Source organism: Maniola hyperantus, chromosome 13 (assembly GCF_902806685.2).
Source record: "Maniola hyperantus chromosome 13, iAphHyp1.2, whole genome shotgun sequence".
Taxonomy (NCBI): Eukaryota; Metazoa; Arthropoda; class Insecta; order Lepidoptera; family Nymphalidae; genus Maniola; species Maniola hyperantus.
This window is the reverse complement of record NC_048548.1, coordinates 13,050,825-13,122,913: the sequence shown is the minus strand read 5'-3', so window position 1 is coordinate 13,122,913 and position 72,089 is coordinate 13,050,825. Positions and strand designations below refer to the sequence as shown.

The 72,089-nt window shown below is 37.8% G+C and overlaps 2 protein-coding genes across 4 annotated transcripts; one reads left to right on the top strand and one right to left on the bottom strand.

The window, feature by feature from the left end:
* Positions 1-23,667: 23,667 nt before the first annotated feature.
* Positions 23,668-59,377, top strand: LOC117987562 (uncharacterized). 3 transcript variants are annotated; one of them, XM_069502602.1, is made up of 4 exons: positions 23,675-23,774; positions 24,731-24,820; positions 58,251-58,409; positions 58,850-59,377. In XM_069502602.1, the coding sequence occupies exons 1-4, from the start codon at positions 23,730-23,732 to the stop codon at positions 59,342-59,344; spliced, it is 789 nt and encodes a 262-aa protein (XP_069358703.1). In that variant the 5' UTR covers positions 23,675-23,729; the 3' UTR covers positions 59,345-59,377. The 3 variants fall into 3 exon arrangements, with proteins under 3 accessions (XP_069358704.1, XP_069358703.1, XP_034830477.1); XM_069502603.1 differs by lacking the exon at positions 24,731-24,820 and having other exon boundaries at positions 23,668-23,774; XM_034974586.2 differs by lacking the exons at positions 23,675-23,774; positions 24,731-24,820 and adding an exon at positions 57,004-57,067.
* LOC117987568 (pancreatic lipase-related protein 2-like) lies at positions 25,309-28,746 on the bottom strand. The gene is made up of 2 exons (XM_034974593.2): positions 28,149-28,746; positions 25,309-26,245 (listed from the first exon to the last, which is right to left on the bottom strand). Exons 1-2 carry the CDS (start codon positions 28,264-28,266, stop codon positions 25,335-25,337), a joined length of 1,029 nt encoding a protein of 342 aa, XP_034830484.1. The 5' UTR covers positions 28,267-28,746; the 3' UTR covers positions 25,309-25,334.
* Positions 59,378-72,089: the final 12,712 nt, after the last annotated feature.

Below are 72,089 nucleotides of genomic sequence, written 5' to 3'. Positions count from 1 at the left end.
AATTTTCCGGCCCTATTTTCCACACTAATGTGTAGCAGCAAATAACTGAGTGCAGTAGTTTCGAACACCGCCTACGTTTAGTGTTAATGATACCTTGCAGAGTTAAATGTTAACCACCGCTCGATTAATTGTTGACAATTAGTTTTAATGTTTTATGTTATATAGGCACTATTTTTTTGTATTATTTTCTTCACAAGTGTTTTGAAAAACGTCGTATGATACACGTGTGTATTGATGATTACCGTCCTCGGCTATCTTAAGACACTCACCTGACGGCTCGGGTCTCAATGGCGCCTCAGCGGTAATCACCAATATTACACACTTGTACCATAATTTACTATTATACTATACATAACTAAACCTAAGAACACTTTTTTTCCACACACCAGCGTACAGGTTTTTGAATTTATCTTTTAATGGACTAAGAACGTCTTACGAACTTCAACAATTTTAATTTTAATTTTGAGTTTTCAAGGGTGTCTGGCAGGGGGGTTGCCATGACACTAAGGGTGAAATCTATAGAGCTTTGCTTAGACTCAAGACAGAGTTAAAACGAGACAGATGTACATCTTTCACATAAATCTGTCTCATTTTAAATCAATCTTAAGTCTGGGCAAAGTCAAAGTGCGCTATATATACAGATCTCAGCCTAAGTGTCTGGCAATGCATGACGGGATTTCAAATAGCCATTTCCTAAAGACATTTTGCCAGTTTATAGCGGGTAATTTAAAACCATACGATTTAACTATAAAACAATTAAGTACACATAAAAAACATAGCGGATAGTTTTGGTGTATAGGTATAAATAAAGGTAAACGCAATTCTCTCAGTACCTAAGTATCTCGTTAGATAACCTAATTTTATGGTCGGATAATCTCACGGCACATGCCTTCTCAAGCGTTAATGTGTAGGGGTTAATTAAGGTATACTTCATTTCACAATACGCCACAGAACACAGGACTAATTAAGGAAATTAAAGCTACGAAAACCTACAAAAAACTACATCTATATCTAGTATGTAACCTATTTTACTTTAGTTACCATTTTTTTTAAATAGCGAGCAAACGAGCAGGCGCTGATGTTAAATAAGTAATTACCGCCGCCTATGAACATTCGCAGCACGAGAGTAACCGCCAGTGCATTGCCGGCCTTTCAGGAATTTGTTTATCCGCCCTTTGAATAGCCCCATGTTGAAATCTAGAGGGAACACCGCCGAGGGGAGTTGGTTCCACAGTTTGCATGTGCGTGGAAAAAAGGATCTGGCAAAACGGGCGGTCGAAGTGCACCCAGACACGGTGGTGAGAGTGAAATTGTTTACGGTGGCGTGCGGTGCGGTTGCCTTATAAAACCATCATGGCATAGACTTTCTAAATCCTAAGGTTGTCTGATAATAATGACGACTTCCCTGGCGCAGTCGACGACCTCCCTGGCGCAGTGGAAAGCGCTGTGGTCTTATTATAGGACGTCCCGGGTTGGATTCCTGGCAGGGATTTGGAATTTTATAATTTCTAAATTTCTGGTCTGGTCTGGTGGGAGGCTTCGGCCGTGGCTAGTTACCACCCTACCAGCAAAGCCATGCCACCAAGCGATTTAGCGTCCCGGTCCAATGCCGTGTAGAAACGAAAGGGGCATGGGTTTATTAAAAACTGCCATACTCCTTCCAGGTTAGCCCGCTTCCATCTTAGACTGCATCGTCACTTACCACCAGGTGATATTGCAGATAAGGGCAAACTTGTATCTGAATAAAATAAAATAAAAATAAACCAATTTTAGCGTCACCTGCAACCACGCAACGTAATGGCACTGCTACTGGCAATAACGTCATTTTCAAAATTCCATTTTGGAACACACATAGCTTGGTAGTCGTTTGTACAATTGTCATACAAATAATATATTCAAAAATGTAAATAAATTTAAATTTCCACACTATACACGGGTATTTCGTGTTATTCTATTCGTGCAAAAAGTCTGAGTAATCAAATTATTGTTAGTACGCTGAAAACCCGGTATTAAAATTGTTTAGTTAAAAGCTTTAATCTCATGCATTCTGGATGGTTTACCAGAAATGTGAATCGTTTAAACTTTGAAACATGTAAAGTTATCAAAATTGTGTGAAATTCCGTTTAAAATAATTTATTTCTGTTGAACTTTTCGAGCTTTTCAATAAACTTTTATTTTAATAATTCACCTTACAAACGATTCGCTGTGATAGCCTAGTGATTAGGACGTCCGCCACTTAATCGGAGGTCGGGGGTTCGATCCCGGGCACTGTGCGTTTCTTGTTTAAAGTACTACGGAACCCTGAAAATCCCAGACCCTGAAAAATCCTATACGCTTGACAAATCACTAGTAAATGTAATTTTTCTTTAAAGTCTCCTTGACCCGGCTTCATTGTAATTAGTAACACGTGTCGACCTAGTAACAGTTTGAAGAGGTAAAGCAGCCACGTCGAAAAACATTAATTAAGAGGATCGTTAATTATGTAAATTTATAAAATTTGTACACATTTTGAACTAGGTCAACTGGGAAAACACCTTTTGCATTGGTACCTAAATGTAAAAACTTATCATTACCATCATTAATAGATTTTGTTTATTTACCTATTCATGTATTTACTAGCTGCCCCGGCGAACTTCGTACCGCCTAACAGTCGATTCTTTTTCAGGATTATTTTAAAAAATTTACCTTCGTAAGAACCATCCTCGTACTTCAAGGAATATTATGAAAAATGAATTAGCAAAATCGCTTCAGCTGTTCTCGAGATTTGCGAGCAACACATTCAGCAATTCATTTTTATATGTATATAGAGATTGAACGCAAGTTTTTCTGAATGGCACCCAATTAGAAAACACCCCGTTTTTCTACGTAATTAAATCAGAAACGAGGAGATCCGTAGGAGAACCAGACTAACCGACAGCACATCGGGGTTTTTTTATTATTCAGATACAAGTTAGCCCTTGACTGCAATCTCACCTGGTGGTAATTCCTGATGCAGTATAAGATGGAAGCGGGCTAACCTGGAAGGAGTATGGCAGTTATTATTAAACCCCTTTGGTTTCTACACGGCATCGTACCGGAACGCTAAACCGCTTAGCGGCATGGCATTGCCGGTAGGGTGGTAGTTGCCACGGCGAAGCCTACCAGACCAGACCAGAAATTATAAAATTCCAAACCCCTTGCCGTGAATCGAACCCGGGACCTCACACCAATAACCACCACTGCGCTAGGGAGGGATTGTTATTTCAAAATTACAGACAGACACTTCAATTTTATTTATTAGTATAGACATATTATAGTAGATTCGCAAGGGCATAGTGTAGTTTTACACACCTGTACCCGTAGTACAAGATTTTACGTTTCACCAAACGAAACCAAATTCGAGAGTCGAAATACTTCCGCGTTACAGTAAAATGGACCTAAACAGCCTTGAATTGAAGTCAAATATTCAATGCCACTGATTTTAATTTCGCAATGTTTCCGCTTGGAGCGCTGGCTGTAGAAGTGTAGACAAACTTGAGCTTTAAAACAAGGCATTTAAGATCCAGTTTACTGTAACGCAGAAGTATTTCGACTCTCGAATTTGGTTTCGTTTGGTGAGACGTAAAATCTTGTACTACGGGTACTGCCCTACAACTCTATAGAAGGCCTACACAATGATTCATGGTAGATTTAATCCATTCGCGTTCACGCGAGGGGAGATTAAAGCCAATGGACCGCCACGCTGAGCGATGTTCGTGAAATGGCAAGCAAATGAACACAGATTGCCACTTTTCAGGCTCCAGGTGTATAACTGTGTATGGTATGTATCTTAGAGTGTATCTAGTACCTAAGATATTCAATAGTGTAGAATGGTTAAGAATAGAGCAAAAGGTCAGCGAAGGAGTCCTTAAGAAGAAACTAAAAGAAGTTTTTATTAAGGAATCCTCCGCCAACTGAATACAGTGAAGTTAATATAGTTATAAATAATAATAGCTATATAAATAATAAATAACTCGCCGATAAACTGATGTGCAGTTTGGCGAGATAGAAATAGTTATTTTACGTGTGCGTTATATTAAATAAATTAAAAAAAAAACAAGCATCAAATCTGTTCAGGCATTTAGAAGTTATGGTGGAATGAAGAACATACGTGCATTTTTTTTGAGTTGTGTAATCTGCCACAAAAAGTTGCATCAAAGCGATCAATCAAGAGGTTGATTCAAAATGAAAAATAAAATAAATAAAAAACTAAAATAAAAAATAAGGAAAAGGTGACTGACTGACTGATCTATCAACGCTTACGCACAGCTCAAACTTTTGGACAGATTGGGCTCAAATTTGGCATGCAGATAGCTTTTATGACGTAGGCATCCGCTAAGAAAGGGTTTTTGAAAATTCGACCCCTAAGGGAGTGAAATAGGGGTTTGAAATTTCTGTGGTCCACGCGGACGAAGTCGCGAGCATAAGCTAGTGACGTATGACAGTAGAGTGGTTATAGTTCTAAGCGCATTTCCGTGCCTTCATTTGACTAAGCTTCATCAAGACTGCATAATGACTCATGGTAGATTTAATTTATTCGCGAAATGAACACGTGAGAGCTTAAAGCGTTGGGGCGTCAAATTAAGCGGTTCTGATGTGAAATGGCGAGCGGAAATACCTACACTTGGTGACCTTTTCACCTACCTTTTCTTTAAGCAATCATAGGTTTTATTCATTTATTCAGATACAAGTTAGCCCTTGACTGCAATCTCACCTGATGGTAAGTGACGATGCAGTCTAAGGTGGGAGGCTCCCACTGGGAGCGGGCTAACCTGGAAGAAGTATGGCAGTTTTTATTAAACCCATACACCTTTGGTTTCTACACGGCATCGTACCGGAACGCTAAATTGCTTGGCGGCACAGCTTTGCCGGTAGGGTGGTAACTAACCACGGCCGCGGTCTCCCCCAGACCAGACCCGAAAATTAGAAATTATAAAATTCCAAATTCCCGCCAGGAATCGACGGTACCTACTAATAAGACCACAGCGCTTACCACTGCGCCAGGGAGGTCGTCAAAAAGCTTAGTGGTAAAGATGTCATCCTCCTAGTCCAGTCCAGGGTTCGGTCCCAGGCACGCACCGCTATTTTTTTTAGAGTTATGTGCGTTTGAAGCAATTAAGTATCACTTGCTTTAACTTGGCAGGAAAACATCGTGAAGAAACCTGCCACCTGATATTATTCCGCACTGGGCCAGTGTAGTGGACTGTGGCCTAAATTCTTCTCAATCGCAGTGAGGTGGCGATGAGTTGGGATGATGAATATCTTGATTGATATTGATGTTTTTTGATATTGGAACAAAAAAGGCAACTGTTCATTTTTATCGAAAAAAACTACATGTTGCGACAAATTGACCTATCCCCTTGAGAGTTTAAGTTATTAGCATGGAACACACACACACGTAAACAGCATACATTAATTATACACCCAAATGCAAGTGGTAGATAAATGTATGAATATAAAAATCGTGAATAATTACAATAGTAGTATGAAAGTATATTATATTGAAATAAGCAGGGCCGTATTCAATAACCCGATAAACATTTGGGTCCCAGGGTACTAGAATCATGAAATGGCGACCCCGGATCGAATAGCTAGCGTTGGACGATCCTCCACTAGGAGGATAGAGGAATTTAAACAAGTCGCAGGAAGCCGCGGATTCAGGCGGCCGGGCCCAAGACCGTGGCGTGTGGAAGTCCTTACAAGAGACCTATGTCCAAAAACTACAGTGTATTATGGCCTATGTCCAGCTGAAGACGTCTACTGATTAACAATGATTATGGTAATAATGATTGAAATAGACTCATGAAGAGTTTATAGCATTGAATAAAGTGTTTGTTGATTATTTTGTCTGTAAAATGAATATTTGTAACTAGCTGATCCACGCTAGCCTCGATTGAGTGTAATTCTGAAAATCTCTTTGGGGTGGAATTTCCAAAAATCCCGAAACACTTACCCTACCTACCTATTTCTTCACTTTTATCATCCCCTATTTAATCCTTTAAAGGTGGAATTTCTTTAAACCGACAGGGTTTTAGTACCCACGTCAAGGTTAACATACAAATCTTCGAGCCTATGTTAAACTTTCAAACCGTTCTCTTACAAGAAAGGCATTTTAAATATCAGGCATATACAAGGTAGTTATGTACTTATTTTAAAACGTTTAAAATATAAATAGGATTACTAAAATTTTCATCGCAGAAAATCCCTCTTCAAACCGAGGGGAATATTTTAAGCACACACCCAGTAAAACACTTAAAGTCACAGCTGGATATTTGTGTTATAACGAAATGCCCGTTTTATAACGTTGCACAGACGTTTTACATTTTAAATTTTCAGAAATAGTGGAGCCCGTCGCCTCTGATAAATATTTCTATCACGCCCGCCAGAAATCTCTAACTCGGGGTGTCTAAGAAGCTTTCTGACGCTTATACGTAGCTCGTATTTCTTAACGGGTCTAAATCTCAAGAGTTCGCGATGCTAAAGCAACAGAAAGAAAAGTATATCATTTTTACTTTTTACAAATTTTTCTTTTGATTCTGACAAACTACTTTCAAGTTTTGCGTTAAAACTAACGTTGTAGGTATATAATATCTCACACGGCTTTACTCACGTGTTTAGTCGACGTTAGCCCGACTAGTTTCAAACCCATCCGGGGTCCTTTTTCAAAGGGAGCCGAGGGAGGGAGGGAGGAGTCGGGCTAACGTCGACTAAACACATGAGTACCTAAAGCCGTGTGAGATATTATTACATAATGGAAATCACTCACGATTAACGTTGCCTACTGTAGGTACTTACTACATAATAATTATGTTCCATGGTATTAACTGACTTCAGTATATGAAGTTGGGATCCTTTACAGTACGTAAAATTGATCGCTACGAAAAGACGTTTGTACCAAACAGTGCAGTCAGCAAACACATAATATCTGTTGGGGCTACAGTCGCTAGCGGTGTGATCACGTAATGCAGCTTAAAGCGGGACGTGGCTCCACTCTCGCGCGACCAGGGGACTTGTCTCTGTACAGATTTGTAAATGTACCACCTCCAAATGAAATACCGACACAATAAGTTAAATAGAAATAAATATAATAAGACTAGCTTACTAGACTTCGTCCCCGTGAAATTCTAAGATTTCAAGCTCTAAATTTACCATCATAGGACGGACTTTCATATAATTGAATACACGTTTAAAATAAATCAATATTTCTTATTTACATATTCTATTTTATTTATTTTGTAGTGTCCAATCTCCCGCACCTAGTTTTAATTAATTAAATAACAGACTCAACTTTGAAGCCCTAAATCTGTCCTTGAAAATCATCTAATTTACTGGAAAAAAATATCTGAATATTAGAAATATAGTCTTATTGACTTATAATATACTAGAATATGGATTTTTAATCACATTACTGGGTAAAAAAAAGATCTGTTGCCAATTTACACGAATTATATGGCTAGTTTAAGACAACTTTTTGTTATGAATAAAACATAAATTTATATCAAAATAAACTAACTATGTTCTTTAACAAATCTATTTGTATAGTTTTGGTAACAATCTATTTATTTGATCAAGCATAAAAAATCATAAACATCACTCTAAATTACAATAAATAGCGCAATGGCTTCGTTCGTATGGCCAAGCGTAAATTTATAAACCTGCTCTTAAAAAGGTCCTTTCCTTCTCTTCAGTGATAGCTGTAAGACCTGTGAAAATGTTGGTTTCAAAAAATACGATCCTATTTAGAGAATATTATTTAAAAAGGTAAAAAAGGTAATTAACTAAAATACTCATTCCCTCTGTATTTATACAAAAAAAAATTGTCATTACCGGACTGGGTTCATTGACTAGTAAAAATACAGACGGAATTTCGTTAAAAAAGTGGCCTTAAAAGTGAAGCCAGATGTGAAGTGTGTTTGACGTATATACGTATGTAGCGGATGTAGCGTTGCGACAAGACTGTTTCAATCCAAGTCTTTATCCATTACTATGTAATGCCCCCAGTAACCTTCATCTGTATAATTCCGTGGAATCAATACATACACAACAAGCTCTGCTGCGTTTATGCACCCTCTAATTACAGCTATCTCCGCCACCGCTCCAAATTTTTCGTAAGTCCGTTTAGTCGCACGGTAGCGCGCTCCAGGTCACCCATACCGCGCACTTTGGCTGCGCTCAACGCGCTGCTGAAGGAGTCCCCTCGCTGTGACATATTTGCTGACAAATGGGCTGACCTCATGGGTCAGATCTTGCACTTTTGTGAAAATTTATAATTTTGCTTTTTAAAACTTTTAATTATAACAATTTTTGTAAGTATGTTTATGTTAGTTTTTACTCGTAGTTTAATTAGTGTAATTGGCTTTATGGCCGTTCTAATTAAATAATAAATAAATAAATAATAATAATAATAATACGATAACATTCTATGCAATTTGTGACGTCAACAGTTTTTCTATGCAGTGAAAGTTATTACGATGTTTTTAATATGACAGATAGGTAATTCATGATCCATTAAATGATTGGTAACGCATTACAAACGTATATGCGTTACCAAACAATTAATATTATAAATAGGTGAATAAAGCTTCACCGATTATAATTTTGTTACGTGTAATGGTTTACGTAACATACGTAAATAGGTATTAAGTTGGTTATGAAAGCTTTGTCATCGGCTTCCATTTTGAAATCGGCTTTTTCATACTAACGTTTCATTAGCTGTGCGTTTACTGTCTATATTTTTCTTTAGGTCTCTTTCTCTTCAGGAGACCGTTAAAACATTAGGTGGGTAAATAAAAAGTTAAGTCGAGCCATTTGAGGGGAAAAAATGTAATTAAAAAACGGTTCAAAGGGAATAAATTAGATGTGTTAATATTAAAGTTGTTTTAATGTTACGATAACCTCCGGCGTAGCACCGTAGACGTGGCCGATCCCGTAGCAAGACATCCCTTAAGACATTCTCGCTAAACGTTCATCATTCTTCGTGGAAGGCATGAAATGTGTCCAATTTAGACAAGAATCATCAAAATAATAAAACCTTGTTTGAGCAAACTAGGTGTATAGAAAAGCTCTGAAGAGTGATAAAGACAAACACAGTTTTTTACCTTAACCTTTTGTTTACCTTTTTTAGGGTTCCCTACCTCAAAAGGAAAAACGGAACCCTTATAGGATCACTTTGTTGTCTGTCTGTCTGTATGTCTGTCAAGAAACCTACAGATCTTATAGCTAACATTTGGGGAAAAATCTGAAAACCGTGAATTTAGGGTTAGATCACACAAAAAAAAAATGAAATTGTGGTCATGAACTAATAATTAGTATTTTCAACTTTCGAAGTGAGTGACTATATCAAGTGGGGTATCATATGAAAGTTCTTCACCTGTACATTCTAAAACAGATTTTTATTTATTTTTATGCGTCATAGTTTTTGAATTATCGTGCAAAATGTCGAAAAAATACGACTGTAACACGGAGCCCTCGTTGCGCGAGCCTGACTCGCACTTGGCCGGTTTTTTTGGGCACAGTTGCCATCTGTGCCCTGTGTGTAGAAGCCATTTATGGTGCATTGCTGTGTGATCGGCTGTAAAAGTTGTAGCGAACGCAAATTATGAAACATAACCTTTTATACGTAAGTATGATTTCCTTTGTTGTTTTGTCTCTTTCGGGTATACGCGTCTCGTCAAGTCTCTTTGATTCTTAGTCTGAGCAGAGATAATATATTATCTCTGGTCTGAGCTAGGAAGGAAAGTGAGCAAGAATTTTGAGCAACGGAGTCTTTAAAAACTCTAATCCACACGGACAAAGTCGCAGGTATACCTTAGCTAGAATTATAAGAAAATATTGTACCTAGTGGATATTTTTCATATAAGTTACTTGTTAAGTAGGCCGATTCGTAGTGATTTTCTCCGCCCCCAAGGACTCACCCAGATATTATTTCTATACTAGCTGATGCCCGCGATTTCGTCCGCGTGGAATTAGGTTTTTAAAATCCCGTGGGAACTCTTTGATTTTCCGGGATAAAAAAATAGCCTAAGTCAATCTCTAGGTCTTTATCTATACCCATGCAAAATCACGTCAATCCGTTTCACCGTTGCGGCGTGATTGAAGGACAAACCATCTGTAGGCGACGCAATTACCTTATTGTCATTCCTTTTTATTTTTCTAAATAAACGAAAGAAGATTCGAGAACGCGCGGACTTTGACCACATTAATTTTATAATAGGCGCATCGCCGCAGTCAGCCAATGCACGCGATCGTGGCAACAGTCAGTTAGTTTCTCGAGTCTCACGTATCGAATAACCCAGTGTTTTATTTTATCGCCTACATTCGAATCTGGTCCTTCGAGCCGGATCTAATAATTATCAGCGATGTTTAGTACACCACCGATATCTATTAAAGACCGGGAAAAGTTACGTAACAGACTTGAGACCGTTTCTCAACAAATGCTCGCGTACGAAAAAGACGAGAATTTTCTGCCACGTCGCGCTAAAAGCAACATTACGCCGCGCAGTGTTTCTCCTTGTAATATGTCCACATCGACCAGACGGTCTTCAACGGCCCGAAGAAAGCAGCTGGAGCTGGAAGCTGCTCAGGCCAGGGCTCGAATCGAACTGGACCTAATAAACAGGAAACTGGAGGCGGATATAGCCGCCATCGACGAAGCGGACGTAAAAGCGCGCAGCGGCTCCAGTCGAAGCGGTCGCTCCCATGTGGAAGAGTGGTTGGAGCACAGCCAGGCACAGCCGTCACAGGTTCCTCAGGCGGAACTGGCGGCAGCAGCGACGGCAGCACAGACGGCACAGCTGGCAGCAGATGACCAGTTACTCGCCTCTTCAATGCCGGTCGACAGCCTCCTTAAAGTGGCCCAGGCTCTTAAGGACATAATGGTTGCTTCGCCCTCCTCTAAAGAAGACCGACTACTAACTAGATTGGCGACTCCCAGGGACCTGCCAACGTTCAGCGGTGATTGCATCGAATGGCTGCATTTTAAAAGTGCCTTCGAAGAATCTACTCGTGTGTGTCAGTTTACAGCCTCAGAAAACCTATGGAGATTACGCCGGGCGTTGAAGGGCGACGCCAAGGAAGCGGTTACTGACCTGCTCATCGGGAACACGTCTCCAGAAGATATCATGAAAACGCTGGAACTGAGGTTTGGGCAATCTGACATCATTATAGAAAACTTAACATATAAAATTAAAAAGCTAGCGCCTTTACCAAACAACTATCAAAATGACTTAATAACATTTTCTACTAAAATTAATAATTGTGTATCCATACTACAAGCCCTAAACAAGGATGACTATTTAAGAAGCCCAGAGCTGGCCGCTGCGGTTGTCGCAAAGCTACCTAGCGTCATTTATTCGAGATGGGCGGACTACGCTTTCCGCAGGTTAAACAAGGGCGCATCGAAATTACAGTTGTTAGCGAGGTTTTTACAACAAGAAGCTGGTGGGTCTCACTCATAAGAAATTCGAATCCACTACATCAGACAAAAAGTTTGAAGGAAAATCTCGCGCGATACTTTTATCTTCTAACTCAGATAACAAATGTAAATTTTGCAAGAAAGGAATACATTCACTGCCAGATTGCAGAATCTTCAAAAGAGCCTTGCGTAAAGAAAGATGGCGATTCGTGAAGGAAACAACTATTGTTTTGGTTGTTTGCTAAGCGAGAAGTACGAGCGTAGCGCGTGCCCTGCTCCTCTTTGCAATATAGATAGTTGTGGGCTGCCACACAGTGAGCTGTTGCACTTCAAAAAGCCTAAAAGCCAAACGCCTCGTTTATTTAGAAAAATAAAAAAGGAATGACAATAAGGTAATTGCGTCGCCTACACCATCAAACAAACACACTTTCGCATTTATAATAAGTAAGGGATTTTTTACGAGACATTTCACCGCGATTAATAGCCTCATCTGGTGACAGAAGGGCTGGCTCATTTTTTGCGCAACGGATCAGCCTGGCTGTCCAGCGCGGAAATGCAGCCAGTATTCTTGGCACCATTCCACGCGGTCATGATTTATATAGTAATTAGATAAGGCTAGCTTTAAGTTTTATTGTAATAATAAAAAAAAAAAAAAAAGTAAGGGATAATTTTCATATAAGTTACTTGTTAAGTAGGCCGAATCGCAGTGATTTTTTTCGCCCCCAAGGACTTACCCAGATATTTCTATATTTACGAGTGTTTACGCCATTTATTATATTTTCAAGTAATCTATTATAAATACACACACACGCACATTCAAACTCACACATAAGCATGTACGCAATGACATTTCCTTTCAAATTCCCCCTTCAGTCCGATTCCGCATTCTGGCGCTTACGCACGCTGAAAACCGCTCCTGTTTTGCACAACGAATGTGCCACGCAATTAAAAACACCCGCTCCGCTCCAAAAAGTGTGTAAACTCGCGAAATCAAGTGAAAACCGCAACTAATAAATAAACGCTAATTAATCCGCTAAAATAAGTGATCTGAACAAACCGTCAAGCAAAATAGGTACCTATAAAAAGTGCAAAATTAACCTATGACGTGTACATATTATCGCTAAACAATCTTGCTATCGAAACTCCCTTTAATAAAATCAGTGCAGTTAAGTGCAACGGAAGGTCATCCCAAAGATCATCATCAGCAAGGAGCAGATCCCACTCACCAGTGACCGCCTGAAGCTCAGGTAACCTACAATCCTTGTGGTTCCTGTAGTGTATCAGTATCAGATTACACTGTCTCGTGTGCTCATGGACAATGTTACTAGTCAGTGTTACCAGAGCCACAGGCGAGTGTAGACGAGTGACAGTTGTTCGCGTGCATTGCCGAGCCAGTGTTGGGGCACATCAGCAGACCCTACAAATGGCGACGAGTCAAAAGGTACAAAAATATAATTTTTTTTAATGAGGAAGGAGGTTCAGATATTGTAAATATTATTGGTTATAAATAAGACAGTTCAGTATCAACAACTAAGTTACTTATACCTACCTACCAACTTACGCGGTTACTTTCGAGATTGTTATTATAACAACGCAACGAAACGGATCGAGTAGGTACTTAGTACGTTAACAATAATATTTATACAATATTTGTTTGAAGAACAGTTTAAAGGTCATGGATGTTAATATTTATGGGAGTAAAACAAAATAAGTACGACTAAACATTTTAGTTCGTATGAAATCAGTTCTTGCACAGGGTTGTCACCTGGCAGATATGTTGATTAATTTATATATTACAGTTTATTATTATAGAAGATACTGACAAACGGCGATTCGCCTCCATTAAATTGGAAATATAGTTTGTGTGGCAACTAGCCTCCATTAAATTGGAAATACAGTTTGTGTGGCAACTAGCCTCCATTAAATTGGAAATATAGTTTATGTGGTAACTGGCCTCCATTAAATTGGAAATACAGTTTATGTGGCAACTGGCCTCCATTAAATTGGAAATACAGTTTGTGTGGCAACTGGCCTCCATTAAATTGGAAATACAGTTTGTGTGGCAACTGGCCTCCATTTAATTGGAAATACAGTTTGTGTGGCAAATGGCCTCCATTAAATTGGAAATACAGTTTGTGTGGCAACTGGCCTCCATTTAATTGGAAATACAGTTTGTGTGGCAAATGGCCTCCATTAAATTGGAAATACAGTTAGTGTGGCAACTGGCCTCCATTAAATTGGAAATATTCTTGGTGTGGCAACTTGCCTCCATTAAATTGGAAATATTCTTTGTATGGCAACTACTCCATTAAATTGGAAATACTCTTTGTGTGGTAACTTGGTCCAATTTAATTGAAAATTTTCTTATTATGGGATACGTTTGAAAATATATAAGATATTGGATTTGTTTATGTTAATGGGCACAAATATTGACCTCCATTAAATTGGGAACATATTGTAGTACTTATTAAAGGCAATCTCCATTAAAATGGGAGTTTTAGATATGACAATTTTTATGTAACCACCATGGTGGTTATGGGACCACCATTAAATTGGAAACATAATATAGTCGTGTTGGAAATAAACCTCCATTAAATTGGAAATTTCAAATATTAGAATATTTATGTAATTAGTAGTGATACCACCGTTAAATTGGGAACAACGAAAGTAATTAAATTTTTATTCCAGGTCGCCTGGCTTGATTTGGAATTATGGCGAGTTCTCGCCACCTTTAGTTTTAATTAATTTATTTAATTTACTTACGGCTTACACGAATACATCAAAATAGTACTTATTCAAAAATATTATTTACTAAATGTAGTAGCCACTTAAAAGTAAACAGCTTGAAAACTTGGTTATATGTAAAATAAACAATATTATTATAACAAGAAATTCGAGAGAAATAAAAAAAAAAGACACGTAGTGAACTTACATTTAACTAAATAAAATTAGTTTTAACAAAACTTATTGCTAATAATAATTAAGTAAACTATGACTTAAAAAAAAATATATACTTATATATCTATGTATATAACCAACAAATTGACTACAGAGTATCTGTAGAGATGTGTGTTAAATGAGCAATTGCTTGAAATTTAGCGAATAAGTGGGCATATTATAGCTAATTACTTCGAATACTTATAGTTGTTACTAGATCAAACATTGATAATGAACCATATTTCAAAATCAGTTATATTGTAAATCAGTTATACTGTAAAAACTCCGCCAGCTTTCTTATTGTTAAAGCCTATACTTAGAGGTGTTAGATGTGAAAGGTGAGGAGGATGAGCAGGAGGAAAAATAAAAGAGGGTCCTGTTCATTTATCTTGATGCTGCTGAGATCCAAGTTCAGTTGAAGAAAAGACCCATTTTCGATGTTGTCATTCAGAAATTAGGTAAATTCTTTTTCCTAAACAAAATGGAGTATACGAATGACATATGTTTTGGTAAATGAAACGAGAAGAAGGGGAAAAGTTCGAGTAATTTCTAGTAAGATTAAGAAAACAAGACCAGATTACAGAAAAACGTACCAGCGGAATCACGGATGAAAATCCTAACCATCGGTGACAGTATAACACTTGAGAAGATTATAACAGAAGCCAATACGTTGGAAATTGCTAATGATCAGCTGGAAAATTATGAAGAAAAAAAAAGTGACTAAGTGAAGGCTTTAATAGCAAAGGAACCAGATAACTAAATAATCAAGACTGGAAATGAAATCAACAGAAGAAAGTAAGTATAAGAAAAGAAGTTGTGGCAAGTGGGCAGGTGTGGAAGTACCAAGCACAGGTCAATGATAATGAGATCCCAGCAAGGAAAATTAAACGTTTTGAATGCGGAAGATAGAAATTGGAAAAAAAAAGATTAGTTAAAAGGAAAACTGAAGAAAACAAATAAAAAGAATATTGTAGTAGACTACGTGTTAAAGGTTGATGATGACGCTATAGTAGAATACATGTTACGTGAAATACAAACAAATACGCTTATTGCTTAAAGTTAAAAAAGTAAATCTCATCACAACAAAAACATTGGAGACTTTAAAAAACCAAGATAAGATAAGACGCTTCCCGGTTACGGAAGTACAACACCGCTCAACGTAAAAGGCTCGTTTGAAACAACGATTGTGATAAGCACCCGCGAAACACGAGCCACAGTATATGTTATATCCGGAGGATCCCGAGATTTACTCGAGAAGGAAACTGCAATCAGTTTGGAGGTTCTGAAAATACGTGTTGATATAAACACAATTGAAGGTGAGGCCATGACACGACCATTTCAAAAAAAAAAAGAAAAAAAAAAAGAAGACATGTTAGTTGAGATCCCGATAGATACGAGGCTTAAGCTTATATCGCAGCCATATAGAGGAATACTGATTCCGATTGAAGAGAAAGTAGAAAAGAAAGTAAAAGAGCTTTTGATCGTAATATCATGGAAGAAGTGTATAGAACATCGCGATGAGTATCTCCCGTTGTACCCATAATAAAAGAAAACGGGGATTTATGTCTGTGTTGATAATGATATGTGAGCTGCGAAAACAGCTATTATGCGGGAAAATTACCCTTTGCCATATTATATGAACCAACTACTCCTCAATATTGGTATACTGGTAAAACTAGTAAATATTTTAGCAAACTAGATGTAAAGGATGCTTTTCATCAAGTGGAACTTTATCCGAAATCCGAATAGTAGATATATTACGACATTTATTACAGCAAAGGGTCTTTACAAATACAAAAGATTAATGTTTGGAGGCCTTTCAAAAAGTATCAGATAGGATCTTAGTTAAGTGTGAATGAGTCGTTAATTTCATTGACGATATACGTTGTATATCGTTATTTGGTGATAGTGAGAAGGAGCATGATCTGCGATTAGAAAAGGTACTACGTGTACCTATTTAATGAACACAATGTATTGCTTAACAGGCAAAAGTGCTAATACAGATTCCAAGAAGCGAGCTAGTGCCCCCGCCCGCGCCCGCGCCCCGCACGGCAATAGTTTGCGCGGTAAGTTACATTTAAATGTTAACTAATTCATGGCCCACCCGTTATAAGGTTGTAAAGGTAGATTTTTGGGTCATGAACTGACCTCAGATGGTGTGTGGCCGTTAGACAAATTATATTAACAGTATCAAAAATCTTCAGAGTTCCAACAACTGTCGAGGAGTTACAAATTTTCTTAGGCTGGTGAATTCTGTCAATTAGTGGTTCTGAACCTGGCTACAAAAAACAGAACCCATAAAGGAATTGTTACGGAAGAAACTTAGCGAGTACACCGATATCAAATCTTTCTGGGGACAACGCCAAGCTGATGCTTTCAATGGTCTAAAGTATACCTTAACCAAAATACAATCCTTGGGTTACTAGTTACGACGTGATTGATAAAACTCAAGTAAAAGCAGATACGAATCCAGTTGACTTGCCTCTGTCTTAGTCAAGTTGATTTTGAAAGACCACGCATAATCGCATACAAGACGGTTAACTGAGTGCAAAAGGACGTATAGCCAGACCAAAAAGGAGGCTTTAGCGCTAGTCTGCTCTATAGAGCACTTCAATATATTTATATTTGGAAAAGAATTTGATCTCACTACAGATCATAAGCATCTGGAGAAATTGTTGGAACCGAAATCAAAGCCTTGTTTTCGGATAGAACGATAGGTGCTCAGGCTAAAGTCGCATAAATATAAGGTTATGTATAAACCAAGAAAAATTAATATGACATGTGTATGTTCAACGTTGCCTTCAAAGGGCCAAGATATTTACATTCATCAAATTGTTGAACAATCCAGACCGCGATCCATTCTAATGATATCATTTAGTTTTCCAGAAGTGATAAAGAAATCAAATGTGTGAAAAGGGGCATTTTTGAGCAGAACTGAGACTGGTCGGAAAAAATATATTTGTAAAAACATGGAGAAAGGAAAGGCCAGTGGACAACAGTACCGAGAAAGATCAGGAGGAACTATTAAGTATTATTACTATGCAGTTATAGTTTGATATACTAAATCAGCGTCGTGCAGATAATTATATATTAGTTCTGTTATTATACCAAAGTGTTGGAATAGCCTAACTTATATGTACGATTTGAGGATTTAACGATGTGAGCAATTATTATACTAAAGTGAACTCTGATTTATCTTTCAGTTGTTTATTTATTTAACATAGGAGGGATGTAGTGTATCAGTATCAGATTACACTGTCTCGTGTGCTCATGGACAATGTTACTAGTCAGTGTTACCAGAGCCACAGGCGAGTGTAGACGAGTGACAGTTGTTCGCGTGCATTGCCGAGCCAGTGTTGGGGCACATCAGCAGACCCTACAGTTCCATCGACCGGATTTAATCCTTTTGTTCCATCGACCGGGATCCGATCCTTTTGTTCCCATCATCCTGGATCCAATCTGTTCCCTAACTATCCCGTTTGACCTTTAAACCTTCCATATTCCCTCAAAAAACACTTACAACAAAACACTGAAAACGCTATTTATATATTCCAATACTTATTTCATAGGTAAGAATCGAATCACGCTTCATACATCGAGTACCGAATTTATTAAAAAATATACAATTTTTTTGTATATTTACGCATATTTGTGTTCAGATCATCGCATTATATTATATTAACGCATTATATATAATTATTTACGTATATTTCTCAGTATTTTAGGTTTTAAGTTGTTTTTTTAATTCTACCTGCATTCCGTTCGATAAATTATTCTTTGATCCATAATTATAATCGACCTTATTCGCTTGAAATAACGCTTACTATCGTATATCAAAAGTCAAAATGGCTAAGACAAAGGAATCAACTAATCTAGAAATCGTTAAATTGGAAGCAAAAAGGGAATTTTTATTTCAATCAGTTCAGCAAATTTATGATTTGTCACTTAAGGTGAGTGACCACGCACACAGAACGACTTTCATGTCCCGCATTCAATCTTTGGAGAAATTACGTCTAGATTTTACTACGAATTTAGATGAATTAATTTCAGCCTATTTAAACTCTGACCCTAAGTATGTTCCGAACTACTCCGCTCTTGGCGCGTTTGATACTTTATACTGTCAAATACAATATACGTTTAATGAGATTAAGACTGAGTCCACCACTTTGTCTCAGTGTGATAATCAATACAGTTTGTTAAACAAAAAGTTACCTCCGATAGATTTGAAGAGTTTTGATGGCAACCCTTCAAAATGGACAATTTTTTATGAAAATTTTGTGAATCTTATTCATAATAACAACAGACTCTCTGACATACAGAAGGTTCAATACTTGATTAGTTGTTTAACTGATAAGGCGCTCTTAGTCTGTTCAGGAATCCCGCCTACATCTGAAAACTATCTTATTATATGGAACGCATTATTAGAAAAATATCAAGACACGAGGGTACAGGCAGCTCAATATATTGATACAATATTAAATTGTAAACAAAATCAACCGCTCGAATCTTTTGTTGATCAATTCTGCTCTGCGCAAGCAGCTTTGACACGTCTACCTATAAAGAATTTGTCAGATTTTATGATAACGCATATCGCACTCTCGAAATTAAGTAAGGAAACTGTTTCATTGTTTGAACAGACGCATAAACACATCGAAATTCCTACTTTTTCTGATTTAAATACATTTTTAAAAGAACAACTAAAGATTCAAACTTTGCGAAGCACTCAAGTTCATCAAACTCCCAATAAAAAACCTATTTCTTACAAACCTAAATCGCAAACTCAAACGTATACAAGTACAGTCGGCAACAACAATTATAATTTAAATTCGCAAAATACTCAACGCACTTGCATTATATGCAAAAATCAAAACGCTCATCCGCTCTATAAGTGTGAGGTTTTTAAAAGTCAAGACGCAAAAACTAGACTAGATATAGTGAGGAAAAATAGATTTTGTGAATTCTGCCTAGGTTTTCACTTAAAATTCCGCTGTAAAAGCCAGGGAAGGTGTGGAAATTGTGCATCTAGCTCACATCACAGCCTTTTATGTAACTCTTTTTCTAGACCTAGGTACGAACCTGGGACCTCACAGTCGCAAGCCCCCTCTTACTCACAGAACCGCTATGGTGCGAATAATAGCAGCGCTCCGATGCCGCCGCTACCGCAGAACGAGAGATCTAGTGATTTAACAAAAATTACAGCACCGCCCCCCGCGTCTCACACTCAAACAACTAGTCCTACCGAATTAGCACTGTCGGTGACCACGTCCTCGGGCAATTATTTAAAAAATACGACCGTACTTTTACCTACCGCCACAGTGCATGTATATAGTAACAATACGCAATACCCTATCCGCTTATTTTTAGATACAGGTTCAATGACTAATTTTATATCAAAAGAATGTTGCCAACGTTTAAATTTAAAAATTAAATTCGCTCCGTCAGTCGTAAAAGGCATTGGTCAAACAGAAAGCACATCACTGGGATTTGTAACTTTTAAAATTTATTCTCGCTTTGATCCACGCTGCTTTTATACTATTACCGCTAGGGTAATAGACACAATTACCGACCACTTACCTAACGCTCACATCGATGTCTCCCAGTTGAAATTTTTGCACTCATTACCAATGGCTGACGATAGTTATCACACTCCTGGACCAATCGATTGCCTGATAGGCAACGAATTGTTTCCATTTTTAATTGGATGTGACAAAGTAGTCTCACCTAATTCTTCTGTTGTCGCAATTCAAAGCACGCTAGGTTACATTCTCATGGGGAAAGCGGATTGTGAACCTCGCCACTCAACTCACCACTCTAACGCTGATAAAACATTTTTATGTAATGTAGACGCACCTTCACTCGAAGAAATTACTGAACGCTTTTGGTCATTAGAAAACGTACCTAATAAAATTCACATAAGCCCAGACGATGAGGCATGTGAACGCATCTTTAAAGATACTTACTCACGCGATGAAACAGGTCGATATACTGTTCATTTACCCTTTAAAGATGACCCCGCTAAACTTGGCGACTCGTACTCGATTGCCAAACACCGCCTTCTTCAATTAGAGAAGAAATTAAACGCTAATCCCGCTCTTCGAAAAGATTATAACGCAACCATTCAGTCATACATTGACAAAGGTTATCTCACAAAAGTAGATAATCCTTCACGCGATATAAATTGTTATTATATTCCGCACAGAGCTGTTTATCGCCCTGATAAGCAGACTTCCAAAACTCGCATTGTTCTTAACGCTTCCAGTCGGACTACATCCGGAAAATCGCTTAATGATTTATTATATGTAGGTCCTAACTTACAGAATAATATATTTGAACTCTTAATAAATCTACGATTATTCTCAATTGCACTAACCGCAGATATTGAAAAACATTATTTCCAATTGAATTTAACGCCCGAGCAGCACTCTTTTCAAAGGATTCTTTTTAGATTTGACACTGATCAATCTATTGACACTTATAATTTCACTGTCGTCTCATTTGGAGTATCTAGCTCACCCTATCTCGCCATGAGAGTAGTGCGTCAGCTAGCTGAAGATAGCATTGACAGGTACCCGCTAGCAGCTAATGAAGCCACTAATCACATGTATATGGATGATTACATAAACTCAATCGATGGTTTTGAGAAAGCCAAAGAAACCTATCATGAAATGGTTAATATGTTCAACGCAGGTGGTTTCAATTTAACGAAATGGATCTCCAATGACACCAAACTTCTCAGTGAAATTCCTAGCTCTCATAAAAATCCGCAAGCAATTAATTTTGATTCAGATGCTCAAGATGTTACGAAAATAGTAGGTATGCAGTGGCATCCTAAACTCGATACTTTTACTTTTAAAATCAACGCTAATGAGAGTCCCCGCGATTATACAAAACGCTTAATTCTTTCTATTACCGCTCGCCTGTTTGATCCTGTTGGTCTTATAGGTCCAGTTACCGCTTTTATGAAACTTCTCGTCCAAGAATGTTGGAAATTAAATCTCGCCTGGGATACACCAGTACCCAGCTCGATCGCTCAAAGATTTGAACAATTCTGTAAAGAACTACCGCATTTAGAAAAAATTAAAATTCCTCGCCATGTTGGTATGAACTCTGAATCCCATGTAACGCTTATAGGTTTTTCTGACGCTAGTGAAAAATGCTATGGAGCCACCGTATACATACGTGTGAGCCCAGATGAACATTCGCCTGGAACTGTTCATTTACTCTCTTCAAAATCTAGAGTCGCACCGCTTAAGAAGACATCACTCGCTCGCCTCGAGCTTTGCGCATCTCTTCTATTAGCCAATTTAATCAATTTGGTACGCGAAACTCTTAGTAAACGCTGCAAAATAAATAATATTTACGCTTTTTCGGACTCAACAGTAACTCTTACATGGATTCATTCTCCCGCATATAAATTCCACACATTCGTCGCTAATAGAATTACAGAAATAAATTCAAAATTACCTTCTGAACATTGGTTTCACGTCAATGGATGCGAAAATCCCGCTGACATAATATCTCGTCCAATCACGCCAAAAGAATTATTAGAACGAAAACTCTGGTTCAACTCTCCTCAATGGACGACGCATCCTTTATCGAAATGGCCCATTACGCCTTTTCAAGTAAACGCTCACAATGAAGATCTTGAAGAATCAAAAACTACTGTTTTAGCAGTTGAAACCTCTGTTTCTGACGCTCAACATCCCATTGAAAATTTGGCCGAACGCTCTTCTAGCTGGTCCAAATTACTGCGCACCATGGTTTACATGTTAAGATTCTCTAAATTAAATAAACTTTACACTCTCATACAGTCCAATGCTCATAAAAATTTCATAGAGAATCGTCTCGCAGAACATCGTATTCAGTTTAAGCATAGTCCACCTTATGGCCCTCATTTCAACGGCCTCAGCGAAATTAACGTTCGCTGTGTGAAAACTCATTTGTATAAAGTTATAGGGACACAAATCCTTACTTATGAAGAATTGAATACAGTTCTAGTTCAAATTGAAAACTTATTAAATAGAAGACCATTATGTACTCTAAGTTCTGATCCGTCAGATCTTTCCGCGCTAACGCCTAACCATTTTCTCAATCTCACTCCCGCAAAATATTTACCTGTCGAGGATTTATCAGATATTCCCGACAGCCGCTTATCCCGCTATCAATTACTAACTAAAATCACTTGTTCTTTCTGGAAACGTTGGAGCCAAGAATATTTAACTTCTCTACAACACAGACAGAAATGGAATACTCCCTCCAATCCTGTAGGTCTTGGAGCTGTTGTTGTTATCAAAGATTCTAACGTTCATCCCCTTTGCTGGCCTTTAGGAGTTATAGAAGAACTCTATCCAGGGAAAGACAGTGTAATTCGAGCAGTCAAAGTTAGAACGCGTTCCGGAAACTACATCAGACCAGTTGTACGGATATGCCCTCTACCTTCTCAATAGGCTGCTATTAATTCTACTAACTCTATTAATTAATTTTAATTTTTAATTTTTTTTTTTAACGCTTTAATTTATCACGCTTTTCGTTCTGTTTAGAGGCTTGCCTCTAGGCCGGGGGAGTTGTTTACGCCATTTATTATATTTTCAAGTAATCTATTATAAATACACACACACGCACATTCAAACTCACACATAAGCATGTACGCAATGACATTTCCTTTCAAATTCCCCCTTCAGTCCGATTCCGCATTCTGGCGCTTACGCACGCTGAAAACCGCTCCTGTTTTGCACAACGAATGTGCCACGCAATTAAAAACACCCGCTCCGCTCCAAAAAGTGTGTAAACTCGCGAAATCAAGTGAAAACCGCAACTAATAAATAAACGCTAATTAATCCGCTAAAATAAGTGATCTGAACAAACCGTCAAGCAAAATAGGTACCTATAAAAAGTGCAAAATTAACCTATGACGTGTACATATTATCGCTAAACAATCTTGCTATCGAAACTCCCTTTAATAAAATCAGTGCAGTTAAGTGCAACGGAAGGTCATCCCAAAGATCATCATCAGCAAGGAGCAGATCCCACTCACCAGTGACCGCCTGAAGCTCAGGTAACCTACAACGAGGCTATTATTATCTTAGGAAGGGTGAACCAGGGAGGGGAATAATTGGAGCGCTACTTGTCACGGTCTACTTACCGCTGGAGTAGGTATTTGATATTTATACTTGTCAATTGTTTACCCACTTGATGAAACTATACATTTTAGCGTTTAAACTATCGTGAGTGATTTCCATTACATATTTTCTACTATTATTATATTTAGTATATTTCATTATATATAGTATATTACAACTGCGGGCGCGCAGTCTTAAACGCGACGCGTGCGGGAACTGACCCCCTTGATAAAGGACCCCGGATGGGTTCGAAACTAGTCGGGCTAACGTCGCGGTCAACTGGATACGTGAGTATGCCGTAGAAATATACTATATATAAACTATACATTGTTATTTTTAGGGTTCCGTACCTCAAAAGGAAAAACGGAACCCTTATAGGATCACTTTGTTGTCTGTCTGTCTGTCTGTCTGTCTGTCTGTCTGTCTGTCTGTCTGTCTGTCTGTCTGTCTGTCTGTCTGTCCGTCTGTCCGTCTGTCTGTCAAGAAACTGTCTACAGGGTACTTCCCGTTGACCTAGAATCATGAAATTTGGAAGGTAGGTAGATCTAATAGCTGACATTTGGGGAAAAACCTGAAAACCGTCAATTTAGGGTTAGATCACACAAAAAAAATTAAAATGTGGTCATGAACTAATAATTACTTTTTTCAACTTTAGAAGTGAGTGACTATATCAAGTGGGGTATCATGTGAAAGGTCTTTACCTGTACATTCTAAAACAGATTTTTATTTATTTATATGCATCATAGTTTTTGAATTATCGTGCAAAATGTCGAAAAAATATGACTATAGTACGGAAACCTCATTGCGCGAGCCTGACTTTATTACCGGTTTTTTATGATAAGGTACTGATTCTGATGCGCCGATTCTGTTGTCTTTCTCTAAATTAAATTTAGAGTATCTGCATCTTTTTTTAAATATTGCTAAAAAGGATAGAACATGAGTTTTGCATTTAAAGACTCTAAATTTTAGTGCACGCTATAAATATTTTAATCAATAAGCTCGCCTCTGGGAGCTAAAGTCACGAGATTTGACATTTGATTTTTAAAAACCTAATTCCACGCGGACGAAGTCGCGGGCATCAGCTAGTAATATTATATTTAAAAAAGGTAATTAACTAAAATACTCATTCCTTCTGTATTTATAAATTGTCATTACCAGGACTGGGTTCATTGACTAGTAAAAATACAGACGGAATTTCGTTAAAAAAGTGGCATTTTCTTTAGATACACATATTTGACTACAGATTAGAGACTCTGCTGACATATCGTGGGGAAATCACGCGGGTTTAAACCTTAAAACATTCGTAAAGGAAAAAAGTTACTTGCGGAAGAAGGTATGGATACTTAGCTATATTTACCAAATGTAAGTATACGCAATCTCCTTTTATTACAGCACGCTTGACAGGGAATTCACTCGAAGTTTTTCCCCGCCAGTAATACATATTACGAATATTAAACAATACAAATCCACCTTTTCCTTATGTGACGTCATAATGATTTGCATCACAAACGAATTGATTCTTCCAAATTCAAATTACTAACCCGTATACACTTTTCATAATACACTAGCTTATGCTCGCGACTTCGTTTGCGTGGATTTTATAAATTTCAAACCCTATTTCACCCCCTTAGCGGTTGAATTTTCAAAAATCCTTTCTTAGCGGATGCCTACGTCATAATAGCTATCTGCATGCCAAATTTAAGCCCGATCCGTCCAGTAGTTTGAGCTGTGCGTGATAGATCAGTCAGTCAGTCAGTCACCTTTTCCTTTTATATATTTAGATTTGATTATTTACCTATCCACAGTAATTAAAAACAACAATAAATTTGGAAATAAATTTAATAAATTTAATTAATGTCATAGCCATCTGTGGAGAAGTAATAAACGCCTGTAGCATTACCAGGGTTCCAGAAACCAGCAATAGTAACCTCATTAGCAGCGCAGTTGCCTTTCTTGAACTTCTGGTACGAGTCACACTTCCACGCCAGATACCAATTGGGATTTCTTACAGTCGCCGTCCAAATGTCTATACAAGCTCTATGGTTACATTTAGCAGCTTTCGAAGAGTCAAAGATGCCTGGTAAGAAAGGCGTCTTGCAATTAGGTTGACTCTGACCTTTTTTGTTCACAAAGAAATCTATATCTCCCAGTACACTTGTGGTACCTAATCCTCCAGCATTACAATGGTATACCTCTACATAATCAGCTACACCTGACCTGATTTGTTCTTGAATCCAACTGTTAGAAAAGCAAGGTCCCGCTGGGTCCAAAGCTGTGATTCTAGCGATTTTGGTTCCAGTTTTTTCGTAGAAAATCTCTCCTGTATTACCAAGGATTTGGGATCCTAAACTGTGGCCAATACAGTGCATGTTTTTAGGGTTGATTCCTCCTTGTTTCAAGTCAGTCAACATTTGAGCCAATGCTTTTCCAATGTAGTGGACGTATTTGACTGAGCGTTCGTAGCTTTTAATCTGTCCTTGTTTGTCATTTGTGTATGGGGAATGGTCTAGAATGATTAAATAGCTGTTCGGATAGTTTCTGAATGTGTCTCGCACTCGTTCCTCGGTTCTTTTGTTGATGTTTGATTTGTATCCTCCGACAAAGATAATGAATTTCCTCGTTTTGTCGAGCTCCTTTATTGCGAGGATTCCTCTCGCAGCGCCGTCGATTGTGAACGTTTCGACGTCGTTTCGTGGGAAGTCGTAAAAATAGACGTCTATACCGCTGACATCCAGATTTAGATTTCTGTCGTGCTCACCTGCGGACATAAAATGAAGAAATATTTTATTTACGTCGATTTCGGTTTTATTTGGCTGTGAATATCCTATATTTATTTGCGCAACATCCTCTGAGATTTTTTGTAAAATAACATATACCTAGCTAGATAAGATATGAATATTGAATAATGTCATTAATATTATTTTCTTTAATGGTTTAATTTAGTCTGATGGTTAGTAATACCGATGAATGACATACAGACTTGTAGCTTGTTGCAAAGGTCACAGGTTCGAATTTTATCTCATACCACATAAATATGGGTTTTTGATTCCTTTGTATGTAGGTAGGACCAATAACCCGTCGGAAATATCTGAGAACCTGGCTTACTGACGTCATGCAACGCGCTTGCGTTGGCACCGGTACAAAATAGGCGAAAACGGGCGAGCTGCGGGGAAGCGCATTCCAGCGAGGTGCGCAGATGTTTCCGACGAGTTATACGTATCTCTACGATAGCAGTGACTTTCTTCTCATCTCTATACATTTTGAAACTTAAGTTGGTGCTAGCTAATTCGGTTGCACAAAAACTCGTATACCTAGTTATATTTTTAAAAAAATGTTTGTCTGTCTGTCTAATCGTTACCTTTGCATTCGCGCAACTTTCATGCGATTGAGTTGTAACTTTGTACACTTGTTGTTAGGGCTTGCGGAAAGGTTTCTGACATAGTGCCAGCAACGTACAATACTTAGGTAATGCACGAGTCACATTGTATGCCGAGCATTACTGTACCTATCGTAATTTTTAAAAATTAAGGTAATATAGTGTACCTATACGTTTGTGAAGTTTTTTGTAGCGAAAATTTTCCTATAGGTAGGTATATTTTCACAATCAGTGTATCAATAAATCGCTTTCTTTGTTTAAGACTGACACAGATCAAAGAATAAATATTTATCTCGACCTAGATTGTAATAAGCACCTTTACACATACCTACTGAATTTTTTTTTATATCTAATGCAAACAATAAGTACTTAGGTACAGGATCTGAAAACAATGTATTTCTAGGTAAGTAGGTACTTACGGTGAAATGAAACCAAAGTAAAAAAATGAAACGTCATATGTGCTGGAATGGCGACCTCGCACCAGAAGGCGCAGCGTTGGAAGAACCCCTAGTAGGTGGACGAACGACATCAGACTAGTCGCAGGGAGCCGCTGAATTCAGGCGGCGCAAGACCGTGGTGTGTGGAAGTCCCTACAAGAGACCTATGTCCAGCTGTGGACGTCTATCGGTTGATGATGATGATGATGATGATGTTGATGTTGAGTACCTAACTACCTATAACACTTATTCAGAGTAGGTAGGTATATCAAACAAGAAACAGAGTTACTAAATACGTCTTAAGGATTGTTCGTAAATTACAAACTACAAGTAAGTTTAAAGACGAAATCATAGCTTTAAGACATAAACTAGCGCCATATTTCAAACCTTCAAGCCTTCAAGCCTTACAAGAGACCTATGTCCAGCTGTGGACGTCTATCGGTTGATGGTTCAGATTTATGTTCAAATGGGTTCAAATTGCGTGAAATAAATGTCTTTTTATTTATTTATTTATTTATTTACCTGATACCTTATATTTATTAGACAATGAGATTGTGATACGAGTGAAACACTCCAAAAGGTCTAAAGCGCCGGGCAAAAATAATTCGCTTACGAGGTCTTCTGAGAAGTTTTTCTGTGATTTGTCTATCTTTTAAAATAATATCAGCTAAGAAAAACTAAAGCTAGGTTTTTAACCAGTGGTTATAAAATCACCATCAGAACCAAAATTTCACTTCAACGTCATCATTATCTTTCTGACCGGTAATCGAACCCGTAACTTCTTGATTTTGAAGACAAACACACTACTTATATTAATAAGATCGTCATTCAAATATCGAAAAACTTACATTTGATCAAATTTGACCGCAAAGCTATTTGAAAGGGTCCATATTTCTCCAAATCTCCGCGACCCCACGAATACACAGTAGAAAACAAAAACAGTAGCACAACAGCTGTCAGTTTCATTGTAAAAAAATTTGTGTCCCAAACTAAACTATAAACAATTTCGTGACCCAATCCAATCCACTATAAACAATTTAGTATCTCAAATAGATTCTCTATTAATAACAATTTAGTACATAAATCTCAAAATATTGTCACTGTAAACAAAAGTGTCCTAAGTAAATCACTGATACAATAATTTTAATGATTGAAATTGAAAGTTTTTATTAATTTACGTGAATATGACTAACTAATGCCCGGTTTCTGAGTACTTTTATCGACAGTTTATCTATTCAATAGCGCTAATGATTTAAGTGTCACGAACAAATTTTATACATTTAATCACTCAAATTTATATGACTAAGTTAAAAAAAGTAATTAATATAACTTTATGATTAAACAATTTAGTGTCACGACTCACTAACTTGATTTGTGTATAAAAAGTAAAAACCTAAACTCACGTTCGCGTGATGTGACCAGACTGAATGCAGGCGGTCATTGCCAGGTACTTAACTTTAACGAGATAAACAAAACCGGTCAAGTGCGAGTCGGACTCGTGCACGAAGGGTTCCGTACCATCGTACAAGAAATAACACTTTGAATTTTCTTGGCCGCCATTTTCAACCTTTCATTTTTTTTTTTTATTTTTTTTTTTAATCTTTTATTAACAGGCTTTTACATTTATGTATGTCAGCCTCATTATTTCTTAGTGTGTTAAAGCGGCAATATAAGCATATAGGTACACATTCTGTGAATTTCAACTCTCTCTCTGTTACGGTTCCTGGGATGCAGCCGGCTGACAGACAGACAGACGAACGGACAGTGGAGGCTTAGTAATAGGGTTCCATTGGCACTTTTCGGGTACGGAACCATAATAATGACGTAAGGCATTTGCCGTCACAGTCTGTCACGCCCTCAACACATTGGGATTGTGTTGTGATTCATGTAGTTAACGGTATAATGCGGCGCATAATAAGATTCTATACATCACCTACATAATATAACTTTATTGTTATAGTATCTATAGGATCGCAGCATAAAACGACCTTCACCGAGCTGGATAATGGATGAAAAGTATTTTATATCAAACTATCTGCCCTGGCGAACTTTGTACCGCCTAGCAGTCGATTCAAATTTTTAAATTTTTCTCTCCGTAAGAACCATCCTCGTACTTCAAGACATATTATAAAAAAAGAATTAGGGAAATCGGTTTAGCTGTTCTCGAGATTTGCGATTAGCAACACATTTAGCGATAAATGTGTATTATTTTACCTAATGAAACCAGCTTGGGTCTAAAAGTGTTAAGTGGGTCACGAAGGGGCAATGTGAAAATTACCGCGCCATGGCAGAACTCAAATACTTAAGCCGTTTTATGTTATAAGGGTAATTTAAAAGAAATGTTGATTGTGCGGATGCACATATTATAAGAACCTACCTGATATAGATAGTTGTAAATACAGTCAAAAGGAAACGCGATTATTAGGTTACAAAAGCCACTAGTTGCTTTATGCTACAAAACTAGCTTATGCTCGCGACTTCGTCTGCGTGGACTACACAAATTTCAAATCGCTATTTCACCCCCTTAGGGGTTGAATTTTCCAAAATCCTTTGTTAGCGGATGCCTACGTCATAATAGCTATCTGCCTGCCAAATTTCAGTCCGATCCCTCCAGTAGTTTGAGCTGTGCGTTGATAGATCAGTCAGTCAGTCAACTTTTCCTTTTATATAATACTAGCTGATCCCCGCGGCTTCGCCCGCGTAGATTTAGGTTTTTAAGGATCCCGTATAGCCTATGTCACACAGGAATAATGTAGCTTTCTACTGGTGAAAGAATTTTTAAAATCGGTTCAGTAGTTCCAAAGATTACCCCCTACAAACAAACTTAACGACATTACCTCTTTATATAATAGTATAGATATAGATATAGATTTAGAAAATAGCAGGGACTTATAATTTGGTCATTAACCGATGGATGCTATATTACAAACGTTTTTAACTGTAGGTACTAACACTACTAACTTTCTCTACATACAAAATCTCTCAGTCATACATAGTCTAGCTCGTGGTCTAGCTATCTACAGAACAGTAATTTTGTAAACTACAACACGAGCATCGAGACGATATGTGTAGGTTGTGACAACTCACACAATCAATGTTAGATAAGGTCTGGCCGCTGATTGGTCGTTATTTTAAGATTGACTGCGACAAACTGAGAATTACGTATCAGTACCCTTAGAAGAAATAAAACCGTGATAGCCTGTTGGTTACGACATCCGCCTATTATTCGGTTCGATCCCGGGCACGCACCTCTAACTTTTCGGAGCTATGTGCGTTTTAAGAAATTAAATATCACTCGCTTTAACGGTGAAGGAAAAGAGTAGATAGTTGAATAGAAAAGACCTACAGGTAAAAGGTACATATCAAATTCTAATTAAAAATTAATTGGATTTTTTGGGAAAGTTATCTTAATTAAGAAAATAATTAGGGAAATTAATTTGAAAGTAATATCCTAAAAGAAGGTAGATATCTTATTAATATCAAAATTTTATGAAAAAAACCCAGCCCATTACCGCCACCTCATTTTATGCTATTAGTAGATTTGTAATAAATCCTGTGTGTAGGTACACTTTGATTTTCCAGGTTAAAAATAGTCATCTGGTTTCTGCCTGACATTCAGTCCTTGGTAATTTGCTAAGTTTCCAAGGAATAGCCGTGATAGTCTAGTGGTTAAGATGTCCGCCTCCTATTCAAGAAGTCGCGGATTCGATCTCCGGTACGTACCTACCTCTAAATTTTTGTAGTAACCTATATTCTGTGCGCTTTAAGCCATTAAATATGCCACCGAGCTTTAACGGTGAAAGAAAACATATTGAGGAAACCTGTAGGTATGCCGGAGAGTTATCCATAATGTTCTCAAATGTGTGTCAAGTCTGCTAATTAGCACTGTGCCAGCATGGCGGACTATGGCCTTAACCGTTCTCATTCTGTGAAGAAACCTGTGCTCAATAGTGGGCCAAAGATGGGTTGATCATAATGAATATTATACGCAGAAATCTTTCATTCCAGAACATACTTAACTTCACTAATTATATTGATATTAATTTTATTAACATTCAAACACCAGTAAACATTCATTCATGTGAATTGAGTACTGATTACTTTTAAATCTTGTGCACTGACTAGAGGTGACATGACCTAACTAAATGTAATGTAAAGAATATTAAAGAATAATAAAGAATATTAAAGAATATTAAGTACAGAATATTAAAGAATATTAAAGAATATAAACAAAAGGTTAAAGATTTTTAAAGTTTTGGTAAAATATATAAGGCTCATCTTCATCATCATGACCAACCCATCGCCGGCTCACTACAGAGCACGGGTCTCCTCTCAGAGTGAAAAGGAAACCCTTTTCATCTTCAGTATTTCGCCCTTTTTATACCTGCATTTTATTAGATAAATTGAAATGAATTAAGTGATATCAAGATTGCAGTCCTATAAAAAAATATAAGCTACTCATTTCACAGTCATGGAACTTTTTTTTTTTACAAAGAATATTAGCCATTTTTTAAATGACTAATATTCCCCTTTCCTCTCCAATTAAGCGTCAAGCTTGTGCTAGAAGTAGGTACGACAATAGTGCAACGGGCGGGGTTTGAACCGTCGACCTTTCGGTTTTCAGTCCACTCCTATACCGGTTGAGCTATTGAGGCTCTATTAAACTAAAAAGTCTCTACTAACTAAAAAATGGGTATTGAAACCGCGACTATTATTATTATCAAAACGTCACTGTCTCGTTTTACTGAAAGCCTCATTTTTCTTCTTAGTGATGTCTCGATTTTTTATCGATGTTTGAATTCCTGTTGACGAATTTTACCCTTTTAGAGGTTCCCTTCCTCCACAATCCTTCACCTTCACAATTAGTTACAAAGGTCCTTCTTTATTAATATTTTGTTAAAAAAACCGGCCAAGTGCGAGTCAGACCCGCGCACCGTACTACAGTCGTATTTTTTGGAAATTTTGTTCGATAAATTAAAAAACGATTTAGCATAAAAAATAAACAAAAATCTGTTTTAGAGACAGAGTGTACAGGTACCTTGATGTGATACCCCACTTGGTATAGTAATTTTACTTTGAAAGTTGAAAACTGAACACATTGTAATTTTTTTTCGTGATGTAACCACAAATTCATGGTTTTCGGATTTTTCCCCTTATGTGTGCTATAAGACTTACCTACCTGCCAAATTTCATGATACTAGGTAAACGGGAAGTAATCTCTAGGTTTCTTGATAGACAGACAGACAAACAACGAAGTGATTCTATAAGGGTTTCGTTTTTCCTTTTGAGGTACGGACCTCTTAGTGTTTTGTAACGAATAAAGATTTTATTAATTTTCTATTAGGTTATATATCACAAAATATTTAATAGAACCTTTTACATATTAATAACTAAAGTAAGTGGGAGCAGCTAGCCTAAAATGCGAAACATTTCAAATCAAAATTCACAGCTGAAATAGTTTACGTTAGACGGATTGCGCAGAATGTTGCAATATGCATATTGTGTTGATAATATTATTATAATATAGCCTAGTGGTAGCCTAGTGGTGGTGGACGTCCGCCTTCTAATCGGAAGTCGGGGGTTCGATCCCGGACACGCACCTCTAACTTTTCGGAGTTATGTGCGTTTTAATCAATTGAATATCACTTGCTTAAAAGGTGAAGGAAAACATCGTGAGGAAACCTGCATGCCTGGGAGTTCTTCATTATGTTCTCCAAGGTGTGTGAAGTCTACCAATCCGCACATGGCCAGTGTGGTAGACTATGGCCAAAACCCTTCTCACTCTGAGAGGACAGCCGTGCTCTGTAGTGAGCCAGCGATGGGTTGATCATGATGAATATTATTATGTACCTACCATCTACAGCTAAAAATCTTTGAAACTTGATTTTCCATAATGAATTGTCCACTTTCCAATTAGAAGCGCTTACTCATTAAATATGAATCATATTAGTAATTATGTTTACAATGTTAATGACTTTTTAATATTGTTAGATTAGAGTTTGCTTGATAGCCGTGATAGTCCATACGCCTCCTATTTGGGAGGTAGGAGGTTTGATCCTGGGCACGCACCTCTAACTTTTCGGAGTTATGTGCGTTTTAAGCAATTAAATAACACTTGCTGTAACGGTGAAGGAAAAATCGTGTGGAAACCGGCACACCTAAAAGTTCTCCATAATTTTCTCGAAGGTGTGTGAAGTCTGCCAATCCGCACTTGGCCAGCGTGGTGGACTATAGCCAAACCCTTCTCACACTAAGACGAAACCCGCGCTCTGTAGTGTCCCTACGATGGGTTCATAATGATGATGATGATTTTATTTAAACTTACCTTGCTGCCATGGACCCATACGCTGGGAAATATCATCTAATAGCTCTCCCACAGCTGCGAGCTGATGTGGAAGTGAGGCTTTATGTTGTAGTCCCACACCACGGGCTGCACAAGGCCTAATTTATAATCTGATAGCAAATATGTATCTAGGGTAAAAACTACTTTTTCTCTCTGTTCTCCATAATATTCTGACAGGTGTTCTCCATAATATTCTGACAGGTGTTTGAAGTCTGCCTTCTTCCAAACCTTTCTCATTCCGAGAGGAGACCTGCCCCCCGATTGTGTAAGAATAACCATTTCATGGCTATCGCAATCGTCAAGAAATTCTGCCCTTTGATTGGTTGATTCGCTGTTTTCATTTTTTCACCGCCAATCAAAGGGCAGAATTTCTTGACGATTGCGATAGCGATGAAATGGTTATTCTGACACAATTGGGGGGCTGTACACAGTAATCGGCTGACGATGGGTTGATGATGATGATGAGAGTTTGCTTTGGCGTCATATTAAAATATAAAAATCGGTTATCGATATTATACCGACCATCACTAAACGTAAAATGTATAAGCATGCCATCGGTTTGAGGACGCTAGCTGGTCTTTTTTACTTGTCGTACAAACTCATCCACGACATGGCCAATGTACCTACTCTACATTATTTTTCTAAAGTCGCTTCATACAAATTCAGCTGTCGGCTGCGTTTAACAAATTGAAATTTGTACAGTATGCGGCCGAAAGTAATGTAAGTACCTACATCGGCCTTTAGAATGACATTTTGGCTTTGTAGAGCGTTGTCTCTGTCATTCATACATACGTGACGTTTTGTCGGTCTCAACGACAGGGACAACGCTCTACAAATCTGCTTCCTCCTTCTAAAGGTCAATGTACATTAAATAATTCTACATTTTATCCCTAAAAAATCCAAAAATTAAAAAAAAAAAAGTGTGTATGTCTTTGTCTCTTACATTTAGCACAAAGAACGCTTGCGTCAAGGAGACGGACGGACATGACTATTTTAAACTTAAAAATGGGCATCCCGTTATTTAATGGTTATTCGTTGTTTCAAAAGCCGTGATAGCCTAGTGGCTAGGACGTCCGCCTCTTAATCGGAGGTCGGGGGTTCGATCCCGGGCACGCACATCTAACTCTTCGGAGTTATGTGCGTTTTAAGTAATTAGTAATTAAATATCACTTGCTTTAACAGTGAAAGAAAACATCGTGCGGAAACCTGCATGCCCGAGAGTTCTCCATAATGTTCTCAAAGGCGGGTCAAGTCTGCCAATCCGCATTAGATCAGCGTGGTGGACTATGGCCAAGACCCTTTTCACTCTGAGAGGAGACCCGTGCTGTGTAGTGATCCGGCGATGGGTTGATCGTACATTGGAACAAATAAGTCAGTTACTAGACACAAAACTAGAAAAAAATAAGAAATCCATCCTCAGCGAATTAAAAACGACTATTCAGTGCGAAATAAACTCAGCAATTAAAAAATTTAAACTAGAACTAGCAGAGAAGACAAGCACGTTAATCAGTGAACAGACAAACATTAAAAAAGATGTGAGAGAACTAAATGAAAAAATGAAGACCATGGAATCGGAGTGTCATAAATTGAAAAACGAAATAAATATGATTTCGGAACAGTTTGCATTTGGATCTAAAACTGAGAGTAGCGCGGATAGCTGCAGCAAGAAAATTGTGCTGTACGGATTGAATGAGTATCATCGCGAAACAGAGGCCGAGCTGAATGATAGGATAGTCCACCTATTTGGCGACGTACTAAACATAAATATTCAGGGCTATATTGAAGACATGCATCGCATTGGGAAAAAAGGCCCTCGGCGTCCAATAGTCATAGAATTGATAAGCAAACGCATGACTAAGTACATCTTACAGAACACCCGGTACTTTCGAAATACAGGACTTGCCGTTACAGCGTTTCTAACCGGAAAAGCACTACAGGAGAGGAAAATGCTAAGAGACGAATACTTAAACGCCCGGAAAAGTGGTAAACATGCATCACTACGTGGCAGCAAGCTCTTCATTGACGGGAAAGAAATAAGCAGAGCTAGTTCACCTCATCAAATGAACGAGTCACAGAAACTACAACACAGAAGCACAAATGACAGCATGAACCAATCCGTAACAATGAAACCTACAGATGACCTTGACAATAAATCGAAACAAGAAAACCCAACACAGTGTGCAGACAAGACATTTCGAAACTGATTTCAAAATACTAATACAAAATATGCAAAGTCTGAAAAATAAAACCCATATACTAGGCAATTGCTTGGATCAATATAGCATACACATTGCTTGTCTATCTGAAACATGGATCTCAGAATGCCAAAAAGGTCTAATCAATATCGAAGGCTATTCATTTGCATCCGCCTTCTACCGAAAGCAGCGACAAGGAGGTGGAGTTGCAATTCTGGTGCAGGACGGCATACAATATATAGATAGATCAGATATAACAGAACTCTCAACTGAATACACCATCGAATGTTGTGCTATCGAACTACCTGTCCAAAATATAACACTTGTTAGCATATATAGGGCGGATCGTCATATTGAGGTCTTCTTTAAATTCATCGAGTCTCTTCTAGAAAAACTAAAAGCAAAGTTATGTAGCAAACAAATCCTCATAGCAGGGGATTTTAATATTGACGCACTCGCTTCACCAAAATCTAAAGATTACCTGACCTTAACAAATATCATGTCAGAATACAACCTCACACAAATAATTAAACTCCCGACTAGAGTAACAAAATCAACATCTACATGCATAGACCTTTTATTTACAAATAACAAAGACAATACCTACACAGTACATGATCAAGGAATATCAGACCATAAAAGTATAATTTACAAACAAATCCATCAAAATCCAAAACCCAATAAACAAAATATATCTGTTGAAAAACGTGTTTTTAATAAAAATAACATGACTAAATTTAAACTAGCTTTACTCGAAACCAACTGGAACAATATTATTAGCAAAAATAACAACATAAACCAAAACTATGATAATTTCCTAAACTACCTAACAAAAACTCTTAACAAATGTATACCTAAAAAACAAATGAAACAAAAAATCCGCAAGAAAATTTTCCTGACAAAGGGCATTAAAAACTCATGTCTACATAAACGCTTGCTAAAAATTTTAGTTAATCAATCGAATAATAAAATTTTAAAAAATCATCATCATCAATACAGTAAAATGTTAAAAAAATGTATAAAAATATCAAATAAAATAAATAATATCAAAAAAATGGCAAAATCACAAAACAAAACAAAAATGATGTGGAATATCATAAAGGACGTAACAAGCAAAAATACACAAATAAAAATATAAGCTTACAAACGGAAAAAAATCCACCCACCAAATCACCCGGAAAAGTTGCCAACATATTTAACGACTACTTTGTTAGTGTCGGGAAATGCCCACAAGACGCCCCGTCCAAGCCAAGCAGTCGCTTTGTGCAAAAACCGGTTCTCAACTCAATATACCTATCGCCCGCTACAGAAAAGGAAATACATGGCATTATTCGTAACCTTGAAAACAAACGCAGCTACGGTGTAGACGAAATACCTATGACACTAGTTAAGACATGCATTAATCAATTAACATATCCCTTGACATTTTTAATTAACCAATCATTTGACGAAGGCACCTTTCCGAATAAACTAAAAATTGCAAAAACTCGACCAATATATAAAAAAAGCGGATCGCAACTTGACACTTGTAACTATAGACCAATAGCATTATTGCCAACGTTCTCGAAAATATTCGAAAAAGCCATATGTAACCGCGTTTACCTTTTCCTAGAAAAATATAATTTACTAGACGAAAACCAACATGGTTTCAGAAAAACACGATCTACAACTCTCGCTGTTTTTAACTACATCCAATATATATTAGAATGCATGCAAAAAAAGAAATATGCCGTGGGACTATTATTGGATATGACAAAAGCCTACGACAAAGTGTCTCATAAAATACTATTAGAAAAATTATACAGCTCGGGTATTAGGGGAAACACACACAAGTGGTTCAAAACATATTTACACGATAGGACTCAGTACGTAGAAATACAACACTACGATGAAACAATACATCATATAAATACAGTACAGTCAAACTCGCGTATTAGTAATTGGTCTATACCACAGGGCAGCGTTCTTGGTTGTACCCTCTTTCTACTATACATAAACGAGCTACCTAAGGCCCTAAGTCCCGACTGTAAAGTAGTGATGTTTGCGGATGATGTTTCTCTACTAATGGAATGCTCCGACGCTGATGAATGCAAATCCCAAATAACAAAAAACCTGCAAAATACGCGAAACTGGTTGACGGAACATAACTTGGAAATGAACAGTAAAAAAACAAAAATAATACAATTTAGACCATACCAGAAAAAACCTCTCGAATTAGGAAACTTAACAAAAGAAATAAGTATTGAGGAGGTTGGGGAATTCAAGCTTCTGGGCCTAACTATCGACACTCACTTAAACTGGAAACAACATATACAAGATGTCAGGAAGAAACTTTCACGATTTGCATATGCCCTAAGTGTTCTTAAGGCAAACACTAACTACGAAACAGCGCTATCTGCATACTACGCTTATGCTTACTCGTGGATTAAGTACGGTATTATACTTTGGGGACAGAGCACAGACGTGGGGGACTTATTTATTGCTTAAAAAAAATGCATACGAATATTAGTAAATATTAGGCAAAGAGACAGTTGTAAGCCACATTTCATAGGAAAAAAGATCCTGACATTACCATCTATATACATAATGGAAACAGTTCTGTTTGTTAGGAAACACTCACACTTATACAAAACATTAGACAGTACATACCATCGAAACTCGCGAAACAAGCACAACCTGGCTCTTCCACATTACAGCTTACAAATAATACGCCGTAGCAGCCCGTATTACAGATCAATCATTATTTATAACAAACTTCCTAACGACATTAAAGAAGAAACAAAAGAAGTCACCTTTAAGAGAAAATTAAAACAATGGCTACTACAAAAATGCTTTTATGATATACAAGAATTTCTAACTGCATAAACCTCAATAGCGTGACGCACCTGTAAATGACATCTGATATTGACATTAAACTATAAGACCTTGTAAGATTAATAATTTTAATAATTTAATCCTATTCGTATTGTATCTTTAATATTTACCATTTTATTGTACCTAAAATTGTATTTGCAATACCCTGACAGGGTCTCATGTATTTAGCTTTTAGCTTTAAGCACCCACCATCAATAAATGTAAATGTACATGAAAGCAAATAAATAAATCTGAATCTGAATCTGAATCTGATCATGATGATGACGCTGATGGTAGTTTCAAGTCAAAAGCTATTTTATTCAAAAGACTTACCGACACTCAAGTTTCTGAACTGTATACTCGCTTAGTTAAAGTTAAAGTTGTAACTGATCTTGCCGCAACCGCAGCGTTAGGCGATCCTGTCTGAGAACTCCGCAAGAACTCCTTGAGCGACAGTTCGAAGGCTGCCCTGGTAAAGTTTTAATTAGTATCGCATTTCATTATGTCAAGACTTATTTGTGATATGGCAGACTAGAATAATAAATAGCTAGGATAGAAGAAAAGAGAGATACCTTAAAATAGGCAGGACCGATCGCGAGCTAGGCTAGCTTGTTTGCCAACTTTTATTAACTTCACCCGCGAGAATTCAAGTTCTTCAGTGAAGCGGTGATAGCCTTTTTTATCGCTGGTTTACGCATACCCCTGGAAGCCGGTCAGTCAGCCAGCCAGCCAGTCAGCGTTTCTGCGCGTCGCCTGGCGACTGGGTCACGGGAACACCGAACCAATCAACCGAGACCCAGCCAGCGACATTTAACGACGATTCGCAATAAAGAAATTTGTATTTGTATTTGTATTTGACGTCCGCCAAGGCGGACCCTTCACCGGGGACCCACTTACGAGGTCCCCCACCGCACGTCCGAAGCGCATCAACGCACATGCGCCTTTCCCCCGGGGACCCAACGGGCAACAACGCGATTTCGCGCACGTCACCTACGTCCCATCCTTCGCCTCGTCCCCTGTGCCCTCTGCTAGTCAGAGGGACACGCGTGACGCGGAGAAACCTCCCCTCTGTCACGTCGTTAGCCATAGCCAACAATATCCCCGAAGAGAAATTATTAGCCATGTTACCGGGGTGCACCGGCCCGAATACTGCTCTTCCCCTCGGACGCATCCAAAAGGGACCAGCAGCACCCAGGTACACTGGGATTATGTATTAGCTTAGTGGTTGAGACGTCAGCCTATATTTTAGGGGTTCAAGGTTTGATTTTTGGCACGCCTCTAACATTTCCAAGTTAAATATCACTTTAATCATCAAACAAAGGAAAACATCGCGAGAAATCCTGTATGCCTGAGAGTTCCCATAACGTTATCAAAACCAATCCATACTTGGCCAGACGGGGACTATGGTCTAAAAACTTATCATTTTGAGAGGAACAAAAGTAGAAAAATCATTTCCATAGTCGGGTATACCTACTACTAAAAATATACTCGACCTCTGACATTAATTGTCGCTAGTGGTAAACAAAAGTCACTACGACTCGATATAGGAGTCGATTCAGCCCATACAAAAAGCCGGATCCACGATATTGCCTTGTCTTTTGTCTTTAAAGCGCTTTAAGGCGCCTGCACTGCAATAAACTATTCCGCAGGGGTGTGAAACCTTTGCTGAGACTTAAAAAAAAACGAGCCGAATTGAGAGCCTCCTCCTTTCTGGGTGTCGGTTAGGAAAAAAGTAAACGCCATTTTCTACAAATTTTCTACTAAAGGAAAAGTTGACTGGCTGACTGACAGACAGACTGACTGACAGACTAACTAATCTATCAACGCACAGCTCAAACTACTGGACGGATCGGGCTGGGCACGCAGCTAGCTATTATGACGTATAGCTAAGAAAGGATTTTTGAAAATTCAACCCCTAAGGAGGAGGTGAAATAGGGGTTGAAATTTGTGCAGTCCACGCGGACGAAGTCGCGGGAATAAGCTATTTATTCCATAAAGCTAGCACAGATATATATGTACAAAATGCATCAACAGAATATTCAAATACTGTCATCGGTAAGCAGTGCCTTTGTTTGTGACTAAAAGTGCACTCGATACGTCTTTGGAGGCAATAATGCAGACGTTTCGCTTGCTCCAACACGGTACAGTTTATATTGCCATGTTCTTTGTGAAAGGCGGTATTGTTTGCCTACTGCGACTGCAATATATTGCAGGGCAGAGTTGCCAAACATTTTATGTATACCACGATTTAATTTATTAGCCGATGTTGCCAGTGCGAAAGAGAAACTTGTTTCTTCTTCTTCATAACAATAATTTAGCAGATATGCTACAGGTTAAACCAAAGATTTCTTCAAGATTGGAACCTGAATGCCATATTTTAGACTAAAAAAAATATGATTTAAATCAATTTTGGAAAAGGTTCGAAGTTTATATCTTTTTTAAACTTATTAGTATTTAAAGTGTAAGAGTTATTATCTTTATTAGTTCAGACACTTATAGAGAACTAAAAGTGCACTCGGTATGTCTTTGAACTTTTGGAGGCAATCATGCAGACGTTTCGTTTGCTCCAACACGGTACAGTTTATATTGCCGCTATATTGCCATGTTCTTTGTGTAAGGCGGTATTGTTTGCCTACTGACTCTACCGAGAGGATATCCCAATGAATAGATCCCAATCTTAATTAAATATCACTTGCTTTAACGGTGAAGGAAAACATCGTGAGGAAACCTGCATACCTGAGAGTTCTTCATGTTCTCAAAGGTGTGTGAAGTCTACCAATCCGCATATGGCCCGTGGTAGACTGGTTAAAACCCTTCTCACTCTGAGAGGAGACCCGTTCTTTGTAGTGAGCCGGCGATGGGTTGATCATGATGATGATGCTATAACTTTACTGACTAAATTATTAGCATATTAAATTAGCTAAGCCTAGCCGCTAAATCCAAACTACCACCGGTTTCGGTAAACATATTTTAATCTCATTACGTTAAAGCAAACGCTGTTATCAGTGTTTGTTTGTGATTTACCGCCCAATGAATCTGTTGTTATTACTTGATATTGTGATTACATTTGCAAAATTTAGTTTGTGCTTTATTAAGCCACTATTGGTTAACCTAGTTGTTTATTGTATAAAACTGGAAACTCACGCAATTTAGGGTATTTAACAGGTTTTTACAGTACGCAGCTGAAAGGAATGTACATCGACCTTTAGAAGGAGATAGCAAATTTGTAGAGCGTTGTTCCTGTCGATGAGACCGACAAAACGTCATATAGGTATGAGTGACACTTGGCATGCAGATAGCTATTTTGATGTCATCCGCTAAGAAAGTATTTTTGAAAATTCAACCGCTAAGGGGGTGAAATAGGGGTTTGAAATTTGTGTAGTCAACGCGGACAAAGTCGCGAGCATAAGCTGGTATTCAATATGGATGCCATCAATAGATCCTATATTTTACCTGCTGTCAAATACGCTATTATTTACAGCAAGATTTCTCGAAAATTCCGAGGGAGATTTAAGATTTTCCGGCGTAAAAACTAGCCTGTGTCAGTCTCTGGGATACAAGCTATCTTTTTACAAAATTTCATAAAAATCGGTTTACGGATCGTTAAACGGTTGCGCCATTAAAATCTCGTGGGAACTTTTTGATTTCCCGGGATAAAAAGTATCTTTCATCAAAACCAGTTTAACGGATAAGCCGTGAAAAGCTAGCAGACAGACAGATAAACACACTCATGCATTTATAATATGAATGGAATGATGGATATAGACTTTCCATACCTGCAGTGTGTTTTTAACGCGTAATTAGAGCTCCTTACAATGACGTCACTCGCCCCGTCTGCATTATTGTATCGAGCTCTTACAACCGCCATTTTGAATGCGAGGGGGGTTAGGGGCGGCCAATATTGATGGCATATTGAAGCCTCCCGACTAGATGCACTTTGTTCCTACCCAATGTTGCGATTTTGCTGACGTGCTATGTGTTTGTATCGCAAACCAGTGTATGTTGATCTTTCCCCCTTTCAAAATCTATTTATCTATTATTCCATGTAAAAGTAAATACAAGAGTGTTTGTGTGTTTGTCCTTTGTATCCTTTTCATGATTAAACTGCTTAAAATACTTGATGCTTGATACTTTGGAATGGGGTGGCTTATACATAAATGGTGCCCTATTTGAATGGCATAATAGTTATCTCAATGCTTAGGGATGGCTTAGGGGTATTAATTTTTCTTGGGATAACGATACCTACCTACAATATACGACGCAAAGAGAGAATGCACAGAAAAATCGGAAAAAAATACTAATATCCATATTTAATGTAATACCTAAATGCGAAAGTGTATCTTAGATCTGTCTGTTTATTTTAATTATAGTCAATGCTTGATATAATGTTACTTTTGAAATCCTAAAAATAAAATCCTTAAGTCCTTAAAGGACAAATCTTTGGTGGGCAAAACTGCTTGACCAAAAAAGTCTCACGGAAAAAGGTTATTAAATGCAAGTAAAGCCGTAAGCATGAGCTGTTTCTTCAGTAAAATCATCAGTGGTCGGAGCTCAGTTTTAACTGGTCATGTCAGAGGGAAAACTTTTTGATATTTGCCGTTGAATTAATCTTTATTCTGATAAATTTAGGGTTGATGTTTGACTGTTTCAAGTGTATTGGTGGATAGAGCTATTATTTCGTGACTATTGAGAATAAGCTGTCGTAGGTGACGAATTGTAGGCTTTTCAGTGCTTCGACGCAAATTGCACGCTTTCGGTTCGACGGGTCCGTGATTTTAGGTAGCTCTTTGACTGGTAATGGCTTTTGTGTCGGGTTTTAGTCGTAATGGGTAAGTACTAGGAGCACTAGGAATATACCTACGCTATTTGTAGTGGGTATGGATGCAATATGGTGATTGGTGGTGTTTGATTTCTTTCACCCAATCTTGCCACAACGAAGCAACGAATCGACGTGATTCTTTACCCGATTACGGCAAAGCCACAAGGAAGGGTTATGGTCGTCATGGTTATGGTAGGTCGTCTAGTCTCATTGGAGACGTTGATATCATGAATCATAATTAAGAGGGCAGCTATAGTTATTGTTGAGGGTAGTTTGTGTTGTCTCTCGTAGCGCGAGAACATTGTTAGTGCGCCCACAAAGGCTCGATTAATCTAATATGTTGTAATCTTGACTTATCCGTTTAGTCATCAATCATCATCATCTTTACGAAGGCAGCAGCAGTTTTGCCTACACAAAATAGTTTTTGATTTATCGTGTAAAATGACGAAAAAATACGTCTGTAGTACGGAACCCTCGGTGCGCGAGTCTGACTCGCACTTGGCCGGTTTTATATAATATTTTTTATTATGTAAAGCAACATCATATCGCTCAAGGCTGAAGATAACAAAAACATACCATATTTCTTCTCTTCATAGTATAAAATAAAGTCGCTTCCCGCGTCTGTATGTATGTATGAACGCGTAGATCTTTTAAACTACGCAACGGATTTTAATGCGGTTTTCACCAATAGATAGAGTGAGTCAAGAGGAAGGTTTATAGGTATAGTTTAAGTTTCAAAAAATTCGAGATCCCTAGGAAAATTGAAATCTCACTGACACCACATTAGTATCTACACTTCACCCATGCGAAGCCGGGGCGGGCCGCTAGTTTATGTTGAAGTAATTTGTAAAGTAGGTATATTCATAAAGGAATCAAGGAGGCGTACCTGTAAATAAATAATTAACGTCGTCGCCTGTTCAGGTAGAAAGGTCTTCGAGCGGAAGAAATTAATTTACTGAGAGTATATTACAAAGATATCCGCCTCAGAGGTGCGTCTTGTTTGATAGCGGTTTTGGTTATAAAATTCATATCAATAAAACTTGGCAATCAACTCCCTTATATAAATGCGAAAGTGTGTTTGCTTGTTGGTTTGTTGGTTTGTCCTTCAATCACGTCGAAACGGTGCAATGGTGATTTTTTGCATGGGTATAGATAAAGACCCGGAAAGTGACATAGGCTACTTTTTATCTCGGAAAATCAGAGTTCCCACGGGATTTTTAACAAAACTTAATTCCACGCGGATGTAGTCGCGTGCATCAGCTAATAAAAAATTGGTTAAGTGCGAGTCGGACTCCCATAATATGAAGGGGTCCGCACCATCGTCGTACAAAAAATCTCAAACCAGTACAGTAAAAATTTGCAAGTTAATGACGGATAGCCATCTTGATTTGATTTAGTTAACTAATTATTTGGTCGGGAACACAAATCTTTATTTTGTGGTGTAACCACAAATTCACGTTTCACTGCCAAATTTCATGATTCTAGGTCAACCGGAAGTAGTACCCTATGAATTTTGACAGACACGAGAAACAGACAAAAAGAAGTTCCTATATGGGTTCCTTTTTTCCTTTTCAGGTACGGAACCCTAAAAAAAGGTAATTCAGGTTGAACCAACTGTTTTTTCGCGGACATGTTTGTGATAGCGAGTAATTTATTAGGATTTTAGGAATATAGTGGCGAAAAATAGCAATCAGTCAACCTGACGATCCCGGTCACATGTCACGGATTCTGCACAATAAATCTGGAGTGGTTTAAAATAAATTGTATTCTAAAGCCCTTAAACAAAGTTGATTAAAATGCTGCAGAGGTTTAACTTTATAGGATGTTTTTGGTGTTTAAATCAACGCTAAAGTAATGTGGATTGCTGTCAACATAAAAAGCAGGCCTATTTTACCCCCTTAGGGGTTGAATTTTCAAAAATCCTTTCTCAGCGGATGCCTACGTCATAATAGCTATCTGCATGACAAATTTCAGCCCGATCCGTCCAGTAGTTTGAGCTGTGCGTTGATAGATCATTCAATCAGTCACCTTTTCCTTTTATATATTTAGATTATTATTACTAGCTTAACTTAACAACTAATCCTACGAAATTAAAAACTAATTCTAATTATTCACATAACTAACAATTACTTATAATGATAGTCGTTGTTAGAGCGAAAGGATTTGGGAGTTATAATAATTTATTATCCCAAGGAAATCCATACCGTTATGCTGGACTGGACCCTCATCGACCCAAAACAGAAATAGGAGACAGTTATAGTACATCTTTGGCAATCTGAAAAACAGAGGTTTTCGTTTCGACACTTAATAAAAGTCCTAAAAAAATTAAGCCTCCGCTTACACTGGGACCTCACATTTTTGATACATCCCACCTTTCCAAGTAAACGATAAGTTTTTCTTTTTATTGCTGTTTGCTTTTAGGCGCAGCTTTATTGCAACCAGCAAACGGTCGCAGCTCGCTTCACGGTCTTCATTTCTTCACTGCTTCGGTACTAAATTGGATTTTCTTCCAATTAAGTAGGATATTTACTTACTTTTTGGGGTTCCGTATACAAAGGGCAGCTTCAATAGAGCTTAATAGCTCAACGGTTAGAGGAGCGGACTGAAAACCGAAAGGTCGCCGGTTCAACCGTTGCACTATTGTCGTACCTACTCCTAGCACAAGCTTAACGATTAGTAGGAGGGGAAAGGGAAATATTAGTCAACATTGGCTAATATAATAGATACCTATTCTTTTTCCTATTTAAAAAAAAGGGTGTCAAAAAAACCCTATTAATAAGCCTCCGCTGTCCGTCCGTCAGTCTGTCTGTCTGTCAGCGGGTTGTACCTATCTCATGAACCGCTGTAAGTATAGAGTTTAAATTTTCACAAAGTATGTGCCGCTATGACAACAAGTAATAAAAATTCTAAAATAGCCACCATGCAAATTAAAAAATATTAAAAAAAGTACTGTTTCTTGTCCGATCATACGGAACCCTTTGTCTGAGAGTCTGACTCGCACTTGGCCGATTTTTCTTTTCACTGCTGATACCTTTTAGGCGCAGCTTTATTGCAACCAGCAATTACGGTCGCAGCTCTCTTCACGGTCTTCATTTCTTCACTGCTTCGGTACTAAATTGGTTTTTATTCCAATTAAGTAGAATATTTACTTACTTTTTAGGGTTCCGTATACAATAGAGCTTCAACAGCTCAACGGTTAGAGCAGCGGACTGAAAACCGAAAGGTCGCCGGTTCAACCGTCGTTGCACTATTTATCGTACCTACTCCTATAGTTGAAGGGGAAAGCGGATATCGTGGGTAAACGTGCGTCCCTCCGCTTCATACCCCGAATGCCATCTCGACCTGACTATGTTTTATCCAGATACCGATACAGTCACGGTTGTCAGCCACATCCGATAATTTCTTTCAGGCTTTAAACTCGACTGAAAATGACATTATGCCTATTTAAGTTTTTCAGAGCTACTAGCTATTCTCAAAGTAAACACTTTAAGTTAACAACGACCGAGGCGGCATTCTAGTAATTCACAAAGACAATCTAGAACTAGACTGCAGAACTGTTGAGTGCTAGAATTAAACAAATCTTAGCGCATTTCCGCAGCTCTTAAATTTGTTAAGTCTTAAATAATGGCGCCCGGAAGTGACGGCTTGTTAGTTTAAATTGTTGCTCGCAAAATGCGAGATATGCCTTTCTAGTTAGTTTAATTGCTATCCATTCAAATAATAAGTTGTTTATTTAGATTAAAGTGCTGAAGCAGTTGGTTGAGTTTTTTTTTTTGAAATAAAAATAGCGAGTAAACGAGCAGGCGGGTCACCTGATGTTAAGTGATAACCGCCGCCCAAGAACATGAGCAGCACCAGAGGAACCGCCAATGCAAATCAAATCAAGCGAACGCGGATGAAGTCACGGGCATCAGCTAATCCATACTTAATATTATAAATGCGAAAGTGTGTCTGTCTGTCTGTCTGCTAGCTTTTCACGGCTCAACCGTTTTATTGATTTTGACGAAATTTGGTACAGAGATAGCTTACATACCGGGGAAGGACATAGGCTACTTTTTATCCCGGAAAATTGAAGAGTTCCCACAGGATTTATAAAAAGCTGAATCCACGCGGACGAAGTCGCGGGCATCATCTAGTTTATAATATATGGGTAATGAATTTTTATGAAAATTTAAATTATGAAAATTACTAGACCAGGAATCGAATCCTCAAAATATTGCCTTTCTACAAGGTATTTTGACACTGTGCCATTGAGACTCCATGCATGATCAGTTTCATTAGAGAACACACCGGATTACCAGTTCGTTACATATTAATTGGGAATTGAATTAATATTCATAGTAAGTAATTGCCAATATCCCACTGCGCGTAATATGTGATAGTGGGATGGGATACTGCGAATATTCAATTGTAGAACTGATAGCGGAATGGCAAGGTAGGAAGTCCTGTATGCTGAAATAGACAGCGAATTTAGATTCAGATTTATTTATTTGCTTTCATGTACATTTACATTAATTGATGGTGGGTGCTTAAAGCTAAAAGCTAAATACATGAGACCCTGTCAGGGTATTGCAAATACAATTTTAGGTACAACAAAATGGTAAATATTAAAGATACAATAAGAATAGGATTAAAATTATTAAAATTATCATTACTAGATATTAAATATTATTCGTTTGCATGCTTATATATTATTATATTATGAGAATGTTGACTAGAATTTATTATAAAGCAAGATTAGTACAAAATAAAAATAAGGTCAAAGTATAGTAGTATTAAATAATTGCTGTCATAGTCATTTAGACATACAGTAGTCGGCAAGAAATATTGTGAGTAGACCTTTAGAATGAGATTTCGGCTTTGTAGAGCGTTGTCTCTATCTCTCATACCTATGTGACGTTTTGTCGGTCTCGCATTATAGTCTAGTTATCATTTCGCTGCAGACTGGGCCATAACTCATAATCGAATAGAATAGAATAGAATAGAATAGAATAGAAGTTTATTAGTTGATCCGACACATGATAAACACAAACACAAATATTTACAAAAAAAACATTCCTTAAAATCTAATAGGTACCTATTAGGTATCTAAAATGTGTCGTGCCAACGAAAAGGCCCGAACTCAGCTGAATGTTGTTAATTAATCGGAATGTGTTAATCGGACTAGGGATGTGCGCTAGTTGCACGCGCGCAAGGCCGTTATCGATAACGGAATCAACAAGGTTACGACGTTAACATACTGCATTCATTAAATATTATGCTGGGTAACTAATGGGTACTGTTATAGGGGGCTGCTGACGCTAGCGTTTTGCCATGTTGGCCTTTTTTTAGGGTTCCGTACCTCAAAAGGAAAAACGGAACCCTTATAGGATCACTTTGTTGTCTGTCTGTCTGTCTGTCTGTCCGTCTGTCTGTCAAGAAACCTACAGGGTACTTCCCGTTGACCTAGAAACATGAAATTTGGCAGGTAGGCAGATCTTAGAGCTGAAATTTGGGGAAAAATCTGAAAACCGTGAATTTAGGGTTAGATCACACAAAAAAAATTAAATTGTGGTCATGAACTAATTATTAGTACTTTCAACTTTCGAAGTGAGTGACTATGTCAAGTGGGGTATCATATGAAAGGTTCACCTGTACATTCTAAAACAGATTTTTATTTATTTTTATGCATCATAGTTTTTGAATTATCGTGCAAAATGTCGAAAAAATACGACTGTATAGTACGGAACCCTCATTGCGCGAGCCTGACCCGCACTTGGCCGGTTTTTGTAAGACTTAGCAGTTTTTGCAGTTACTGGTCCTCTGTTATCTAATTTGTTCATAGTATTCATTTTGTGTTGTAACCTTGTAACTTTATTAACTTCAATAAATCTGTTATTTATCGGTGAACTTTGTGTTATTGAACCCGGTAGACTGAACAGAACACGGCGCTACTTATAGGTAACATACTTTCTTATAATTCCTTCTATAATTTCTAGAAATACCTAGAGGCAGGTAAATTATTAATGTGTTCAACTAACTAATTATTAAAAACTAATGTGTTTTTACGTTTTTAGTTATATAAAAAGAGCGTATTTAGCTAATATGTTTAGCCCATTTAGTACCTATCTATTTTAGTTTAACCAAAAACGAAACCAAATTTTAACAAAAAATGCTAGCAATATATCAGATAAAGAAAGAAACGAGGCCACTTGTGGAGAAAAACTCCTTAGATTAGATAGAACAAACAGTCACAATTACAAGACAAAAAGGGAAAATCTTAATTTCGCTCTCCTGAAATCCTCACTAAAATGTGACTTCACCTCTCAGGAACAGGGGAATGGGTAAAGTGGCCGGCAAAAGCTAGTCTCATAATATAAAAGATCACATAAATCAAGCCGCGACGGTCTCCGGCGAATGTATGTTTCGCAAATTGAAATACGGCGCGCATTTTTACGAATTCTCATTTCAGTTGGAACCATATTCAGTTTTATGGAAATTTTCGAGCACCTAGTTAAACTAAAAAACCGGTCAAGAGCGAGTTAGACCCGCACACGAAGGGTTCCATACCATCGTACAACAAACCTCCAATCAGAATATTTCTCAGTCTCCAACAGCTAGGCTGTATGGTACAGTTCGCGGCAGAAAGTAATGTACATCAGCCCTTAGAATGACATTTCGGCTTTGTAGAGCGTTGTCTCTGTCACTCATATGACGTTTTAGCGGTCTCAACCAGAAAGACAATGCTCTAGAAATCTGCAAGTTAATGACAGACAGCGCCATCTTGATGTGATTTAGTTAACTAATTATTTTCAGTTTCGGTTTCCGCATTTTTCCTTTACTTGTGCTATAAAACATTGCTACCTGGTAAATTTCATGATTATAGGTCAACGGGAATTACTTACCCTATAGTTTTTGATTTTCCCGAATTGACAGACACGGTAGACAGGCAGACAGACAACGAAGTGATCCTAATATAAGGCTTCCATTTTTCTTTTGATGTACGGGACCCTAAAAAGAGTACATCAAGTTATATCAAGGCTCGTTTGTGAAAATTGTAAAGTAGTACGGTTATGGCCTGTTTTATTCAAGTTTTAGTACGTTTTCCTCTAATAAATTCAAATCAAGTTTATACAAATTTTTTGATAATGTCCGAAATATTTCGGCAAGCTGAGGTTAGGACCAATGCAATGTGTAGATCATAGATTAATTATTATTGGTCTCGCTATGTTGTAGATGCACCAAATAAATACAGTGCGACAAGGCTATCTTGGCGCGTGGCGAAAATCGGAACTAACATTGCCGTCAAGTGTCGGCTTTGTTCTTGTTTGGATATTCTAAGCCTTTGTTCTCCAACAGCGCCCCCCTATCAATGTCATTCAAGTGCCAAGAGAGCCTTATTGTCGGACTGTAATAAGCCTCGTCCTCGTACCGTCATACCCGTGGGAGATAGGTATCGCGGGTATCATCATCATCATCAACCAACTCCACTATGGACTATGGACCTATGTCCAGCAGTGGACCTATGTCCACTGCTGGACATAGGTCTCTTGAAGGGACTTCCACACGCCACGGTCTTGCGCCGTCTGAATCCAGCGGCTCCCTGCGACTCGTCTGATATCGTCCGTCCACCTAGTGGGGAGTCTTCTAACGCTGCGTCTTCCGGTGCGAGGTCACCATTCCAACACCTTGGGACCCCAACGTCTATCGGTTGTACGAACTATGAGCCCTGACCATTGCCACTTCAGCTTCGCAACCCGTTGAGCTATGTCGGTTACTCTAGTTCTCCTACGGATCTCCTCATCACCAACCAATATTTCAGTAACAGCAGATTAAATTAATAGTAATCGATTAAAAAAAGATATGTTGTAACCCAAATTGACTTTGAAGTAAAATACTCTATCGTCATGGGTATGTACCCATTACATTGCCAAATTGATTCATACAAACTATATTCGAATCTTCCGTCACTCGACGTACCAAAAAAGCGTCCAGTATATACAGATACTTTACAGGCACTTGATAATTCCTTTTTCATATGACGAATATCAGTTCAGTCGTGCGAGCACAGGCCAACTAACGCTGGCTGTGAAAGGTCTCTGGTTTGCCAAAACTAGCGTTGCCATCCGTCCGGGTTTTCCCGGATTTGTCCTAGTTTTGAGGAGCCAGCGGAGTCCGGGGAGCGTCCGGGCGGAGTTCTGCATAATGTACTTAGAAATTTATTTTAAGTAGTTAATCCATTTTGATTAATAATATCAAAACTGAGTTTGTTTTTATTATATCTTCAATTATGAGATATAATTTTTAGATGTTCCGTTATCAAATTTTAAGGTATTTTGTATTTATAAATAACTAGCCACCCACCCTGGCTTCGCACGGGTAGCTTATTATAATTTTCGTGGTATCTCTAAAATTTTAAAAATAAAATATAGCCCATGTCACTCAAAAATAATATAGCTTTCTACTGGTGAAAGAATTTTCAAAATCGGTTCAGTAGTTCCAGAGATCCAAACAATCTTATAAACTTTACCTCCTTATAATATTAGTAATTAATAAATAACAATATTTTATTTTATTTATGAGATGAAAAAGAATGGACCGATATGTCCGGGCTTTACACTCAAAAATCCGGGGTTTTCAAGCACCTTGTCCTAGTTTATAGATTTTGCTGATGGCAACCCTAGCCAAAACAAATTTTGTATGAGATTTTTTGCACTGACCGAAAGCCTCTGGGAGGCTCTCTAAATTGAGTTTTTGAGCTGAAATGACGAAATAACTACGGCTGCGCCATTTTGTTTACTTAGCGTGGTGGAAATTGGAATTTTTAAATTTGTTTCATGTAGGTTCCTGGGGGAAAAGGTAATTTTGGTTTTAAAATTAACCCAGTGTTTATGTAGGTGTATCTTACTGGGTATTTAATCCAATAGAGCCTCAATAGCTTAACGGGTAAAGGAGTGGACTGAAAATCGAAAGGTCGACGGTTCAAACCCCGCCCGTTGCACTATAATATTGTACTACCTACTCCTAGCGCAAGCTTGACGCTTAGTTGGAGAGGAATGGGGAATATTAGTCATTTAACATGTCTAATATTCTTTAAAAAAAATAGAGTTGATATCCAGTTTCAGTCTTGTAGATTTTGAGTTTCTATTATCTTGTATTTCTATTGTGAACAATGATTAGACCGTTTTATATAATAATTGGGCTAGTTTGTTTTATTCTCAGTATAGCATACTAGCGATCTCCCACGATTTTGCTTCCGTGGGAATTTTGAAAAAATCCATTATTCACTTATTATTGCCTTATTACTTCTTTATATTATACAGGAAACCTCCCCCTATTTATGACAATAATGAACTTCGGTTGTGCATTCGGCGTAACAAAATTGCTTTTTGTGCTTCTTTAGTAGTGGGAGGGCAAGTTATGCATATCGCATGCTGCACACCATACAGATTTGTCTGGTTTGGCGGATTATAGTAAATTAAGCTTGTATTTCCTTGTATATCATGGAATCCCGAAAAGGCCGGCTTATATCCAAGACCAGTATTTGGCACGGTCTAGCCTAAAAAAAACCCTAAATGCTGGGATGAAAACGATTCACGCAGTCAGGTCAAGTCGAGTAAAAGCTATTATCCTAATATATCACTGTCAAGTTATTCCTTTAACAGCTGTTTGCCATTCGGAATGTTTTAAAGCGAAAAATACGGGATTCCAAGCTATATTTCTGTTTGACCGACGACTTATGAAATCCCATTGAAATATTGCGTCCCCTATAATATCCATTCCAATATCTGGATTCCGTGACTCTCGATTTATAATGGAATTTTATTCGCGCATATTTTCCAATAAATATCAGGGATATTATCTAGCGTGACTTTTCATAAAAAGAATGCTTTTACAGTACGCGACAGAAAGTAATGTACATCGACCTTTAGAAGCAATAGCAGATTTTGTAGAGCATTGTCTCTGTCGTTGAGACCGACAAAACGTCATAATATAGCCGAAATGACATTCTAAAGGCCGATGTACCTACATTAAGTACTTTCTGCCGCGTACTGTACTTGATTAACTATTCACTATCATCATCATGATCATCCCATCGCCGGCTCACTAATGAGCACAGGCCTGCGCTGGGCCAATGCGGATCGGCAGACTTCACACACCTTTGAGAACACTATGGAGAACTGTAAGGTTAAATTGTACCACAAACATATTTTACTGTAAAGAGAAAAAGAGAGTAAAAGTTGACAGGGAAGCACTGATCTCTATGAGAGATCTCTATCAGTGATGTCCTGTGAAGTCTCTACGCTTCTGAGAGGACACCCATTGCTCAGTAGTGAGCTGACAATGGGTCGATCATGATGATGATGCTGATTGTTGTAGGTACAAGGGACAAACACGGTGTTTTTATTAAAATGACGATCACATTAAATTGCAGAAGGAGTTGTTTGTGAGTTGTACAACATTGCGGTGCCCGCAACATGCTTGGCAACACCAGTCCACCCTGACCTCCCTCTCCCCCCTGGCCGCCCATTAAACTTGAACAAAGAGACGTATGTGAGGTCGTCAGCGGGGTTCACGGGATTGGTCGCGCTAAAATCTCACGGAATACAAACGATGCCACTTAAAAGTTTGATGTGTTCCGAATAAATTTCATTACGTTTAATCGTTTTACATTTTCAAACAGATGCTCGGCTGAGCTGGATGCTGAATGGGTATTATCTAAATATATAAAAGGAAAAGGTGACTGAACCGATAGACGTTGGGGTCCCAACTCCCAAGGTGCTGGAATGGTTGTGTGGTAGCACGGTGTATGAATAAAACGGCTGCTCACATATTTACAAGATATAATTCAGGATAGTTTCATGTGCTAGATTTACATCGATGGTAGTGCTGAAAGTAACTCACTCCTAACGGAAAACTCCGCGAGCTATGTACAATGCAAATTGATTATATACATCGACGACTCTATATAATTTAAAACACAAACTGGTTGTATCCGACCAGACGAAATCAAGAGATTCGTGGTGGTGGAACAAAAGCTGGAGCTCGGTGCTCGACAGTGATGTGTCGGTCTTGGTGTCTGAGGAGCGAATGTGGCCCCTGGATTTCGCCCAGGGCCGCAGGATTTTCGAATCGCTCCGTATTCAAATTTTCGTTCTAAGTGGCAGCTGCGATGTGAAATGTCTTCTTTACAGCTGCCAGTCTTAGAAGAGGCCGCATGCCTCTACAGTTGGAAGACCCCCCCACTAGGTGGACGGACGACATCAGACGAGTCGCAGGGAGCCGCTGGATTCAGGCGGCGCAAGACCGTGGCGTGTGGAAGTCCCTACAAGAGACCTATGTCCAGCAGTGGACGTCTATCGGTTGATGATGATGATGATGATGTCATAATAATGTAGCAATTAGGTAGGATAATTTTCGATGAGTAAAAAACCTTTGAAATAGAAACAATAGTAGATTGTATCCTAAGGGAGCAAAATAATATTTTTACGGCGAGGGTGCTTTTTTGAATCCAGAGCGTAGTGAGGGATTGTAAAGTAGAATACCGAGCGTAGCGAGGGATTCAAAGTACGTCGCCCGAGCCAAAAATATATTGCGCCCGAGTGATACACTCTACTTTTCATCACCCTCTATAAGGAAATAAAAGGCGCCTCATATTTTATTGTAATATTATTATTAAATAAAACATAGACAACTAAATTAAAAATGAAACAACTAAAAACTTATATTTACATTTGAGACATTTTCGCAATTCTGAAAATTTATTGTTACAGTTTTATTAGGAATAGAAATTGGCTGGAAAATTCTAAAAAAATATTTGCGTTCGATTTCTTTGGCGCTGAACACTACGATGTTCCAAATTCAAAAAGGGCGCGGCAAAGATAGTTGCGGCGCACTTATAAATAAGTGCGACGCAATTATCTTTTATTCGCACTTAATTATTAGTGCGCCGCAAACACCACCTTTGGGTGCACTTAAAGGCGAACCAAGTCGTCCTTTTCGAATAGATGGGATGAAAAGTATTTTGTTACCGTTTTAAAAATGTAAGAAACCTTTTTATCCCCTTTACAGAACACGTGTCGAAACTCCGAACTCCCGCGGAGTTGGTTCCGCACCGCCGAAAGCGTTTCGGTGTTAGAAGAACCAAGTTTACAAGTAGCAAGTTTTATGTTGAGCAAAAATAAATAACGGGACAGCTGCACGGTTCCCACCGACTCGCGGATTCTGTTACAACTTTGCTCTACATGTGCTAAGTGGTGAATATTAAGTTAAATACTGTAGTACTGTGGGGTAAGTAGAATTTATCCCCCCAGTACCAACTCTTGCCATATTTGATCCGATCCAAAGCCTGGCTGTTCGACTTGTGGACGATCCTAAACTAACCGGCTCGTTGGAAAGCCTGGAGCACCGCAGAGACGCTAGCTCTCTATGCGTGTTCTATCGCCTTTATAGTGGGGAGTGCTCTCAATAGCTTTTTGATCTCATTCCACCCTCCTTTTTCTACAACTGCACCGCGCGCCACAGTGCACCCTCTCCACCTGGGTGTCTGGTGCACTTCAACCGTCCGTTGTGTCAGATCTTTCTTTCCACGCACATGCAAACTGTGGAACCAACTCCCGTAGGCGGTGTTCCCACTCGATTACAACATGGGGTTATTCCAGGAGCGGACCAACAAATTCCTAAAAGGCCGGCAACGCATCGGCGATTCCTCTGGTGCTGCAAATGTTCATGGGCGGTGGTAATCCTTAACATCAGGTGACACACCTGCTCGTTTGCTCGCTATCTCTATTTGAAGTCACTCAGTGACATATAGAGTGGGATATGTTGGGTGTCTCTCTGAGGAATAAAATTCACAACGATTAAATCTGTTAGAGAACTAAAATGTCCGACATAACCGAGAGAAATACAAGCTAATGTGCCAATAGATAAGGCTATGTTTGTCGTAGAACCCATGGGGCAGAAACGTTCTGGAGTGGAGACCGCACACTGGCAAGCGTAGTGTGGGAAAGACCTCCAGCCCTCTGAACCGACGATCTTAAGAAGGTGGTGGAATGGAGGCGTTAGTCTGTCTGGTCCGTCCGTCCGTCCATCCATCCATCAGTCCGTCCGTCCGTCGGACGCAACACGAACACGCACATTAGTTAGGGTACAAAGGTGATCTTCGCTAAAGGCGTGTGTGGTGCCGTGCTCTCCAAAAGGCTTGTGTCAAATACTTGTCTGAGATACATAAAAGCACTGTGCTGTGGACTCGAAAATACCTAATTCAGACTTCCCAAGTCGATCACCCATTTAGCTATCGACATAGGTCAACGTTGTTTTCCCAGTGCAATCGAGTTATACGCAATGTCTCAATTATGACAATCCCTCAGTTCCCACAAAGTATTTACTACCACACAAATGTGTTGAATAGAGTTTATTACATTCATTGTCTTCTTGTTTACACAACAAACATTGTTCCTTTCAACTCTATATACAAGAAAAACTGTATTCGAAACAGTCCGTGAAAGAAAACAGTCAGAAATGGACGCAAAAACTTTGACAATTTTCTTCTTAGTTCTAGCACCGATTATTATTACAGTAAGTAAAAAAGTGTACGCCAAAGAACTCGCTTTAGAACTTATTTTCCTCCCTTTAGAGCTGTTGACACTTCAGTTTCAGTTTTAATTACCTCTTTTTAATTTCTTTCTAACAACTAACTTTTAATTTTTAGACGTTCACGCTCCAAGCAAAGAAAATCAGTTTCTTTCTCAGAAAATTATTCAAAACTAGATGACGTCCGCGTGCATTTAGGTTTTTAAAAATCCCGTGGGAACTTCCGTGATAAAAAGTAGCGTACGAATATCTCCTTTCCCGGGATGCAAGCTATTTCTGTAGCAAATTTCGTTAAAATCGGTTGAACGGATGGGCCGTGAAAAGCTAGCAGACAGACAGACAGACAGACACACTATCGCATTTATAATATTAAGTATGGATACCTATTACCTATCCAGTTGATTAACCCCAAGTTAGCTTGTGTGGCATTTCTCAAAATATTTTCTTAGATGGATGTCTACGTACAGAGAAAACTTAAATTTCGATGCCTATGTCAATAATAAATTATTTTTCAGTCTAATATTAAATAGAAGGTGTTCCAAAATACGTGAAATTCACGTCCACTGTTAGTTTTAAGATGGTTTTAAGTTTGCTAACTAATATACTAATAATCATTTAAGTTAAAAAGATTGCTCGAGCTCTTTTTGAAGAAATTGCGAAAAGAGTTATCGAGTCAACCGGGGACCCGAGAGCTGGCAGCTACCTTGGTCAAAGAATTAGTTTGGCCATCCAAAGGGGTAATGCTGCCAGCATCTTGGGTACAATGCCTCGCTGCGGTGGTCTCGATGAGGTTTTAGATTTAATTTAATTTATTTTAGTTTTAATTTAATGTTGTTTTATTTTAGATTTAAGTTTATTAATAGTTTATTTAATAAATTTGAAATTATTGTATTGAAAAAAAAGATTGACAAATGTTGAAATAATGTCAAATGTCAGAACACCCGCATCTGACATTTGATAAAAAGTTGCTCATTTGACTAATAGGCATCCTATCAGTTCCACCATTCCCTATCATTAAATCCAGTGGCTTTAGATGTACGTTAATATGTCTGTCAGTCAGTCAGATACTGTATAATATTATTAAGTAGGTAGGTACCTATGTAAGAGGTACATAACAATACAAAAGGTTGGGAGAGGTTGGGAGGTATTTTCTAGTTTTTTTTTACAGGAAGCTTGGCAAAGTGTAAGATCGCCAAGGGAGTTGCGGAGTGGCCTACACCACCACTCCAAACGGCACATGCTACCACGAGACGTCCACGAAGCCAGACTCGAAGCCAGAAGGATGCGACGAACATCCACGCAAAGACCAAAGGAGTCGAGAAAAAAGGTACAATATACAATTTCGTGCGATAATAAAACTGATCAAGTGCGAGTTGGACTCGTACATGAAAGGTTCCGTACCATCGTATACAGTGCGACAAGGCTATCTTTGCGCGTGGCGAAAATCGGAACCAACGTTGCCGTCAAGTGTCCCCTTTGTTCTTGTTTGAATATTCTAAGCCTTTGTTCTCTAACAGCGCCCCCCTGTCAATGTCATTCAAGTGCCAAGACAACCTTGTCGCATTGTACAAATAACACTGGGTATGCCTATGTCCTTTCCCGGGATGTAAGCTAACTCTGTACCAAATTTCGTCAAAATCGGTTGAACTGTTGGGCCGTGAAAAGCTAGCAGACAGACAGACAGATAGACGGAAAGACAGACACTTTTTTAATATACGCATTTATAATATAAGTATGGATAATAAGACATTTGTAATTATTTTACAGCCATCAGGACATCTAAAACCACTTCAAGACGACGATATGGAAAACGACGAAGTAGTATCGGTAGCGATTGGACCACCAGCAATACGACCAAAGTATGACAAAATCCACAAACAAATCCCAAAAACAACTAACCGTACGACCATCAACGATTCCAAATCAACAAACCTTATCAAAGATGTACTAGTTCAACTAGGAAGAGAATTCTTAACACACCAAGTAAATGAAGACTTTGTCTTCGGCCAATATATCGGTAATTCTATGAAAAACTTGACGAATGAGTTAAAACTCAAAATGCAGCATGAAATTCTTGATCTAATAGTGAAGTACCATAAGTTAAGCCGTGGTGAAGTAAATATTAATACTAGTACTACAAGTCCGAAACATGAAGAAATTGGTACGCAGTCAATAATTAAAGCAATTAAAATTGAAAAGAGATTGAACGATACGGATGAAGTGTGGCCGGACTTTACGAATTTAGCAAACATTGTCGGTTAGATAATAACAAATGTTTTACAAATAAATGTATTCAATTAATTATTACTATTACTATTACTATTACTATTACTATTACTATTACTATTACTATTACTATTACTATTACTATTACTATTACTATTACTATTACTATTACTATTACTATTACTATTACTATTACTATTACTATTACTATTACTATTACTATTACTATTACTATTACTATTACTATTACTATTACTATTACTATTACTATTACTATTACTATTACTATTACTATTACTATTACTATTACTATTACTATTACTATTACTATTACTATTACTATTACTATTACTATTACTATTACTATTACTATTACTATTACTATTACTATTACTATTACTATTACTATTACTATTACTATTACTATTACTATTACTATTACTATTACTATTACTATTACTATTACTATTACTATTACTATTACTATTACTATTACTGTTACTATTACTATTACTATTACTATTACTATCACTATTACTATTACTATTACTATATTACTATTACTAAATATTATAAAGGCGAAAGACAAACTTTCGCCTTTATGTGTGTGTGTGTGTAAGTTTGTTACTCTTTCACAAAAAAACTACTGCACGTTTTTGGCTGAAATTTGGAATGGAGATAGATTATACCCTGGATTAACATATAGGCTACTTTTTATCCCGGAAAACCAAAGAGTTTTTGCGGGATTTTGAAAAATGTAAATCTATGCGGTGAAGTCGCGGGCATCAGCTAGTTATTACTAAGCTAAGATAACTGCTTTTTTACTTTCTCTCATAGCCGTAACAATTTATACTTATAATGGAAATCACTCACGATACCTAGTTTAAATACTAGAAAAGGGAATATTACGCAAAACTAGTTCTAGAGGTACCTAATTTGGATTTTGATTTGGAGAGGTTGGGACAGACAACGTCTGTCGGATCAGATAGTACGTAATATTTTGCGAAATGAAAAACATATCCTGTTACTGCTAAAAAGCTTTAAAATCAAACCGTAGAAATAGTGAAAATACCCCTTTTCCAGCATTATAGCATTGTACACTCTGTAACAGCATCCGACAGATCTGGGATTTGATAGGAATGAACGTCGCACTGTATCAGCGTGAAAACTGATAACAACCCAATGGGATGAGCATTTAGATTGGATTTTAGTATCATAGATACAGGGATTAGTGATGCGACTTGGATTTAATTTGTATGCAGACTGATAATATGACAGAGGGTTAAAGTAACTTTACGGAAAATATGGTTAAAAAGTTTGATCGACGATAAAAGAAGGGTTTAGGTCAAAGTCTGCCACGTTGGCCCAGTGCGGATTGGAGTGATAGTGGGTTATACAAGTAAGCTTACCTTTTATAATAAAATCCCGCAAACTATTTTGAATGTACCTTTGCACAAGTTTAAAAAAATCTATTAAAAATATGCTCCTGAAAAAAGCATTATTACACAATTGAAGATTATCTAAATGATAAAAGAGCATGAATTTGACCTACAGCTCGTTCCAGCAACGCACAGGACTGCAAATACTATTTAATCCATGGCATAATCTTGTACCTATATCAAATATTTGAAAAGAGCAACCGCCGAGTTTCTTGCTGGTTCTTCTCGGTAGGAAAGGCATTCCGAACCAGTGGTAGATGCATCCGACTATTCAATAGTACTTGTAAAAGTTAATTTGAATTAAAAAGGATTTGTATTTTTGTTTTTTGTATTTTCATTTGCATTAAAAATAAAATTTATATTATCAGTGCTTATTCGTGTACGTAAAAAAAAAAAGGATTTTATTTTATTTTTATTTTAAGAAATGTTCTAATTAAAGTTGAAGATAAAATTTTAGTTAATACTTAGTTAACAAACCCGGCCGTGTGCTACTACGAGATCCTATGGGAACATTATGGAGAACTCTCATGTATGTAGGTTTCCTCACGAATTTTCCTTCACCGTTAAAACAAGTGATATTTAGTTAGGTACTTAAAAGTTAATTCGCACATAACTACGGAAAGTTAGAGGTGCGTGCCCGGGATCGAACTCTCGATTTTCAATAATCTATATATATATATAAAAGGAAAAGCTGACTGACTGACTGACTGACTGACTGATCTATCAACGCACAGCTCCATACTACTGGACGGATCGGACTGAAATTTGGCATGCAGATAGCTATTATGACGTAGGCATCCGCTAAGAAAGGATTTTTGAAAATTCAACTCCTTAGGGGGTGAAATAGGGGTTTGAAATTTTTTAGTCCACGCGGACGAAGTCGCGAGCATAAGCTAGTTAATATTAAAATTGCTTGTTTGCACGCATCTTATAAACTTTTTTTAGTCAACACTAATATTCGCCTTTCCCCTCCAACTAAGCGTAAAGATTGTCCTAGGAGTAAGTACAACAACAGTGCAACGGGTGGGGTTTGAACCGGCGACCTTTCAGATTTCAGTCTGCTCCTTTAACCGTTGAGCTAACGAGGCTTTAACAATTCTCTACTTTGCTTTTCAAATCACGTCAATACAGAGAATGAATCGAAATGAATACTCTATTATCGATAAGAGCCCAATAAGATGAGCATTTAGATTGGATTTCGGTATCATAGAGATGCTTAGAATTCGTATACAAATCGAACAAATTGCTTAGTACACTCTATAACGACTGATCCGGGCTAGATAAGAATAAGTCGGGCTCCTGGTGAGCTTAGTATGAGATTTTGCATCTTACCAACGTTGATAGAATTCGAGCATCGACACACATGTTTTTTTCGCTATTCCGTGACAATTTCCAAAAATTACATTATATCTATTCCTTGTCTACATTATGACAGGGAAACTCTGTGAAATTTCAGCTTTCTAGGTTCAAGAATCTGTGGTCAAGCGTTTGTCTATGTCTATACCTAATGAATAAAGAAAACAGAGTTTAGGCTGTTGATGAGTTAGTCAGTGAGTGAGTCAGGACTTTTTTTATATAAGATACTAGACTTCGTTCGCGTGGATTTGGGTTTTTAAAAATCCCGTGGGAACTCTTTGATTTTCCGGGGTAAAAAGCCTAGCCTATGTCCTTCCCCGGGATGTAAGTACCAAACTTCATCATCATCATCATGATCAACCCATCGCCGGCTCACTAGAGAGCACGGGTGACTATGGCCAAAACCCTTCTCAGAGTGAGAAGGGTTTTGGCCATAGTCTACCACGCTGGCCAAGTGCGGATTGGCAGACTTCGCACACCATTGAGAACATTATGGAGAACTCCCAGGCATGCAGGTTTCCTCACGATGTTTTCCTTCGCCGTTAAAGCATGATATTTTAATTACTTAAAAACGCACATAACTCCGAAAAGTTAGAGGTGCGTGCCCGGGATCGAACCCCCGACCTCCGATTGGAAGGCGGACGTCCTAACCACTAGGCTACCACAGCTTTTTTACAGTATCAAACTTACTCTGTACCAAATTTCATTAAAATTGGTTAAACTGTTGGGCCGTGAAAAGCTAGCAGACAGACAGACAGAAAGACAGACGGACAAACAGACAGAGAGACACACTTTCCCATTTTTTTTTTTTTTTTTTTAAAGAATATTAGCCATATTAAATGACTAATATTCCCCTTTCCTCTCCAATTAAGCGTCAAGCTTGTGCTAGGAGTAGGTACGACAATAGTGCAACGGGCGGGATTTGAACCGTCGACCTTTCGGTTTTCAGTCCATTCCTATACCGGTTGAGCTATTGAGGCTCCTTTATAATATTAGTATGGATTTCAAATCAAGAAGAAGCATATGTATGTATGTATGTATGTATGTATATACTTTATTGCACCACAGAAACACAAATGACAGGTTACAAAAAGAAATCTTAATAAGTAGGTACAAAAAGGCGGTCTAATCGCTAAATAGCGATCTCTTCCAGACAACCTTAACGCTAGGGAAAAAATGAACAAATGGACAATGGGAGGTGGTGTAAAATAAACCTAAATACCAATAGCTAAATAAACTAAACCATATAATAAGAATATAAAATACATATTGTTAATACACTAATACATACAAATAAAGTATAATAGACATACATAAGACTACATAGATATATATACACATATAGATTTAAGTAATAAACTATGCCGTTACTGATGATAGCAAAGAGATTTTAGCTATCCGCACATTTTCACATTTCACACACGACGATACGTTTTACTAACAACAGCTAATATTATAAATAAGTACAAAAAATTGTTCATTTGTTGGGTTGTTCTTCAATCATGTCGCAAAGGAGTAACAAAATAATGATATTATTTTTTGTATGGGTTTTTGTGACATGTTTTATTTTATTTTATTTATTAGGAACACACACAATACATTAATTTAACACAAACTACGACACTTATAGACAAGCACAGGCTGATAAATGTATCTATAAAATGTGTACACAGCATTTGCAAAATATCTAGACAAATAAAAAGAACTTAACTAACTACTTAACTAAACAATTAATAATTAAGTTACTTAGGAGATGAACCCACCGTAAAATGATAAGAGCTTTTTTTTGAATGCAGTAGCTGAGTCATGAAATATGTCGATGCCAGGTATCTTTTTTGATATTTCGTAAAATTTTGCACATATACGCATAATTGGGGCTTGATTTCCTAGATGAGATTTGGTGAAAGGTATATGGAAGATTTTTGTTACTTTTACCCTGGAAAATTTAAGAGTTTTAATAAGTTACGGGATTTTTAATAAACCCAAATCCACGCGAGCATCATCTGTTAAGCTATATAGCGGGTCTCCACAAGCTATTCCAATTTCTTAATGGTTCATTTGTTGTGGCCGTTGCCAGGATTGTCGCAGTTTTTAACAAACAACGCTCGCAGCATAATTTCGCGCTGCGGTAACTGTAGCGACGCTCTAGTTTAGAGCCTAAATAAATCACTTGAATTGTTGAATGTGCGTGAAAAGCTGTGCGCTAAATCTGAGCTTTAATCTAAAAGCGATCGCGGGTCATAAAACGTTCGCCAACCACGCAATTCATAACGCATGTACGCGTGTTTATGGTTTCAATAATTTGTATTGCGGAACATGACTTTCACATTTAAAGACTCTAAATTTTAGTACACAATACAAATTTAAACAGTAGGTTCGCGAGTGCGTGCTAAAATCACGGGATTTACCATCTAAAAATTAAATTTGAAACTGTCAAACTGTGTCTGTCCTTTTCATATTACATTAGTAAGAAGAGCATGCGAACACTCTAAAATTAGGTTGTGCTCAGAATCATTGCCATTGTCGCGTACATTAGGTATTATATAGTTTTATATACATTTAAAAATAATAACTAAGATCTTATCTATGAAACCGGGACGGGTCAAATAGTTTAATATGTATCTATACTAATAAATAAAATTGAAATGTCCTGTCTGTAATTTCGAAATAACTACCAAAAACTAAGCTCATGTGGTTATTTGAACTGTACCATACTTAACTGAATCACACATTTTTAAAACTTTTGTCTGTCTGTCTGTCTGTTTGAACGGCTGAAGCTATTTTGACGGCGCCTTCACAGACAAGCAGAGGATTAACCAAGGAGTAACATAGGCTACTTTTTTAACCAACTTTCCAAAAAACGAGGAGTTGTGTTTTTCTACCTATGTACACCGAAATCTCAATGATTTCTAAACCGATTTGCAATTTTTTTAATTAATAGAGAAACTTTGCGATATTTTCCTATAAAAATTCCTCAATCCTGATGCTGTAGGGGACCTGACCACCAAAACTTATGGGATATAGAAACTGTCGGTTATAAATTGATAGTGCAGGTATCTACCAAGTAAAGATTTTATCTTTAAACTTGAAGATCCAACTCCTCAACCCTGATGCTGTAAGAGGGATCCCACGGGATTTTTAAAGAATCATCCGTTTAAATGTTTTTATAAAATTCAGTACAGAGATAAGTACCTTGCATCCCAGGGACGGGCTACTACGGATAAGCTTCTTTTTGTCCTGGAAAATAAAAAGTTCCCACGGGATTTTTAAAGACCTAAATCCGTAGCGAAGGCGAAGCCGCGGGCATCAGCTAGTATCTTCTACTTAGACTGCATCATCACTTACCACCAGGTGAGATTGCAGTCAAGGGCTAACTTGTATCTGAATAATAAAAAAGGCCAAGTGCGAGTCAGGCTCGCGCATTGAGGGTTCCGTACTACAGCCGTATTTTTTGACATTTTGCACGATAATTCAAAAACTGTGATGCATAAAAATAAATAAAAATCTGTTTAAGAATGTACAGGTGAAGACCTTTCATATGATACCCCACTTGATATAGTCACTCACTTCGAAAGTTGAAAATACTAATTATTAGTTCATGACCACAATTTAATTTTTTTTGTGTGATCTAACCCTAAATTCACGGTTTTCAGATTTTTCCCCAAATGCCAGCTATAAGATCTACATACCTGCCAAATTTCATGATTCTAGGTCAACGGGAAGTACCCTGTAGGTTTCTTAACAGACAGACAGACAGACAGACAACAAAGTGATCCTATAAGGGTTCCGTTTTTCCTTTTGAGGTACGGAACCCTAAAAATAATAAAAAATAGTATTCTATGAGACTAAACTAAAGTAAAAAGTAACTTATTTCAACTTGGGCCAGCCCCCGCTAGTGCAATGCGAGCCGCGATCCCATTTGTTAACTTTTCGCTCAACTATTTGGACAATGTATTCGCTGACCCCAACTAACATTGGTCGAACGTTTGAACATTTGAACAAACATTGGTTTCAAAGAAAGTTTAAAAACTGGGAACTGTACAGTGCATTGAGAATGCATCAGTGGAAATATTATGATACAGTTTGTTTGGCATGGTTAAGAACCATTTTTAGAAAGAGATAGCGGTTTCGTAGAGTGTTGTCTGTGTCGTTGAGACCGACAAAACGTCACATAGATATGAGTGACGGAGACAACGCTTCACAAGTCCGAAATCTCAGTCTAAAGGTCGATGTACATTATTATCTGCCGCGTACTGTACATAATATTATGTATAATGTTTTTAAGCGAGCTGTCAGTTGTGGACTTTTTGTCGGTCTCAACGACAGAGACAACGCTCTACGAAACCGCTATCTCTTTCTAAAGGTCGATGTACAATATTTTCTGCCCGGTACTGTAGCCGCTGGGTACAGGTGGCGCAAGACCGTGGCGTGTGGAACTCCTTACAATAGATCTATGTCCAGCAGTGGACGTCTATCGACGACGACTATAAAACCAACTCCCAGACTTAATCACGATGTTTTGGTTTGTCCCAATGTTTGCCAATATGTACGGCCAACGTTATGATCCATGTTCTTGTGTAATTTTACAAACAATAACCCATTTAGCGGGGCTCGATTAATTTCGAAGGGCCTGATATATTGCGGGCGGTTTGGCCCGCACTGACGACGCCAAATATTCCTTTATATATTAGCAAACAATATTATGTTAGCAGAAATTAATATTGGTTATTGGAATACACGATACTTACATAATTTTGAACATTGTCAGAATAGCTAATATTATATTTCCATTCTAATATTGTGTGTAGGTATTCAGCGATTTCCTGTTATTTGCTTGATGTCGTCGGTCCACCTAGTAAGGCATCTACCAACGCTGGGCTTTCCGGTGCGAGGTAGCCATTCTAGCACTTTGAGACCCAACGTCTATCGCTAACCCCGAGCCAATTAAGCCTCAATAGCTCAACCGGTAAAGGAGTGGACTGAAAACCGATAGGTCGACGGTTCAAACCCCGCCCGTTGCACTATTGTCGTACCTACTCCCAGCACAAGCTTGACGCTTAGTTGAAGAGGAAAGGGGAATATTAGTCATTTAACATGGCTAATATTCTTTAAAAAAAATAAAAAAATTGAGAAATCATGAATTCCCACATTAATCCTGCTGGGCTGGGGTGTCAGATTGTTTAAAAGGCTGCGTAATCAAACGAAAATATTAACTTTAGTGAAAATATCAGAATCAATGAATCAATCAACCTGTTTGCGTCCACTGTTGGACATAGTCCCAAGAGCGCGCCACCACACTCGATCCTCTGCCTTCCTCATCCACCCACTTCCCGCTACCTTGTTAAGGTCGTCAGTCTAGCGGGTTGGAGGTCGTCCCACTCCAGAACAGGTCTGCCGCAGCGGCCATCGGTTCTGCGGCAGACGTGGCCTGCCCACTACCACTTCAGCTGGCTAATTCGTTGAGCTATCTGTCACTTTGGTTATTCGTCACTTAAAAAAAAGAGTTAACATGGATTTTTCTATTAATTCCATGTCAATAGAATATGCTAGTTTGCATAGGTCCAAAATAAATTATTCTCTATATTTGGAGGGAGACCAAATAAATGATTGAATATTCATATAGGTAGAGTAACTCGGACATGTAAAGTTTGTTATAAATTCTCCTGCACTCCCATATCTGGTCGGTGTACCGAAATAAATCTGAAAATATTCTGAACTCAGCAAATATTATGTTCCAAGAACAGGTGGAAAACTTTAAGAAGGAAGAAGAAATACCTTCTTACCTTTCTACTTACCTCGATGAAAAAAAAAATAAAATGATTATGAAACAATATATAAAGAACTAGCTTATGCTCGCGACTTCGTCCGCGTGGACTATACAAATTTCAACCCGCTATTACACCCCCTTAGGGGTTGAATATTCAAAAATCCTTACTTAGCGGATGCCTACCCCATAATAGCTACCTGCATGCCAAATTTCAGCCCGATCTGTCCAGTAGTTTGAGCTGTGCGTTGATAGATCAGTCAGTCAGTCAGTTAGTCCCTTTTCCTTTTATATACTTAAGATGAATGAATGTGATGAATGAATAAATCATTTATTTATTCAATAAAATGCAGGAACAATACAATAGGTTGAAACAATGTCTGATGAGCCTTATACATTTTACAACAATTGTTACTGGTGTTTGAATATTAACTTAAATTAAAAACATAAAAATAAGTAAGGATTAAAATATAAGTAGATATACATAGACTTCCTAGAAGAAAAACATGTAAGTTCATAGTGTGTGTCTGTGTGTCAGTGTTGAGTGCATGGGTTAGCGTTAATTACGCGCCCGTGTTAAGTATGTTGCGTTAACAAAATATATAAACCATATTAATAAAGTGACTCAACAGATATTCCCATCAGTTCTCGGCCTATTATTTTATGCCGCCAGCGCAAACTAACTCCCTGAACGGTAACACATTGCAAAGCTCTGCAAAGTTTCAAAATATCGAAACTATAAATAACAAAAATAAACTGGCCTATGTTTGGCGATTCGTTTAAAAACAGTTTTGTATCAATATGAGCTTTTTGGTTTTTTTATTTTCACACACGCTTTAAAAAAATACGATAATCAGTAATAATTTCTACAGATGTAGCGCTTAAGAGTTGTTCCTTTCGATAAAATTGGTTGAGTTGTGCGTAACAGATAGCTACTGGCAGCAAAAGCAGTCGCCTCCTAAATTGCCTCACATGTCGCTTAGCTCGAAGTATACCTTTTTTAGGGTTCCGTACCTCAAAAGGAAAAACGGAACCCTTATATGATCACCTTGTTGTCTGTCTGTATGTCAAGAAACCTACGGGGTACTTCCCGTTGAACTAGAATCATGAAATTTGGCAGGTTGGTAGGTCTTAACCTTAAAAGGCTTTACCTGTGGATTCTAAAACAGATTTTTATTTATTTTTATGAGTCATAGTTTTTGATTTATCGTGCAAAATGTCGAAAAAATACGACTGTACTACGGAACCGTCGGTGTGCGAGCCTGACTCGCACTTGGCGGGTTTTATTATGATCGGTCGCAATATGTGGGGCTTAGCGCTTAAATAAACCGTCTCGGGCCGGTAGAGGCACGTATTCTGGCCATACCTACTCGCATGCTTTATAGTGCCGTTTAGGAGGATTACTCTGGAAAATCTTGACGAAGGAAAGAAAAGAATCTAGTGAAAAAAATGACAGATAGTGGGGCCGGACTGCCGACAGGAGTGAACACTCAAAACAGTGAATGAACACGTTTCGCCTCGACACTGGAGCATCATTCGAAACGTGCTCGAAACGGAAACGTGCGTCGAGGGTGTTTTGGGATTTGTGTGGTGCTGCGTGGTGTTGGTGCGTTTGCTTGCCTTTTGGCTGCTTTTCCCTACATGTTTAGCAGTGGGAGGGCGGGCGGTGCATTCCGCATGCTGCATGTTGCACCATACAGATTCGACCTGTTTCACCGGATTATAGCAAATGAAGCTTTTGGTTCATTGTATAATATCATGGACTTTCGCAAAGTAACGCCTGCTTCTATACAACTTCTTGATATAACAGAATTCAGAATAATTTCATTACCGTATTTAATTCTAATGTCAAGTACAGAGAATATAACATGAGACGCGTTAAATAAGGAATGCGTCTAATCTCGTTTCTTGTTAAATAAGGCGTTAACGTGATTCCGAGTCTGCATCAACTTAAATTTAACGGATCAAAGCGAGACGAGATAAGCGGATTTATTTCGAATCTTATTAAACACTTTGCCTTTGTGCGAACAACGGAATATTTAGTACGGATTTTTTTTTAATTTAGATTTTTTTGTAAGGTTAGTTAAACGACGGATTTAATTTTATTTAGAGATCTTAGTAGCTTACCTCTTTATTTTAATAACTAGCTTTTGCTTGCGACTTCGTCCGCGTGGAATACACAAATTTCAAACTCCTATTTTAACCCCCTTAGTGCGGATTGGTAGACTTCACACACCTTTGAGAACATTATGGAGAACTCTCAGACATTTTATTTTATTTTATTTTATTTTTATTATTTATTCAACTCCTTAAATCTAGCATAACAGGAAATAGTCCTAATGCACTAGATTAATAATAATATAAATAATAAATAAATCTTTATTTTCAGATATAAATCCAGCAAGTTATACATTATACATTATAATAAAATACCTACTAAATAAAGAAATTAATATAAATTAAAATTAAAATTAAAATAACTAAAATATTATTTGATGTTCAAGAAGTAGAAGTAAAATCTTACTTCTACTTCTTAAATATTATCTAAATCTATTTAATATATTTAAATAAAAATTTAAAAAAATTATATTAAATCCCCACTATCGTAGCACATAGTCCCCAATGCAACTCTTGTGAATTCACTCAGAGCACAACAAAACAGGTCAGTTTTCCCCGCTATGACGTTAAAGGGTGCGAAGCGCGCGCGTCAGCGGCGCCTTGCTGAGCAGGCTGGTGCGCCCCACCGGTACCCACTACCCACAGCAGGGGCGGCCTGCGTCTCCGACACACTTATCCATGTAGGTTTCCTCACGATATTTTCCTTCACCGGTAAAGCAAGTGATATTTAATTAATTAAAACGCACATAACTCCGAAAAGTTAGAGGTGCCCGGCATCGAACCCCCGACCTCCGATTAGAAGGCGGACGTCCTAACCACTAGGCTATCACAGCTCATAGCGTAGGACAGAAATAGACTCAGAATATTACCTAGTTTAGGAAAATATCCTATCTGTAATATTATATTTATACGATAGCTATAACACCAGAATAGCGCTTCAAATGCAGCATTTAATACATGCATCGGGGTATTTACGACTTCGGAGATACCTATACCGACGGTAACATAAACTTGCTTTTACGGTGTCGGTAAATCTGCTCCAGCAATACCGTGCAAATCATGTTAAATTAATTTCACATTCAAAATAGATTAGTCGATTACTGATTCTGAGCACAATCAAATTTCAGAGTATTTGCATCCTCTTTTTACTAATGTAATTTGAAAAGGACAGACACAGTTTGACAGTTCTAATTTTTCTCTAAAATTTTTAGATGTTAAACCCGTAATTTTAGCGCACAGTCGTGAGCCTATTGTTTAAATTTGTAGCGTGCACTAAAATTTAGAGTCTTTAAATGTAAAGTTCATGTTCTGTCCTTTTTTAGCAATATTTAAAAGTAAAAGATGCAGATAATCTAAATTTAGTTTAGAGAAAGACAACAGAATCGGTGCTATGGTACTAATGGAGACTATCATAATCATTTTTATCAATCGATAGACATCATTGTTGTTTTGTTTTAGTTTTTGGTTTTGAGTAGGTATTGTTTTTAGTTTTGGTTTTTTTGCGGTTTGGTTTTTCGGTTATCTACTTTTTTAACGATATTTATGTAGATAAAAAATATTTTATTTTAATTTTGTATTGAAATTGGGCGTTTAACAAAAATAATGAGCTGAAACCGCTTAAGCTAATCAAACTTTTCGATTGAGAATGACCTAATTTTTTTTAACTTTCTTCATAAAATATCGAATATTAAATATTTTACTCCCCTTACTCAAAAATTGCCCTCAAGCAAAACCGGGGCGGGTTATCTAAACCTTGTCTAGTCTTCTATCTAAACCTTGTTTATGTAAAGTTTCTCTATTTCCTTCAGTAACTTGTGGCATTGTGGAGAGATTAAATCGATCCCTTTTGAAATGGGATAGATACTCAGAAAATTATCCTTAGCAACGACGTTTCTCGTATCTTGCTTGGAAATTGAAATTTGTTAAGCTGTTTTCAATATCTGCTTTAATATATTATTTCTAATATAGTCTATGATATAATTATATATCTATGATATAAGTAGATACCTAACTAATAACTTAACTAACTAAACTGTTGTGGTACTTAACTGGTAATATTATTTTTTATTTTTATTACTTTACAGAATGATGGAAAAGCTTGCTT

Bases quoted from the DNA above. Each gene is read 5' to 3' on its own strand.
- LOC117987562 (XM_069502602.1), top strand. From the start codon at position 23,730: ATGGGTTCGAAACTAGTCGGGCTAACGTCGCGGTCAACTGGATAC. The intron at 23,775-24,730 runs GTGAGTATGCCG...ATTTGACTACAG, and splicing joins CGTCGCGGTCAACTGGATAC to ATTAGAGACTCTGCTGACAT. The intron at 24,821-58,250 runs GTATGGATACTT...TTTTTTTTACAG, and splicing joins AAAGTTACTTGCGGAAGAAG to GAAGCTTGGCAAAGTGTAAG.
- LOC117987568 (XM_034974593.2), bottom strand. From the start codon at position 28,266: ATGAAACTGACAGCTGTTGTGCTACTGTTTTTGTTTTCTACTGTGTAT. The intron at 26,246-28,148 runs GTAAGTTTTTCG...TTATGTCCGCAG, and splicing joins GCGGTCAAATTTGATCAAAT to GTGAGCACGACAGAAATCTA.